Source organism: Lethenteron reissneri, chromosome 40 (assembly GCF_015708825.2).
Source record: "Lethenteron reissneri isolate LAM-NWPU_2019-01 chromosome 40, ASM1570882v1, whole genome shotgun sequence".
Taxonomy (NCBI): domain Eukaryota; kingdom Metazoa; phylum Chordata; class Hyperoartia; order Petromyzontiformes; family Petromyzontidae; genus Lethenteron; species Lethenteron reissneri.
In genome coordinates this window covers 879,727-945,370 of record NC_083818.1, presented here as the reverse complement: position 1 = coordinate 945,370, position 65,644 = coordinate 879,727, and the positions used below count along the sequence as shown (strand labels likewise).

The window sequence follows — 65,644 nt, the reverse complement described above, 5'->3', positions numbered from 1 at the left end:
GGCCGATGAAGGAAGTGTAGGCTGTGAAGAGCAGGGGACCTAGCACAGAGCCCTGGGGAACCCCGCATAATGATTTTGTTTCAGGCGATGTGGACATGCCCACCCTGACTGAAGATTGCCGGTCAGAAACGTACGAAACTATCCACTTAAGTGCTGAGCCACATATACCAAAGTCGGATTTCAGGAGGGAAGTAAGGAGCGAATGGTTGATGGTGTCGAAGGCTGACGAAATGTCCAGACTTACAAGTGCAACAGCGGAGCCGGAATCAATGATCGTTAAAATGTCATCGAGCACTCTAGTGAGTGCTGTTTCTGTGGAGTCGTTTTGATGGTAAGCTGACTGGAAGCAGCAGTAGTTTGCGAAGGAGGTGATGTGTGGTTTTAGCTGGGCAAGGGCTAGTTGTTCAAGGAGTTTAGAGAGGTTCGAGAGATTAGTAATGGGACGATAACTAGATGGGTTATCCGGGTCGAGACTGGGTTTCTTTAACTAGGGAGAAACCGGGCCAGATTTGAGGTTGGACGGAAAACACCCCATAGAGAATGAGGCATTTGCAATGTTCCTGGTCATGATGGCGAGTTCCGGGGCACATTGCTTGAACAAGGAACCTGGGAGCACGTCGAGTGGGGATAACTTCAATTGAAGTGATTCAATTAAAGAGAAAACGTATTTTGTAGACACCGGCTTTAGTGTAGTTAGAAGAGTGTCTGGGCGAGTGCTTACAATTTCAGTTAACTTGAGCGGGGTACAATGGTGCGATGTGCGAGTAGACGTTCACGAGTTTGCGACGGTGATGAGCTTGTTGGTGAAGTAAGTATTAAAAGAGGTGGCAAGTTTCAGTGAGGCAAGGGGATCGCTAAGGTGAGGGACCATGGTGCTACCAGGATGTAGAAGATCTTTGAGGGTTTTCCATAGAATGCGTGGTTTTCCGGTTGCTTTTTTGATGCGTTCCTCAATGTAGGAGGAACGTGAGACTAGAATCAGTTTGTTAGTTTTCCTGCAGGCGACTCTGTAAGCAAGTCGATCAGCAGGTGTCTACCCGCGGGATGCGATACTTTCAAGGCGCTTCTTGGTTCGCTTAGTAATGATGGCGTCTCTTGAAAGCCAGTGAGTGTCGTGGGAAGACTCCCTAGCGGTTCGTGATTTTAACAGAGCCAATTTGTCCAGCACCGCCCTCATGTCAGCTTCTAGTTGGAGAGCGCAGACGGTTGGATCAGATGATGGGGATAACATTGAAGGCAAATTTGCAAGGAGGTGGCGTAAAGCAGAAAACTCGATACCCTTGAAATTACGCGAGTTGCGGGTGAATTTGATGGTGATTGGCTTGTGTCTTGCCTCACGGCAGATGTGGAGCGTACGTTCACAGGAAGTTCCTGTTTTTTTATGCAAATTTTGGTCACGTGACCAGGAAGTCACGATGTTAGATTTTCAGTGAACCACGCGGGCATCGGCCATCTTGCTCATAATTCAAGATGGCGGCACGCATCGCATCTCAGTGAGACCACAGCCGCACTTGTCCATTGTGGGAGCTTAAGAAGCATTGTCTATAAGTTTGTTTATATTCCTATAATATTGGCAATGCTGTTGTAATATTGGAATGACCGTTATAGTGATGTAAATGCCTTTATGGTGCCGTTAAGTTGTTGTAGTAAATACGAGGCCTAGTTAGTAACAAAGCCTGCGACTTTCCTTATTGTGGATGTTACTTGTGATTTAGTAGGTCGACTCAGACTTGTGCCTATGTTGCGATCCTGAGAGTAAAGATGACGAAGTATCTCATCCACACTTTAGTGTTATGTGTAATGCTGTACATTTGGGATGCAGTGGGATGAATACACGATGTGCCTGTATGCAACGCACCGGCTTGTGCTCTTGTCTAGCTGTTCAGTGGTAATGTAGGGGCCTGGTCCGTCCAGGATCTATTGTTATCTAAGACAATGTTCTGATGCTGTGGTGTTCATTGCGTTGGTGTTTCCGGATTATAACAGATGCTGTATCTGTTTTCTCACCAGTTTTACCTTGTTACAATCAATAAATGACGATTGGAGTTGGACGTTCATCCTGGCTCCGAGGGCTTATTGAACGCAAGGGTATCTACTCGACTAGCGGTGCAACGCAGCGCACAGCGAGGCCGAGATAGCTTGGGAATTTGGAGGGAAAAAAGTATGAGGCAGTGGTCGGAGTAACCAGTTTGGAGAACTCCCTGTGCAGTGATGCGTCGATGCTGGTCAGGTTCCAGAACCAGGTCGAGCATGCTCTCAACATTTGTCGAGGAAGCTTTGGTGGGGCCTGAGTTTGTGATGACCAGGTTATGGCAGGCCAAAGTTGACTCAAAGCGACTATTGATGGAGGCTGGGGTATTGCCGGGGCAATTAAAGTACTGCAGGTAAGTAGTTTTCAGTTTTAAAGGCATAGTTTAACAAGACAACACTTGCCACCATCCTTCAAACTCATTGGTGAAAAAGAGCAAAGTTTTTGTTTAAATTATAATATAATGTTCATGCGAGAGCTGGGGGCTTATGGGACTCCGGGGTCCCGCCATAAAGTTCATATAACTTACCCCATTAAGTGCTGTTAACACCACGCACGACCGCCTTTGTCTCCAGAGTGGCGATGTTTACAAATCGCAGCAGGTACTCATTTGAGGCTGAATCGACTTAGGAGAGGCCCATGACCGTTTCAGATAATCGTCACTGGCGTTGGCCATGAGCGGGAATCGAACTCGGGTCACTGGGCACGTAGTGCAGCGTGCTATCCATGACTTACCACTCGCACACATATACACTGGCACACACCACATTCACACGCTTGGAGGAAGACCAGCACTAACTATGGTACCAATGGACATTGATGTTAGCAGTGGTTGGGGGATCAAACTCAAGTGGTTATGGTCATGGTACAGTGTGCTAACCCCTGTGCCACGACCGTATCAGCACCGGATGGAAATTCCACTGATACAGCCATAAAGAACTTCTAGAACTACGTGGTCAAAACGATGTTAAACAATGTGGGAGCCAGAGGGCATCCCTGTTGCACCCAAAGGTGAACAGGAAATGGCTCGGACGCCCAGCCAAGCAACTTTACCCGGGCCTGCCCACTGTCATGAAGGTCCTTAGTGACTCTGAGCAGAGGGTCAAATGATTCCAAAAGCACGAAGAATATTTCAAAGCCCTGGCCCCTTGATGGTATCGTAGGTCTCGACCAGGTCAATAAAGCAGAGCTGAAGGTACGATTGAAATTCCCTACACCTGTATGTTGAACGTCTTTCGCACCATACGCAGCCAACCTCTGCTGTAGCAGACATGGTATATCTGTGCAGGACTGCCCCGGTTTCAAACCATATCGGGGCTCCACAAGCCTCTCAAAGCATGCTGCCTAGCAAGGCGATGTTGCATTATCCTTGCCAGCACTTTTCCTGGCACGCCGAGATTCCAAAGAACACAGGATGAGATGTTACTATCCTTTGTGCAAGCACTTCCAAGAGTTCATGAACAGTGAGCCTGGTGAAATTTGGGGAGCGCATCGTCAGTAGTGAACCTTTGGTTCCTAGCAGGGGCGGTTTCTTCATTAGGGCGATTGGGCAACGCACCACCAATGTCATTCAACCACAGTCACGCTAGCCGTCACTGTGCCTCTGGATATAGTCCAATCAGCGTCATGCTACGTTCTGTGGAGTACCGCCTCTTTTTGGGCGATTTCCCTCCAGCTGAGAATCGCCCCGAGTGGTCCCATAGACTTACATTCAAAGATGTTTTTTTTCGAACGGGGGCGCTGCAATGCATTCTCTATGGCTTCCGGGAGGGCTCGCCCTAACGTGCTTACGTCATCATACGTGCTTACGTCATCATACGTAAGCACGTTTCATCCAACAATATTTGTCGCCACCTAGTGGAATCTTTAATAAAAGAAACTTGAGTGGTTTGTTTTAATAGTGAGTATAGAAACAAACAAGATGTATTGTAAGAGTCACTTTATTTTTCATTAATATTAAAGAAGTGAAGTTGCCTTTACATGCTTAAGCTGTTAATTTATCCATTGCATGGGTGGACCTTATCCTTATCAATCATCCAGACATTTGCCCCCCCCCCCCCCCCCGAGAGATTTTGCAGGAGCCGCCACTGGTTCCTAGGGTGTTTCGGCCTTTCATACTATACACCCTCCCCAAAGGCGGCCAGCGACAGGGTGATCAATCCTACGCTTGCGTCCCATTCCCAATTAGTCATAGGAGTTGCCTTGTTGTTGATAGCCAACATCTCATGGGACTATGCATGGCAGGGGTGTCCTCCTCCCTGAGTCAAGCATTGTTGACTGTATACCTCCTGCAGTCTGATAGTTGTTGCAATAAATGTCATCTACCATCCACCTCACCCCCATCCCCCCAAGAGCATCCTTCCAATCCTGCAGAATCCATCCCGTGGTCCAAAAAGTCGTCACCACCCTTCCTCGCTTGAGAGGTCATCTCTCTCGCTTTCAGCAGTCTCTGGGGATGTTGTTTGGTGGCCGCTTTGATGATGGCGGTGACGAAAAATGCGCTAAGTTATGCGGCACCGGATCGATGGTTTGCAGCGCGATTTCTGTTTCGGCCTGGAGGACCAACCAGTTCACCTTCCAGGACGTTCCAGCGAGCAGCTGGCTTGGATGTGATCATCAAAATTTGAAGCCCGATGCGGACGATTGCTGGTCGTCGTTGGCTTCTGGGGAATGGTTGCGAGGATTTTCCTCGTTGCGGACAGCGGGAGGCCATGGTGGTCTTTGAACACAAAGCAGGTCTGGATTGTACACTCCTGCCCTGCCCCCGTTTCCATTCAGCAGAGTGGAAACTGCCTTCCCTGTTCAGGGTAGAGCGAAATATTGGACATCATGCCAAACACACGGGTAACAACCCGAAAACACGAATCTGCTGGCGCTGCACTCAGTTGCTCTCTCTCCATCTTTCATTTACGATGAAGCGCAACCATTAGACCGGATCGTTGACCCACGTGCACGATGGAGGAGGGCAGGCGACCTCGACGAGCGTGAGAGCGGCACCCAGAGGTTGGTGACACAAGGAAGAGCCTCCTAAAAGGACAGGCATCGGCTTTACAACAACAATAACAGGGTATCGCAGGCAGAGGCCACGATAACCTCTTAACCTTGACAAGAAGCCCAGACAACCTGAGGGTCACAAGATGACAAAGGTATTGTGTAGTATTGTTTTAATCAGACTGAAAGGTGCGACGGTCACACGCCACCCCACCCCACCCCCCCTCGTATCAACAGCCACGACCTCCACCCCCGACCCCTACCCCCAAACCAAGGAATGGTACAATATGCATGTTCAAGTCCTTGCTATAATAATTCATATTCATAAGGGTTTTCACAGTTCGGTCAGGTGGCGTGTTCAATGCGTTTGACTCCCAAAGTGAAGGTCGTGGGTTAAATTCCCAACATTATTCGGGGGGCGGCAGGTGGTGAACTTCATCCAGCAGTGGATTGCCAAACGGCAGAAAATTAGAATTAGTGCAGCATTAATGAATACAAGTGTCACCATTTTGTCGGAAGGAAATAATTTGTTGTCACTGCGGATACATTTCTACTGCTCATCACCATGAGAATGTGGAATTTCTACCACTGGCTCAGGGATGCAAGTACAGGTTAGCGCTGGGTCAACGTGGGTAGAGGAAATGGGTCATTCGGTCAAACTACAGGCTGTTAAAGGTCATCAGCCTCCAAAAAATAAACAAGTAAACAATGCGATTCGGGCCATACCATTCCACTTGCATAGCGGTGGGGGTCGGGCTAATGGGTAAAGACGCTGTACCCCTTCAAACGTTTCAGGCCTCTCGCCTTAAAAGACGCAAACAAAAGTACATACTCTGCTCTTCGATGGTAACTTCACACCGAGGCCGTCCTTGGCTGCCCCACACACGAGTTTAAAGTCATTCCTTAACAACAAAAGGAGCCAAATAGAACGGTCCATATTTGTCTTTGGGTCCGGCCCACCTTTGCGGTTCGGAGCTTTTCCGCCAAACCTCCTCGTCATAGACGCTCCACGACCCGACGACGACTGTCTCGCTCTTACAGGGACATTTATCTACGGCGTGCCATTCGTGTCGATCGAAATTTTCTCCCGATTACGGCACCACATCTCCTCCACCATGGCTCAAGACCTTTCACGACCGAATTCAAACATCAACAACATCAATCAACGCGGCGCCAACAACCTCCGTTGAGCGCGGCAATCTTGTCGGGTGGTCAGAGGGGTTTACGGGAACGTTTGGCATTATTCACCGAACATCAGCACGTGGCCAAACCACAAATATTTAACAAAGACCTTAAACAGACTTTTGCGCGTCACCGAAACGCCCCATGGCAGCGACGTCACCAGAGGGTCAATTTAAAGTATTTTTCTTATTACGATTATTATTCTCCTTACCAATGAGTATTCATATCGGCATCGGGACAGACAAGTTACAGACTATATACGATTTGATGAGATAATACCTGTTAGGGATGTGTCTTCATTGCATTAGGACATGACAATGACGGTTTTTATATATATAAGTATACTTTCTTTTTTTATTCAACAATCCCAATGTGTTCTAAGCACTACGTAATCTCATTCGTTTCAAACAATGAACACTGTGCAACATTTAATATGAGTAAGCTGTTTTGTGTATGTGTGTGTGGCGGCTGCCGAGAGAAAAATCCAGAAAAAAAAATAGATATTTGAAAATGTACAATGCACATCTTACACGACGAATCTGGAAAAATACTTGCGCCCTCTTCCATTACACGAGTTCCTTTGTAAGCGCAACGCGACCGTTTCATTCAGAACCGATTCCTCGTGTTGGCACAAACTGCTTGGCTTGTATGTACCGTACGACTGCATTGCAGGTTGACTGTGGGACGTCAACAGGGGGTGGCGGTCACTGGGTGTGCAAACCAGTGACACAATAGTGGCCATTTGGTGGGGGGGGAAAGGTAGAAATGGTAGCCATTTTGTGGCAATAGGGAAAAAGGCCATTTTGTGGCAATAGACAAAGAATGGCCATTTTGTGGCAATAGAGAAACAAGAGCACCCATTTTGTGGAAAGCAGGAGACAATTGCAGCCATTAAGTGAGGGGGGGGGGGGAAGTCCGCTTTGGTTAGAGTGGGGGAAAAGTAAGATTCGGAGGTGATTTGATGGAGACGGATAGAAACGGCCGGCCATATTTTGACGGTAAAGAGCGGGGAAACGATGGTGACGTTTGCAAAAAAAAATGGGTAGAAGACAGCCGTGATTTGTATGAAAGTAATTGGGAAAATGGCAAGCGTTTGGTAAATACGAGAAATGAAGGACGGACGGCTGCCATGAAATTTGTGCCAACACGGGAGCGGCATGCCCTGCATCGGGGGGCGAGTCGAGGATAAAAGCCACCAATGGACAATGGGTACCTGCCAATGGTTAAGAACAGCAAGTAGGTCTTCATAACATGCTTTGATCGCGGGGTGGTAAGCATTGTAGTGGGTGTTCTCTCGCATGTGTGGGCTTTTCTCCGCGCACTCCCAAATAGAACAAAAACAATCCGAAATAATTCTCTAAACCTCCGAGGCAGAAGTATCGAGACAGATTTTCTGGGTAAATAAAACATCTCATAGTAATAAAACATCTCATCCTTTATTTAACCATGAAGTGAAAGCCCTCGGAAATGCACTCTGCCGATTACTATTCACCTTATCCTTTGTGACTAGCGTTTGTAATTCAACCACATAATGGACCACTGATATCCATTACTTATTACATGTTTTAAAGTAATTTCAAGAACCAGGTGAAAACTCATTCGAATTGATACTTGTTTTTATTTAACTGACATAGCCGACTTAACCAGGTGAGAGCCATCGAAATTCAGGAAGACATTCAGATGGACACACACACGTGCACATATCTATACCAAGATAAAGACAAAGCCTGGCGTACATTGAACAGCGGTGGGTGTGACCAGCACCATGCCCAGGTGTAAATATCTATGGGACCTTTATGCCAGTATCCAAAATAATGAAAAATAATTGTTTTTACCCAGATGTCTTTGTCTCCCCCATTGTAAACTTCACGCAGCACACACACTATTTTGCATTCACAAATCTGCTCTGACAGACACACACACACTTTAACACGTAGACTTTCGCGGCCAATATTATTAATAAAGGTTTTTGGGTTAGATCACGTTATTTATAAGACACACACTATATATACACACAAAACAAATGCAGGAAACACCCCCATTGTTTAGCCATATAGATCATAGCGGCCAATGCGTAGAGAGCACTTATTAAGGTCCAGGGCCACATCACACAAGGGGGTGGTGTGGCCAGGGAAGACAAAAGACAAAGGTCCCCTGTATAGCCTGTAACAGACTGTTGGTGCAAGTGCTGTTAAGCGAGCACCGACGAAGGCTGACACGGCACACGGGGGGGTGGGTGGTCAACACCGAGTGGTGATGTTTACACACCAGGTACTCATTTGAAGCTGAGTTAACCTAGGGGAGGCCCAGAACTGGTTCAGATAATCTTCACTGATGTTGGTGGCCGTCAGCGGGACCCGAACCTGGGTCTCGAGGTTCGTAGCGCAGCGCACTAACCGCTACACTACCGCTCCCCACACACACTCGTAACCTCAAAGGAACGAGTACACATACACACACGGTCTGTTGTGTCTCTTATAATCACCTGCATCTTGCTAAGTGAGAGTTGTGACCTGGACAATCTGAGGGATGACATCCCCTGCACTCAGTGCATTGGAACCTTGATGAGCCACCATCCATTACACCGGCATTGACACTTTGACTGCTTTGACACACACACGAGCGCACGCGTGCGCTCGTGTACGTGCGCACCTACAAACATAAAGATTCTGCCAAGTACCACCCACCGCACCACGTAGAGCACTAACAGATTGCTGGGGCAGCTGCCATTAGCGAGCACCTATGAAGGCCATGCACAGCAAATAACGTTTAAATGTGATTCGGTTCACGGCACTCGGCAAAATGTGTTCGAGGGTTGCCAGTGGCCCCATGGGTGCAGAGGCTGGAAACCTCGTCTAGCCAACAACCTCCAAGCAGCCTGCACCACTCTCCGAAACCTTGTGTCTCCCCAGTGCTCAGATTCTTTCACACCGCACCAGGTGCTCATTTCAAATTTGAGACTGAGTCGACCTATGAGAAGCCCCAGGACTGGTTCAGATATTTTGTAACTGATGTTGACCCGTCAGCAGAAACAGAACGAGTGCACTAACCGCTGCACCGTTCATCCACACCGTTCATCTACACCACACACACACTCACACATATACATACATAGACCCCCCCCCCCCCCCGTATAGCCTTAACAGACTGTTGGGGCAAGTGCTGTTAGTGAGCACCTACGAAGGCCGAAGCGGTGGGTGGCCAGCACCATGCCCAGCCGCCTTTGTCTCCCAAGTGGCAATGTTTTTACGCACCGCACCAGGTACTCATTTGAGGCGGAATCGACCTAGAGGAGGCCCAGGACCGATTCAGATAATCATTACTGGTGTTGACCGTGAGCGAGAATCGTACTTGGGCCGACGGATTTATAGCGTGGTGTGCTAAACATTGCACGAACGCGTCCCATAACATATACACACATACAAAGACCCCCCCGTATAGCCTTAACAGACTGTAGGGGCAAGTGCTATTAGCGAGCAGCACCTATGAAGGCCGACACGGCACACGAGGGGCTGGGTGCCCAGCACCACGCGCGGCCGCCTTTGTCTCCCCAGTAGCGATGTTTACACACCGTACCAGGTACTCATTTGAGGTTGAGCCGATACACGTACACACACACAAACTCGCACACGCATATCCACTCGGACACCTGCACACGAATTTGACGGTAGTTTCACCGTTGTTTTTGTTGTTGTTGCAATGTTATTTGGTTCACGGCGTTCCGCAAAATGTGCGCGAGGGATGTCTGTAGCCCGCGTGTTGCAGAGAAGCCGGGAACCCCTTCCCCTCTCGCCTACACCCCTCCAAGCTAGCAAAGGGACATGGCCACACACGGCCACATCATTCACACTGAGCAACCAGTCGAACCCGGCTCGGTTGCAACCCAGAGATCACTGTTCGTCTCGGCTGCCTGCTCCCCCCTCGCCCCCCCACAACCCCCCCCCCGTCCCCCCCTCCGTCCCCTCAACCCACCCGGCGCCGTGTGATTTATTCGGTAATCTCCGAGACGTATCGGTGCCTCTGCAGCCAGTTTTTCCATCTCGTTACTGCCCGAGCGTCACCATCGGTTCTCAATTCTCGATTAGTTTTTTTTTGTTTTGGTCCGAGACGACGGACAGCGAGCCTGAGACTAAGATGATGGGAAGTAGGGAAGATGGATCTTGAACAGAGAACTTCTAGAATGAAGAGGTGTGGAGGGGAGGAAGAATATAGGGAGCAATTGGGACAAAATTAGGGGAGACGGATGGATATGATGTCGCCAATACATATCCCGGAACGGCGTTCAGGATTGTTCTGACTGAAATTAACGACTGATTATCATAACACATCCTCTCCCTCCTGTCTCTGCCCGCGTGCCGCCCCGTGTCTCATCTCCCACATGGCCACCGCACGGCCGTGTAAAACTTCCATCAATAAAGCCGCCGCCGCTGCCACGGGCACCGTGAATGATTCAGCGGAGCAAGGCGAAGCGCTTCAGACAATGACTGCAGTCACCACCTCCACACGTCGCAGTGATTTTACTCGCTCGCTCGCGCCATTGCTCGCTCGTTCACTCATTCAACGGAACACAGTCTGTGTCGCACACTTTTGGACACCTATTGTCTCTTTACATTATTAGTACACTAGCCACCCTATATCTAGTCGATGTTTCTGTAGCTTATTTTGCAATTGTGCTGTGATCAGTCGAATATATTCAGTAATTTTTGCCAAAAATAACGATAGTTATATAAAAGTCAACATCAAATAAATACAGCAATGAAAAGGACAACAATGCTTCATAGCTATACGGTTATTTGAATCATTATTTTAGTGACCCGGGTCACTCTCACACACGAGTCTCATCCTGGCCTCGCGAAATCTCACCCGATTAGACAAACTTCACTTTCCTGTCGGTTTGCCTGCCCATCTGTCTGTAACATGGGGTCTAGATAACTTTGGGAAAGATGATTAAAGACAAACTAACCTCGAGTATAAAGTTACGTTACTCTCAAACGTTGTACCTGTGCCACAATGCAAGAAGGGGAGTAGAGTAACGGACGGTATCAAGAGAAAGAATGGGAAGGGGATGCCGGGATGGAAGTCCTCAGGATGGACAAAGAGGAGGGCACGGCTCAAGATATGAACCAGAGAAAAAGGAGTGCTGGGCAGGAAGGGGAGGAGGTTGAGGTAATGACCGGACCAAGATGCGAGACCGAAGTGAGCTGCACGGAGCAGTGTCTGTTGTCGTAATGGGCGGGGAAAGATTCAAAGTGGGATGGGCACACACAAATCATATGATTTGTGAGAGGCTTGAGGCGATTGAGATATATACGGTATAGATGATTGAAAACAGGACACACAAATCCTTGGTTCTTTCGGTAAAGTCATGTAGAAGGGAAATAATAATATATATATAATCATCATCAGGTGTGAAATCCACAGCAAGAAAATTTTATTGCTGTGGATTTCACACCTGCTGATGATTGCTTGTGTTGCAGTCGAAACGTCGTGAGAATTTTATTGTTTTATATTTTTATTATTTCCCTTCTACGTGACTTTACCGAAAGAACCAAGAATATGAATCCCTGCAGTCACGAAAGCTTTAAATCAAAAAAGGACACACGTTCATCAAATGCGAGCCCAAACCCCAGAGACACAACGTGCCAGGGGTTTGCGTCACCCATAGGCTGTGCTGCTCCCAGATAAAGGGTGCAGCACGCTTCCCCTTCAGTGCTGCATTCAAGGGGGGAGATTTAAGTGCCTTGTATACCGGGCCACAGATCTCCCCATGGGCTCTCACCTGGCGAAGTAAAGGTATGTCTGTTAAACTTCTCTTGCACCAAAAGTAGTCAACTGCGCTAATCGAAGGTGATGTGCTGAGGAGGCAGGTTGTACCCAGGTCTCCCCATGGGCTCTCACCTGGCGAAGTAAAGGTGGTGTGTGCTCGCTAGGCATGTTGTGACACATCGATCCACCATCCAAAATCGACTCTGACCGTTCACAACACACGATTACAACTACGACGAATCGGCACGTTCTGTTCACGTGACAACCCTTACTAGATAGCTGTGTCGGGTGATGGCGGGTTTTAACGACACATTTATACATTTACGCGATCTAACCCAGAAACCTCTATTATGGCCACACATCTTGGAAGAGCTGGGAGTTACCTACACTTCACCCCACCACACGCGACCTGCTGATCGACCGCCTGCCGTGGACTCATCTACACACTGCTGGGTGGACAGAGCGTGGAGGGATTTGATCAACTAGGCCCCCAGTTGTTTCAACTGCCGCGTTCGAACCTGCAAAGCACCGGATTATTATGCTAACCATTGCACCATCCGCCGCGGTAGATTTCCCTGTAACTGTGTAGGTATTAAACCGGGGTGGTAAACCTGGCCCAGCGGTAACACGTTTTCCGCTTGTCGCCGAGGTTTGCGGTTCGAGTGCGGCAGGCCGCCCTGGTTAACACCGTGTGGGGTATTATAGGCGTAGAAATAAAACTGCGTGCCGGCCGCTTCCCAGTGGATATCTAGAGGTCCCGCGGCGTCATTGGGAATGGGTGGGGCCACTTGTGTGCCGGCATCGCGGTCCCAAGCTTGCCGAATTTGGAAGATTACACCGCAGATTACTCCGCTGGGATCGCACGTACGCACACACATCCACATGAGCAGCTGAAGCAACATCGCACCCCCCCCTACCCTCGCGAAACTACGGCAGGCCGTGTCCACCAAACATAGCGATGGCGCCTTCCTCCGCGACAACCGCCCTGCGCTATTAAGGACAGCGCCAATGCCAAAAATGAACCAAATATATTAAATTGTCAACAAGACCAAATAAAATAAAAAACGGTAATTTCCCGAACGGAAGCACGACCTGGAGTCGTGAGCTGTGATCGGACACCGTGTCTCGATCGTCACCACATGCCCAGCCACCTCCCTCCCGCACGCGCACGGCAATTGTCTTGAGTGCATTCCGGGGGCTCCTGGGTTTTCAAATAAAATTCAATCAAACGTAATAAATAAATAAATATTTGCTTCACCCACACTGGCGATCATCAGCACCACGTGGCGCAGCTACCCTACTCCGGCACACTATTGCTGAGGTTTTTTTTAAACTCCCACAGATGCTGTGCAGCCTAAATATATATTTGTATGTATTTATATGTTATAATATTTCGGGTTTTCCCTGCCTCAGATGGCATGGCGTATGGAGAGGCGCATTCATCCGACACACGGGGGACACGGAGAAATTGGGACACGTGGACGATGTGAGACATGGGGACATGTGACAATGTGGGACACGGGGACATGTGACAATGTGACACATGGGGACATGTGACAATGTGGGACACGCGAACACGTGACCATCCTGGAACACACGACCTGAGACACGGGGGATACCGGGTCACGTGACGTGGGCACACAAGACATCTGACCACAAGGACACACACGGAGTTCGGTGGGACACGGGACGACACATGGGAAGAAACAGCAATCGGGACATTGCAGTGGGGAACAAACACACTGCAAGCACACACGGTGAAGACACGGTTCATACAGAACACTCAGTGAAGGCACTGAACACACTGGCAATGAAGACACTGAGCACACAGCACCACCTTTTCACCGGCACAACTGAGCCGAGGCCGTCGCGTGCCGAGACGAGCCACCCTGGCAACAGCTCAGGAAGCACCGGGTTTGTTTTTTTCCACTGCAGGAGCCGAGCCGTGCTGCTGAGGTCACGCGAAATGAACGCGCAACGCTCGAGCGTAACGACTGACGCAAAGTTATGACGACAAATAAAAACCTCGCTCCTTGGCCCTGCTGAGCCCCCCCCCCCCCGAGTCAGATTCAGAGGTCTTGCAAAGCCAGAGTTTCACAGTCGGGCTTTGCGGCAGGGCAAATGACCAGTGGGAAACCACCCAGTACTGAGGGCCCTGGGCTGGCTTGGATCAGATGTTCCGGTGGAAAAGGTGTATTGGTGAATACACTTTACATAGGACACTTAGTGACAAAGTCACTGTCATGTACACAGGAGACTCATTGAAGACACTTACAGTGAAGACACTCATAGTCACAAGGGGACTCCGTAAACACAACACTTACATGTACAGAACACTCCGTGAAGAAACTCCTTACACACACTTCACACACCGCACACTCACACATTTCACACCACACCAAACCACACGCGCACGCCTCCACACCCATTACCACCTCCCCCCACCTCCTCACACGTACATGTGAATGCGCTTTTGTATGACCTGCCGGCACAGCGGGCACTGCGCCAGGCCCGGTGCGCAGGCCCCGCACGCACCGTGCCCGCACAGGAAGACGATGTCGCGGATCTGGTCCATGCACACGGGGCACGTGAGCCGGCTCTCCATGTCGCGACACCGCCGCACCAGCTCCGCCACCTCCTCCGCGCCTGCGCCGCCGCTGGCGCCGGGGTCGCCCACCACCGGCAATGCCGCTGACGGGGCGGGGGTGGAAGTGCCATCCCCGCCCCCCACCATCAGCGGTAGCCCCGAAGAGGACGGCGAGAGCGACGATGACGGCGTCGGCGTCGTCTGAAGAGACGCGATGTCGAGCTCCGTGCCGTCTGCTTGGAACAGAGGACAAACGGACGGATGGACAGACGGATGGATTGGACAGTCAGACAAACGGATGGATGGGCAGATGGACGATGGGATGGATGAACCGACAAGTTACATGGACAAATGGATGGATGGGTGGATAGTCGGAAAAATTGAAACACGGACAGACAAATGGACGGATGGATAAATGGATAAACGTAAGGATGGATGACTGGACGGACAGACAGTTGCATGGACAAATGGATAGAGGGACAGTGAAACAAACGAACAGTTGTTCAAGATAGGCCGTACCCATTTGAAAAAAAGCTTTCCAGGACAAATGAATGCTGGAAAGCATTACATAAGGTTTAGGTGTTTAAAAAACAAGTTGTATATGGCGTCGTTCGTGCCACCTGCATCTCACAAGGAACTGCATTCGAGCAGGAAGGCAGCAGCCAGGCGGTGAGCCGACTATTGCAGCGGTTGCCCAAGCTCTGCAGTCCACTATGCATCAAGATGTTCTCAAGCAATTAAGGCTCATTCATACATGTGGGAGGAAACTGTAGCCATGTGAGCAAGGGGGCAACACTCTATCCCACACAGAAGGGTCACATGATGATAAGTCCGCACTTTGCCACACTGCCTTCTCCTGGTATGGATACTCCTCGACGCCCACCCACGGGAAGGGAGTTGTTGTGACATTGAGCGATCCGCCAACCATCACTGCTTCCATAATGCCGGGTTACACGTGCACACCAGCGCGTGCGCCAATGCCGCCAACGCGTACGCACGACTTTTTCCTTGCTCGTTTGAAACAAATAAACCAAACATTCTCTTTCTCGCACATTCTATTCCATTCGTGCTGCTGTCGGGCATCGTGATCAGAGAGACGCGATGGGGAAGCTCCCACTGGGATCTCGAGCAGGGAGCAGTGCACCACCCTAAGCGGTGGAGGAGTGTAGAGATGTCACCACTGACCTGATCGCAACTTCTTGACGATGGTCACTTGGCACGAAATGCATTTCTTCATCTTCACTGTGCACTCTGTAAGGGTGAGTGCGGTGGGGGGGGGGGAAGAGCGGGAGTCAGGTTAATGTGGTAAGAACAAAGATCCCCCATGTAGCCTTAACAGACTGGTGGAGCAAGTGCTGTTAGCGAGCACACACCCACACACAGGTGAACGAATGAGTGAGCGAGTGAGTAAACAAACAAGTGAACGAGCGAGCAAGTGAGTGAACAGATGAGAGAACACTTAATCGAGCGAGTGAATGACCGAGCGAATATGTGACTGATAACGAAGTGAGCAAACTAATTAATTCATGAAGGAGCAAGCAAGCGAGCAGGGAAGTGAAGCAGCAGGCAACAGGGAAACATCGTGAACAGACGAGTGAACAAATAAGCGAGCATATGAACAAACGAGCGGGCAAGCGAGTTAGGGGAGCAGCACGGCCTCAACCGCGATGTTGCTGCTGCCGCACCTTCGCACGCGACGCTGTGCTCGCACGGCAAGAAGCGCACCAGCGGCGCCACCTCGTTGCACACCAGGCACTCGGCGTGCTCCACCACCGCCATCGCCGCCATCGCCGCCGCCACCACAACCGTCGCCGGGGGCTGCTGGGGCGACGGCGCCACCATGGCCAGGTTGGTGATGGTGTTGGTCGGGTTGGGAGGGGGCGCGCGGCGCGGGCTGGGTGCGTGGGTCCCGGCGAGACACTGCAGCGGCGGCCCCGCCGACGGCCCCGCCGAAGGCCCCGCCGAGGGCCCCGCGCCGCTACCGACGAGCGTGACCTCCCGCCGAGCCTGCTGGGCCCTGTGGGAGAGACGAGCCGCGTGACTGTGCCAGTAGTGGTCTTTGTGTGTGTCTGTGTGTGTCTGTGTGTGTCTGTGTGTGTCTGTGTGTGTGTGTGTCTGTGTGTGTCTGTGTGTGCGTGTGTCTGTGTGTGTGTGTCTGTGTGTGCATCTGTGTGTGTCTGTGTGTGCATGTGTCTGTGAGTCTGTGTGTGCGTGTGTGTCTGTGTGTGCACGTGTGTGCGTGTGTGTCTGTGTGCATGTGTGTCTGTGTGTGCGTGTCTGTATGTCTGTGTGTCTGTGTGTGTCTGTGTGTCTGTGTGTGCGTGTGTCTGTGTGTGTCTGTATGTCTGTGTGTCTGTGTGTGTCTGTGTGTCTGTGTGTGTCTGTGTGTCTGTGTGTCTGTGTGTGTCTGTGTGTGCGTGTGTCTGTGGGTGCGTGTGTCTGCGGGTCTGTGTGTGCGTGTGTCTGTGTGTGCGTGTGTCTGTGTGTGCGTGTGTCTGTATGTCTGTGTGCGTGTGTGCGTGTGTCTGTGTGTGTGTCTGTGTGTGCGTGTGTCTGTGTGTGCGTGTGTCTGTGTGTGCGTGTGTCTGTGTTGTGTCTTTTGTGTGTGTGCCTTTTTCTTTGTGCTTAAGGCGGCCGGGCGTGGCGCTGGCCACCCACCCCCTTTGTGTGCCACAGTGCCGATCTTCATCGGTGCTGCTCGCTAACAGCACTTGCCCCTACAGCCTGTTGTCTTTGTGTGTGTCCGTGTGTCTTTGTGCTTAAAGCGTCTGGGAGTGGTGCTGGCCGCCTACTTGCCCCAAAAGTATGTAAAGGCTACACACGGGGATATTTGTTTTTGTGTGTGTCTGTGCATCTTTGTCTTTAAAGGCTACACGGGGGGGGCGGGGGGGGGGGACACCTTCGCCCATCGCACCAGTCAGCGAAGTCCTTGAGCAGCTGCGCCAGGCGGGGGTCGTGCACGAGGTCGAGCGGCGCCTTCCCGCGCACGTTGGGCAGCGCGATGTCGGCGCCCTCCTGCGCCAGGAAGCAGGCGATGGCAGCGCCCGTCGTCGGGTCCGTGGGGCCCAGCAGCCCCGTGCTCTTCAGCTGCACACAGGGACGGGAGATCCCCCACAACGCTGTAGCCGGGCATTGTTAGCGAACGCCTGTTAAGGCTGGCGCTGCGCACGGACGTGGCGATGCGGTTGAACGCCACGCTCGGCCACCTTTGTCTTCCCACTGCTGGAGGTTACACACGGCACCGAGCACTCATTTGTTGAACTGCTTTCCCTCCGTACGTAGCCAAGCAGGCAAATCGGAGGTGCGGGCTAGGGGAGAGGGTGGCCCCAGGACCGGTTCAGACATTCGTCACCGACGTTGGCTGAGAGCAAGACTCGAACTCGGGTCGCGCCGGGTTCGCAGCGTGGTGCGCTATCCCTTCCCATGCCCCGCACCTCCAACGAACACGGCTGGGCTACGTACGGTGCGATAGAAGTTCAACGTACAACAACAAAAACAAAGATTCCCCGTATCGCCTCAACAGACTGTTGGGGCAAGTGCTGTTAGCGAGCACCTATGAAGGCCGGCATGGCACACGAGGGAGGAAGTGGCCAGTACCACCACCAACCGCCTTTGCTTCCCCGGTGGCGATGTTTACATACCGAACTAGGTACTTATTTGAGGCTGAGTCTACCTAGGGGAAGCTCAGGACCGGTTTAGTTATTCGTCACTGATGTTGGCCATGAGCGGGAATTTAACTTGGGTCGCCAGGTTTGTAGCGCAGCACGCTAACCGCTACGCTACCGCTCCCGACAACAACAAACACGTGCGCACACACGCACATGTACATTGCACAAGCACTAGCGTATGCGCGAGGAAACTCCACGGATCCCCGCAAGTCACCGTCTCCCCAGCGGCTCACCCGGTTGACGAGCGAGTCGTTGGCGGCGCGAGCCGAAGACTGGGCGCACTGCCCAGCGCCGGCCGCACCGGCGGCACCGCCACTGCCCGACCCTCCAGCGACTCCGACGACCCCTGCGGGCACCACGGCCACATGCGTGCGGCCCAGCGCGAGGTGCAGCGCCGTGTCACCGTCCTCATCACGCGCGTTCACGTCGCAGCGCTCCGCCACCAGCAGCTGCACCAGCTCGACGTGGCCCTGCAGCACGGCGAGCAGCAGCGGCGTCTGCGCCCGGTTCGTCCGCACGTCCACGTCGCACTGGCCCTGGGCGCGCCGCGGCGGGGGAGGGAACGGGGTGGGGTTCGAGACGGTGTGAGCGCGGGCGGAGCCGTTGGTGCCACCGCCGCCACCGCCGTGGAACCTCGTCGCAACATAACGCGTTCTACGCACCCCCCCCCACCCCCGCCAGATCCCCCAGCTCCTGTGCAGGAGACAAGCGGCGACCTCCAAGATCTGCCCTGACCGTATCCATCCTGACCTTAGATAGACTCAGAGACCCACAAACTCGCACAGAGACCCACAGACTCACACAAAGACCCATAGACTCACGTGAAGACCCACATAGAGACCCACAGACTCACACAAAGACCCATAGACACACACAAAGAGACCCACAGACTCACATAGAGACCCACAAACGTACATTGAGCACCACAGATTTATATATAGATCACAGACTCACATAGAGAACCACAAACTCACATATAGAGCCACAGACTCACAGACACCCACAGACTTACAGAGACCCACATACTCACACAGAGGACCACAGACTCACATAGAGACTCACCGACTCATATAGAGACCCACAGGCTCACAGAAACCTACAAACTCACATATAGACACACAAACTTACACAGAGACCCACAGATTCACACAGAAACCCACAGACTTACAAAGAGGCCCACAGACTCACATAGAGACCCACTGACTCACAGAGACCCGATAGGTCTGTCCTAACAGCATCCCCACAATCTGGTCGTCAGTATTTTCTTTCCCTCGGTCGCCAGACTCGTGGAGACCGCTTGAATGTCCAATCTCGGTAAATCGGCTCTCACCCATCCTGCACGCACGTCTCACGCAGCGCTGCCGCGATTGTGCACACGCACGTATGGATGTTGAACTTCTTTCACACCGTACGTAGCCAACCGTGCTAAATGCAAGTGAGGTTGCCAAGCCTTATCTCCAACACTTACCACCCCTGCCCCATTCTCTGCTGCACGTCTGCACTGCTCATCCTATCTTGCCAAGATATTCCTCACATCTGTCTCAGACACCTGCGGTCAAAGGCTTGCTCTTCTTTTTTCTACAGTAATAATAATTTAAAGTTATAAAGCGCCCTTAAACAATCGTTCTCAGAGCGCTAATCCAGAGTCGTACAGATGGAGGAAGTGGAAGGTTCACAGTGGCCGTGTCAGAGACACCAAGCCGGCACAAACTGCCACTAGAGTCCTGCATCACGGCCAGGAATCGAACCCGCATGACACTTTGGCAATAGGCCACGCCAAGGGATCGTGGGGGTTGTCCACCCACCCCATGATGCCTGGGGCTGGGTGTCTCTCTTTCTCGCCGAATGATTCACAATGGCCGTGTCGGCTGACACTCGGCCGGCACCAAGCTCACACCCGCCGAGGTCGTGTGACGGCCAGAATATCGAAGCTGCGTCATTGAGGAGGCACGCGGAGGGGCAACCCACCTCTGCAACGAGGAGGCGGGCGACCTCTTGATGGTTGTTGAGGGCGGCGAGGTGTATGGGGGCGAAGCCGTCATCCTTCTTGACATCCACCAGCTGCCGCGCGCGACCCAGGATCTTGTGCGTGGCTCTGTGGTGCGCGGAGGGTCGGAGGGTCTCAAGTTGAGAACTCAAGAGACCAGGTTGTACGAGTGGCATGGCTCGAACGTCAGGGTCAGCAGTCAGGGTCACAAGACGTGCGTGCCACCTATGTGCAGACGCTCACCCAATCACACCCGCTAACACACAAAGACCAAGATCCCCCGTATAACCTGTTGGGGCAAGCGGTGTTAGGGTGCACCTATGAAGGCCGGAAAGGCACATGAGGGGGTGGGTGGCCAGCACCGCATCCAGCCACCTTTGTCTCCCCAGTGCTGGTGTTGACACACCGCACCAAGTGCTCATTTAAGGCTTAGTCGACCTAGGAGAGACCCAGAACTGGTTCAAATATTCGTCAATTGTGTTGACCGTGAGCGGGGATCGAATCGGGTTACCGGGTTCGTAGCACAGCACGCTAACCGCTGCACTACCGCTCCCTACAAAGACAAAGAACCCTGTAAAGCCTTAACATACTGTTGGAGCAGATGCTGTTAGCGAGCAGCTATGAAGGCCGGAACGGCACACGAGGGGGTGGGTGGCCAGCACCACGCCCGGCCGCCTTTGTTTCCCTAGTGGCGATGTTTACTATACACCGCACCAGGTCCTCATTTGAGGTTGAGTCGACCGAGGGAAAGCCCAGGACCGGTTAAAATTATCTTCACTGGTGTTGGCCGCGAGCGGGAATTGAACTCGGTTCGCTGGGTTCACAGCGCAGCGCGCTTATCGCTACACTACTGCTCCCCACACACACACTCACACACGCACGCACACAACAACCGCCATTCGCCACTAAGTGCCAGTGACGTCACATCACTTGTGCCAGAATATGTGCACGTTAAGGCCCGCTGGCAGGAGGTCACGGGACAGACCCAGATGCCATGGGTTGACTGACTGAAATGACTGGCCGATGTACCACCTGTGCCCCCGACTGTGTCAATTTGCTGCGTTGTAGCCGCCTGGCACTCGTTGTGAGCACCGTTCCTATGCTCTCTGTTGTTGCTGGAGGGCGACTGCCCCAAACTGCCCAGTAGCGTCATTCATGGGAATGCGGGCTACATGACCCAGCCAACACAGCCCTGCCTGCCAGAGAAACTCACTTCGTGTGGAGTGACAGACCACGTAGCGTCCACACAGCAGCGTTACATAGGCAATGAAAAGGTAATGCTGCTTGACTGATTCGGAATGAGACCTTTGCTGCCCAGGTATGGACAGTGTGCTCATAACATTCGCACGCACAAATACACGCACGCACACAAACGCACTCATGTTCACACACGCACTCCCTCACTCGTCAACTCACATGGCACTGCCCTTAAGTGCCGCCTGGTGGAGCAAGTTGAAGCCGCGGCGGTTGCGCAGAGAGAAGTCAGCGATGGGCACGGCGCTCAGCTGCTCCACCACGTCACGGTGGTCGCGCGAGATCGCCTCGTGCAGCGGTGTGTCGCCGTCCACGTCCTGGCCGCACCACCGCCGGCGGGTGACAGAGGGGGGGGGGGGGGGGCATGGGATCACGAAAGGAGTGAGGGGAAGAGGCGTGGGTGGCACAGTGTAGGGACGTAAGGGGCATGGGTGAGAATTTGGACAAGGGGCCAAACCCATAGCTCCATTCACGTTTGCGTCCGTTTGTCTTTCTATTCGCTCGTGTTTCCTGTTCGTCTCTCCACCTGTCTGTCTCCATTCATCCACCTGTGTATCTGTCCGTCTCTATTCATTCGTCTGTTCACTAACCAGTCCGTCCGTGTGCGTCTGTCAGGTCTGTCCACGTAGCTGCGCGCATCTGTCTTGGGGGTCCTTGCCACTCACCTGCGCGTTGACGTCGGCTCGGTGAGCCAGCAGGGCCATCACCACGTCCGTGTGCCCGATGCTCGCCGCCACGTGCAGTGCGGTGGTGCTCGCTTTGTTGGCCGCGTCCACGTTCGCACCGGCGCCCAGCAGCGCCGTCGCCGCCGCCGCGCGGTTGCTGCGTGGGGGTGAAGGGGAAGGTCATTAACAAGCGCCCACTGAGGCCGGCACCACACGACACGCCACGACACGAGTGTTGTCCTGGCAAGGCCAAACCCAAGCCACGTCGCCACTGCGTGGCGGTCGGCATAGTATCGGACTCAACTCGGACACGCAGTGAACCGTCAGCTCCTTCCCTGATCTGTCCTGCCCACTTTGACATAGCCCTGCCCACTCGGTCACCAGCACCGCCCACTTTGACGTAGCCCTGCCCACTCGGTCACCAGCACCGCCCACTTTGACGTAGCCCTGCCCACTCGGCCACCAGCACCGCCCACTTTGACGTAGCCCTGCCCACTCGGTCGCCAGCATCGCCCACTTTGACGTAGCCCTGCCCACTCGGTCACCAGCACCGCCCACTTTGACGTAGCCCTGCCCACTCGGTCGCCAGCATCGCCCACTTTGACGTAGCCCTGCCCACTCGGTCGCCAGTACCACCCACTGCTCAGGTAGCCCTGCCCACCGCTCAGTCAGCTCCGCCCTTTTCCCAAGTCGTCGCGAGTGGAGCATGAGGCCAGAACATTTTAAACCGCCAATGAAGGCAGATTTTCACAGGAGCTTCAGGACACCGGGAGAGGTTTACTGAATCCACTGGGACTGTCTCAGCCAAAACGGGCCATTTGGTAATTTTCAATTAACCAGGCCCCATCAATCCTAACTTTCCTAATCAGACAGAGTCAGTGGCCCATGTATTACTAGTTATCTTAACCTGGTCTAGTTGAAACCCAAGACAGTCCAAATTTAGAGTATTTGGCTGCTATAAATGACCACGTGAGGATAAGCCACTTTGATGAGTTATCATTTCTGATAAACAAGGTCGCTTCTGAAAAAGAGCTACATTGCTCAGTGGTCCTTATCTGGATAAAAAAATAGTTTTAGTTTAGTTTATTCTCAGTAAAGTCAGGTTTCTTTTTCAAATCAGCCCCTGTCAGTCTCCAGGTGTTCCTAAGCAACTGCGAAGCAGTTCTAGTCTCGGCCTCTTACACTCTGGCTCAGCTATGGTTCAGCCTCTATCACTCAGGCTCAGCTCTGGCTCAGAACACTCAAGCTCAGCTCCGGCTCGGCCTCTAACACTCAGGCTCAGCTTTGACTCGCCCTCTAATACTCAGGGCTCAACTGTGGCTCAGCTTCGGCTCAGATTCTAATACTCAGGGCTCAACTGTGGCTCAGATTCTCACACTCAGGTTCAGCTATGGTTCAGCCTCTAATACTCAGCTCTGGCGCGAACTGCTCGGTGGTTTCCAAAGACTGCGTGAGTGAGCGCCTCAGCTGTGGCTCGGGGCTCATGCTTGTAAGAATCCTGAGCACGGCTGGGACCGTGCTCAGAGCTAGCTCAAGTGAAGCGTGGTGGCTCTGAGCCGACTCACTGCAGCCAGAGCCAATCCTGAGCCGAGCCGCGACTAATAATATCGGGGCCGTCCTTCGTCTTCCCGGCGGTGCCCCCATTGCCATCTCCCCCGCCTGCCGGCCCGCCCACACAGTGGGGATCAGAGCCGGCGGAGCGGCACTCACCCGAAGGCGGCGTAGTGCAGCGCAGCATCACCCTCGTCGTCGCGCACGTCTGTGCGGGCCCCCGCGCGGAGCAGGGCGTCCAACAGGGCCCCGTGGCCCGCGAAGGACGCCACCTGCAGTGCAGTCTTGCCCTGGCTCCGTCCGTCCACCTGCAGGAAGACAAAGACCCCCCGAGTAGCCTTAACAGACTGCTGAGGCAAGTGCTGTTAGCGAATAGCATCCGTGAAGGCCGGCGCTATGGCAGACGAGGGGGTAGGTGGCGATGTTTAGGCCCAGGACCAGTTTAAATAATGTTGTATTTGGTTTACTCTCTAACACACGACCGGTGTGCTGAACTAGTAACGGCATTGGCACACTTTGTTTACGTGACAAACTCCTAACTAAATAGCTGTGGCGGGTGGTAGTGGGTTTAACGACAATAATATTTACACAATCTTCAAACACCTATTGGAATAGTGAGTGGGAGAAGGAGGAAAGAGAGGAGAGGGAGGATGTAGGAGGAGGAATCGAATTCGGGTCGCCGGGTTCGTAGCGCAGCGCGCTAACCCGCTGCACTCCCGTTCCCAACATACTCACATAAAAGACAAAGATCCCCTGTATAGCCTTAACAGACTGTAGGGGCAAGTGCTGTTAGTGATCACCGTTGAAGGCCGGAACGGTACACGAGGGGGTGGGTGGCCAGCACACATATACAAAGAAAACAAAGATCCCCCGTTTAGCCTTAACAGACTGTAGGGGCAAGTGCTGTTAGCGAGCACTGCCTCTGCTTATATTCACATATACACACACGCACACACATACGTACACACAAACACAGACACACGTGTACTACTAAAACAACAACAGCCACCGTTCGTTACCGAGTGGCGGCAATGTCGCCACGGTGCTTGTGCCAGGCTAGGTACACTCTGAGGCCGTTGCGTGATGTGCAGAAGCCTCGTTGGCAGGATGTCACGGGGATGTGACCGAGTGAGATGGCTGGCAAATGCATCACCTCTGCCCTCCACTGTACAAGCTTGCTGTGTTATGGCCGCATGGCGCTCCGCTAAACTGGCGCGGCATGGGCTAGAGAATAGATGGAGTGATGTGGTACAGGAAGATGTGGAGCTGAGTGAACTTGCCGATTACTGGTACCAGTGGTGTCAAGATCGGCCTCTGTTGAAGAGGCTTGTGAAGGACACTACTGGGCAGTTGGAGGCAGTCGCCCTCCAACAGCAACGGAGGGCGGAGAAGCAACGCTCACAACAATGAGCGGAGCACCGGATGGCTAAAGCACAGCAAGTTGGCGCAGTAGGGGGCACAGGTGGTGCATCAGCCAGTCATCTCAGTTAGTCGAGCCGTGGCACCTGGGTCTGCCCCGTGACCTCCTGCCAGCGGGCATTCGACACTTCACGTGGCCTCAACGTGCACATAGCCTGGCACAGGCGTCATGGTGACGTCACTGCCACTTAGTGGTGAATGGCGGTTGTTGTGTTTACTTGTGTATTTATTTGTGTGTGTGTATATGTGAGCGTGTGTGTGCGTGTGTATGTTTGTGTGGCTCACCTTGTCTGGAAATCGCTGCAGAATCTCCACGACCCTGCCCAAGTTGCCGAGCGACGCCTCGCTCACCAGCTCCGACACGCCGCTGCTGTCCTCTGTGGCCACTCCGTGCACCGCCATGCCGTCCTTCTGGCACACCATGGCTGCCCCTGCGCCACCACCACCACGGCGCACATGCACGCCGCTCCTGGTTCGACTCCTTGCCGTGGCTCAAAGCTAGACGGTCAAACGATTGACCGATTCCTCTCCACTGAATGTCAGTGCGGGTGTAGGCATGCGTGCAGGCATACGTGTGTGTCTGTTTATATGTATGTGTAATAAACGACTTCCACGACGATCTTTGTCAGAGTGCTTCTTTATTAACTGTGGTACTGTATAGCTCCGCTCCCCCGGTTTCGCCGTTGGCTGACGGCGTGCCGGAGAGAAGAGACGAGCTTCGCTGGGGAACCCGCCACGTGGTCGGTGGCGCAGAGAGGAGTTGACGAGCAGCGACGCAGCTCAGCCGGGGTGAATATAAGCCTCTGCTTATATTCACCCCGGCTGAGCTAGGTTCCGCCTCTAGCCACGCCCCCTCGAGGAACCTTCCCGATGGTTCCCAAAGCATCCTTCCCGACTCCGCCCGTCACTTTTGGCCCAGATGTTATTCCCTCTTAGGATTGGATGCCGATTACATAATAGTGCCTGTACCCAGTTACCCTCTGGCACCCCACCCTCTCATTACATCACCACCCCCCCCTTAATAAAAAGACTAGCCATCCCGGCTAGAGATAAAACCCATATAAGTGTAGTGGCTAATAAAACTGGAGGAAGCTTACTCTGAGGCAACACATTTATTACTACACCAACAGACTACAATACAAAGGGGTAATGGCCCCTTCCACCTGAACTCTATGTAGGGAGTCCCCCGGACTAGCTCGCCTCTTACTGGCAATCACTGCGCCTACACTGCTGTGGCTTGAGTCTTCTCTTGAGTCTTCACTGGTTATAAGCTGGAGCTCTCACTGGTACGAGCTCGAGCCGACCCTAGCCAGGGGTTCGGCTCTGCCCATTGGGCTCTTCTCTTCAGGGCTCCAGGTGAGGCTCTTCGGTCTTCAGCCGGACGATGACGGAGCTGGACACTCGGGGACCTGGCTTTTATACAGGATCCCGGGTCACTCCACCCCTGGCCACGCCTCCCTTCCAGAACCTTCTCCAAGGGCCTGGAAAATGACCTCATCCCCCAGCCCCCTGCCTGGGGTCTGGGGTCCCGACCGTTGGTCACGATGCTCCCCCCTAGGGATTGCCTAGGGCCAATAGCCCATCATCACTATTTAGCCGGTCCGGCCTCTCTGCTGCTCCCTACTGGCACGAGCTAGTACTGCCCGCATCAGTCGGAAAAACAGATTCCTTCGGGCGTTCATTCCGTAACCGCATCTCCCCCGGTCCGTTGGACACATTAGACCCAGGCAGTCCAATTTTTCAAGGTGAAGGCGCAATTCGCGGAGGGATAAACGGTTTCAACCAAGAGGGGTGGACGAACCAATGCCGGCGGCCTGCCCGGATACGCACACACTGCGGACGTTTGATCTCGACCACCTCCACTGGGCCATGCCAGGGCTTATGTAACTTAGGGGAGGTGCCAACATGCACCTGAGATCAATGTAGCCAAGCCTTGTCACCAATGGACCATGACATGTCACGGTCAGACCTGCGCGCATAACGTTCATTGCGCGCCTGCGTCTTGGCGGTGTTCATCCTAGCCGCCTCCCGGGCCTCGGAAACACGACGCAAGGAATCGCGAACATGTTCTGGCAGTTTAGATTTAACGTTATCAATCAGTGCTCCCAATTGGGTATCGAGAGGGGGAACTTTTTCCCACCCATACATAAGGAAAAATGGCGAGAATCCCATAGAAGCGTGCAGGGCCACCTATACGCAGCAAGCACGCTCGACACATGTAAATCCCAATCAGCTTGCTTGGCATCCACCGTCTGACAAAGCATGGCGGACAAAGTCCTGTTCAGACGTTTGACCTTCCCATCTGTCTGAGGGTGGTACGGCAACGTCCTGATTTTCTTAGTGCCCAATGCGTCGCAGACCTTGCGCAACAACTTAGAGGAGAAGTTCCGACCTTGGTCCGTAAGCAGCTGTTCGGGAGCACCTTTGTCCATTACATACCCGTACAAAAACGCGTCGGCTATGGAAGCCGCTGACTGATCCGGCAGCGGCCAAACCATCGGCCATCGAGAAAAATATTCCACACCCACCAAAAGGAATGTGTTACCCCTGGAAGTGACCAGAAAGGGCCCAAGGACACCGAGTGCCACCAGTTCGTTAATACGCGAAACCGAAATAGATTGCAGCGGCGGATGACATTCTGCTGCGGCGGTTTCCTCTGAGCACATTCCGTACAAAATTGAATCAATTTGGAAACATCGGCTGTCATCCCCGGCCAATAATAATCACGCTGAAACGTAAACAAGGATTTATGGACCCCAAGGTGCTACAACTTCTCCTCGTGCAGAGCGCGTACAAAGCCGTTATGGAGGGCAACGGGAACAAATCGCCAGCGATCCAGCATTTCCTCCCTCCACATCAAAAGGCCGACGTGAAGAATCAACCAGCCCCCTTCACTCGAAGCGGGTCCGGCCTAACGCCGCAAACTCCCTAAGTAGTCATCCAGGAGCTGCTCGAGCACCCACACGGAGCGCGGAAGCTGCAACATGCTGTCAACCGACGCATCTGCGTCCAGAGGTGTCGAATCGGCTACGGCAGACATGACAGTACGCGGTCGTGACACAACGGGTCCACGACGGCTCGTCCCCGACAAACAAGGGCAATGAGGCGACTGCGGCAATCGCGACAAGGCATCCGCGTTGCAATGTCGAGAACCCTTACGATACACCACGCTGAAAGAGAACTCCTGTAAAATCTCGAGCCAACGAGAGAGTTGGCCAGCTGGCTGCTCGACTTTCAAGGAATATTGGAGGGCCGCATGATCAGTGCAGACCACAAATTCCCTGCCATAGAGGAAAGGCCTGTATTGCCGGACAAAATAAACAACGGCCAAGAGTTCTCTCCGGGTGACACAATAACGACTTTTCGCCGGGGAAAGGACACGGCTGCCGTACGCGACCACCTTCTCAACACCGTTTTAACTTGAGATAGAACGGCGCCGATGCCCGTGTCGCTAGCGTCGGTGTCTAGGATAAATGGCAGTGAAAAATCTGGATACTCGAGCGTGGACGCGTCCGACAATCGTTCGCGGAGGGCTAAAAACACCCCATTTAAATCTCTGATTTTTAGCAGTTAACGCATGCAAGAGTTTAGCGACCGTAGCAAATGCGGCACAAACCTACGGTAATAACGCAAATCCGACGAAACTGCGCACATCACCCACACACGTGGGGGTCGGCCAAGCGCGAACACAGGCCGTTTTTTCCAGGTTCGTGGCGATGCCCTCAGAGCTGACAATGTGACCCAAATAACACACAGAATTTTGCAGCAAGTGACATTTAGCCGGTTAAAATTTCAAGTTAGCAGAGCGCATTCTATCGAAAACGGAGCGCAACCGGCGAAGATGTTCGTCAAAAGTGCGGCTAAAAACAATAACATCGTCTAAGTAAATGAGATCAGTGTCCCACTGTAGGCCGGTCAAGACGAGCTCCATCAGCCGCTGAAAGGTAGCCAGAGCCAAATTCAAGCTCATCGGAAGGCAATTGAATTGAAAGAGTCCCCAAGGCATGCGGAACGCAGTTTTCGGCTTCGACGAGTCGTCCAGGGGCAGTTGCCAAAACCCCGAAGACAAATCGAGAGTGGAGAAATATCGCGCCCTGGACAAAGAGTCCAGACAGTCGTCCATGCACGGGAGCGGATATGCGTCGGCTACCGAAACTTTGTTCAACTTGCGGAAATCAACGCTGAGGTTACCAACCTTCTTCATGACAACAACAATGGGCGCACCCCAAGGGCTGTTAGACGGGAAAATAATATCGGTGGTCAGCATGTCGTTGACCGCTCGTTGCACGCATTCCTTCTCCACCGGGCTCAACCGGTGACGAATAGGACTGGCCTCACCCATATCAATGTGGTGAGACGACAGGGATGTACGACCTAGATCGAATTCATTCTTACTAAATATGTATGAAAACTCGCATAGAAGTGAACGCAATCTGTTCCGTTGCTCGGAAGACAAGGAGGAGTTTTCCCCGCACAACGTAGCAGCCCATCGATCATCCGCAATGTGACAAGGGTGAGCCGCTCCCACCAATTGCCGCGGGTCAACCTCGTCGTGGTCCGAAAACGCGGTGGTGGCGTAAGCCAACACTGTACCAGCGGGAACTACAACAGCGTCCGGGCCCCCGTTAAGAACCTGCAAGAGCGGGGCTTGCCCGGAGCGAAGGATGGTCTGTGCACCGACTAGAGCCAGACCCCGGGTCGCAGTATTAGATGGGGTCAGAAGGACCCCAGCCGTCGAATCAACACATCGGATTCCCTTACGATAACGCAACAGCACAAGCATTTGGTATCGGCAAAATCTCGACCCTGGCATTAACAAGGGCTTGTACAGCAGCGCTCGGTGAAGAACTCAACAACGGCAATGGCAAAAAAACCAACTTGCGACCCGAGGGCATTTCCAAGCAACCCTGATCTACCAGGATCTTAACGGGCATCCTTCTAAGTAAATCAGTACCAAGCAAGCAGGGCACAGCCAACGACCTAGAAATCAGAACCGGTCCCGATACGGCCACATCACCGATGACAACGCGGGCTTCCACCTGCCCAATGATGAATTAGGCCAACCCCAAGTAACCGAACCCGATTGCATGGTGTCAGCAAACGAATCATGCTGTGAACGAACGAACCCCGTGTCATGAGATGCATTAGGTTGCGAAATGGGCCGGGTGTCCAACGTGTACCGACTTGCCTGTGGAGGTTGAGCCGTCGGAGGAGCAGCAGGAGCCGAAGCAGCAGCCAAAGTCGAAGATCGAGGGCGACTCCGGCATTCCCTCGCGAAGTGTCCCAGCCGGCCGCATCGGTAGCAGGCTACGGACGGCCTTTGAGCCCCCCAGACCTCACGCTGACGTGGTCCGTCGAACCATTGACGACGTGCAGTGTCGCCCCATCTTCGATTCCACGGAGGAACCGCAGCAGCGAAATCACCTTTAGAGGACGTGTCAGGAGGCGGAATCTCGACGACTTTGGTCAGCGACCACCCTTCAGTTCCCGTCCCGATTAGGGTCGCCCGTCCGTGCCGCCATCTGAGACCAGCGCTGCCAGCTCTCGTGAGCGTGAAGACATCTGGCGGCCCAACGGGATGATTGTACATCGTGGACACACGCAGGCAAAACCACCCCCCATGACCCTCGCCAGAGCCAGCAAACGGTCCATAACAAGCGGCATACGCCCCTTGTAAAGTTGCCTTCTTCTCCGGAGAGATCGACCTGAACACCGCCAGGGCGTCGTCATCTAACACAGTCTGTAAAGCGACGAGCGCCTCCTCCTCCGACCAGCGCACCGAACGAAATGCCGCCTCAAACCTCCAAGTGAAGGCGCTCCAGTCGCCGCCGGCCGTGACGAATTCTTTAACACGAGGGAGTCGTCGGGTGCGATCGGCACCGCCTCGTCCCACCTCGCACCTCGCACACCACGCGGCCCGTCCAAAATGGCAGGCTCCGACCGCGCCTTCGCGGCTCCGTCCAAAATGGCGGCGTCTTACACGTGGCGTCCTCGGCGCGTGTAATTGCGGACGTCTCTTCAGCGCCTGTAATGGCGGACGTCGCCTCTGCAGGAGAACCCGCCGAGACTCCAGCCTCGGACCTCCGATCGCCATCCCCCGGCGATGCTTCAGGTGGACGCCCCGCCACCGTAGACATCGCAACGAGCGACACCAACTGAAGGAGAACCGTCCGCAGCGACTCTAGCTGCTCCTCCACCCTCCTCCAGCCGTCTTCGGCTCGCTGGGGCGGAGATGCTGCGGCCGCGCCGACCGCCTCCGGTGCAGCGACCTCACAAGCCGTGGTTCCTGTGACCGGGACCACGGATCCCCGCCTCATTGTCATCGGAAGACGCTACAGGTGGGTTCTTCTTCTTCTATTGAAGGACCACTTCTGACTCCAATGTAATAAACGACTCCCACGACGATCTTTGTCAGAGTGCTTCTTTATTAACTGTGGTACTGTATAGCTCCGCTCCCCCGGTTTCGCCGTTGGCTGGCGGCGTGCCGGAGAGAAGAGACGAGCTTCGCTGGGGAACCCGCCACGTGGTCGGTGGCGCAGAGAGGAGTTGACGAGCAGCGACGCAGTCCGGACCCAAGGCTCCCCACACCGACCACGAGTCCTCCCCTGCCTCTGCTTATATTCACCCCGGCTGAGCTAGGTTCCGCCTCTAGCCACGCCCCCTCGAGGAACCTTCCCGATGGTTCCCGAAGCATCCTTCCCGACTCCGCCCGTCACTTTTGGCCCAGATGTTATTCCCTCTTAGGATGGGATGCCGATTACATAATAGTGCCTGTACCCAGTTATCCTCTGGCACCCACTGGATGGCGCACTCATTACATATGAATGTGGAGTGGTAGTGTAGCGGTTAGCACCGAGTTCGATTCACGCTCATGGCCAACACCTCCCCTAGGTCGACTCAGCCTCAGATGAGCACCTGGTGCGCTGTGTAAACATCGCCACTAGGCAGACAAAGGTGGCCAGGCATGGTGCTGGCTAGCCACCCACCGCCTTGTGTGCCGTTCTGGCGTTTATAAGTGCTCGGTAACAGCACTTGCCCCAACAGTCTGTTCAGGCCATATGGGGAATCTTTGTGTTTGTTGTTGTGCGTGCACATGCGTGCGTGTACGTGTGTGCGTGTGCGTATGTGGGCGTGTGTGTGCGCACGTGCGATGGTGCCCGTGCCACCCACCCTCCCTATGCTCCGTGGACATGAGGTTGTTGGCATCGACGTCTCCGAGTCTCACAGCGCTCGCGCACAGCGCATTGAACGTCCACACCTTGTCCCGCACACACACACGCAGGTCCCCGTCCGTGTACACCTTCACCACCTGTCCCACCTGCCCCACCGCCTGTCGACACACACACACCAACAAAATAACGAACCCCAAATAGCTTTCAATAGCTGTGACGGGTGGTGGTGGTGGGTTTAACGACAAATATATTTACACAATCTTCAAACACCTATTGGAATAGTTAGTGGGAGAAAAGGGAGGAAAGAGAGGAGAGGGAAGTAGTAGGAGGGTTCGTAGCGCAGTGCGCTAAACGCTGCACTCCCGTTCCCAACATACACACATAAAAGACAAAGATCCCCCGTATAACCTTAACTGTTGAGGCGAGTGCTGTTAGCGAGCACCTATGAAGGGTGGAACGGCACACGAGGGGGTGGGTGCCGAGCACCACGGTCGGCCGCCTTCGTCTCCACCGTGGCGATGTTCACACATCGCACCATGTACTCATTTGAGGCACACACTAGTCACACACACACGTACAGATCCCCCCTGTCGCCTTTAGTAGACTACAGAGTTACTGTGTTGTTACGGTGATACTACTACAGTGATAGGATGTATCGTAGTATCACTTTGTTACGGTGATATTACGATACATTGTACAACATGAAAATCCACAATGGTACTGTCCATTTAGCAAAGCAATCATGCTTACACAATTCTGACAAAATACAAACAGGCGATAACTCCTGGAGCGATGAACGGGGTTTGCGATGGTGATTACAACGTCCTAACCTCACAACCGCCCGCCGAGTGTGGGGCGGCACTCATTTCCAAAGCCCGTTGGTGGAAATTCCACGTTGCCATGACAGGGGCTGTTGGGAGGAACTGACCGTTCGCATGGCCTCGTTCCACTCGCCGTGGCCGACCTGGAGCTGCTTCACGCGATCCTCGTCGTCCAGCACGCGCACAAGGTCACCAACGCTGAACGTGTCCACCTGACGGCACGCACGGTGAGGAGACATTGTGCACACACGTATGTGTGTGTGTCTGTGCAAGTGTGTGCACGTGTGTGTGCACGTGTGTGTGCATGTGTGTGTGCAAGTGTGTGTACGTGTGTGTGTACGTGTTGACACAGTAGGGGGCACAGGTGGTGCACCAGCCAGTCATCTCAATCGACCCGTGGCACCTGGGTCTGCCCCGTAACCTCCTGCCAGCGGGCGTTCGACACTTCACGTGGCCTCAAGGTGCACATAGCCTGGCACAAGCGTCGTGGTGACGGCACCGCCCCTTAGTGGCAAATGGCGGTTGTTGTTGTTGTGAACTTGTGGATTCGCAAGTGTGTTTGCACGTGTGGGGAGCGGTAGTGTAAGCGGATAGCGCCCTGTGCTACGAACCCGATGACCTAGGTTCGATTCCCGCTCACGACCAACACCAGTGACGATTATCCGAACCGGTCTTGGGTCTTCCCTCGGTCGACTCAGCCTCAAATGAGTACCTGGTGCAATCACCACTCGGGAGACCAACGTGGTTGGGCATGGTGCTGGCCACTCACCCTCTTGTGTGCCATGCCGGTCTTCATCACGTGAACTCTGGTCATCAATGCAGCGGTTTTTGGCTAGCCATTGAACAAAGACGGTCACTGCATCGTGCGATTTCAGATGCGCTTCTGCAACCATCTCGAACGCCAATTTAGCTATGCGCTTTTAAATTTTGATTGAAAACTCCGATTAGCATGTTTGGTTACGTACGGTGAGAAAGAAGTTCAACATACATACATATGTAGTGACATAGAATGGGTTACTAGGGTGCGTAGCGCTGGTTACTGATAGAGAGCGGGATTATGGGTGTATTAGCCCGGTCCACCAGCAGGGCAGGTGAAATGTGCCACTGGAGCGCGTAGCGCCGGTTGCTGGCAGAGATGGGGGATCTGAGGACACAGCAGCCGGTCTGCCAGCAGGGCACGTGATAAGCCGGGGTTAGGGATGTAGGGTAAAGGTGACAGAGGGGACACGTGGGGCGAAGCCCAGAGCCTTCTGGTAGGTTTCAGAAGGGGGCGTGGCCGTGGGCGGAGCCAGGCCACGCTCGGGAGGATAAAAGGGAGGTCCCGACGCTGGGTCAGAGCTGTCGTTTGGAATGGAACCCGTCGCCTACGCAAGTCTTCGTCCCCGACTTCACCTCCTCGGCGTTGTGGGTCAGGCAGTGTGCCGGCTGTCCTGACCCGTGTGTAGTTATCCCCTGTTGTCTTGCCTCACGGCAGATGGGGAGCGTACGTTAACAGGAAGTTCCTGTTTTTTGATGCTAATGTTGGTCACGTGACCAGGAAGTGACGATGTTAGATTTCCACTGTACCACGCGGGCTTCAGCCATTACTCAGATAAGTCAAGATGGCGGCACGCATCGCATCTCAGTGAGACCACAGCCGCACTTATCCATTGTGGGAGCTTAAGAAGCATTATCTGTAAGTTGTTTATATTCCTCTAATATTGGAAATGCTGTTGTAATGTTGGAATGACCGTTATAGCAATGTAAATGCCTTTATGGTGCCGTTAAGTTGTTGTAGTAAATACGAGGCATAGTTAGTAACGAAGCCTGTGACTTTCCTTATTGTGGATGTTACTTGTGATTTAGTAGGTCGAGTCAGACTTGTGCCTATGTTGCAATCCTGAGAGTGATGACGAAGTATCTCATCCACAGTTTAGTGTTAAGTGTAATGCTGTACATTTGGGGTGCAGTGGGATGAATACACTGTGCCTGTATGCAACGCATCAGCTTGTGCCTTTGTCTAGTTGTTCAGGGGTAATGTTGGGGCCTGGTCCATCCAGGATCTATTGTTATCTGAGACAATGTTCTGATGCTGTGGTGTTCATTGTGTGGGTGTTTCCGAATTATAACAGATGCTGTATCTGTGTTTTCTCACCAGTTTTACCTGTTACAATCAATAAATGACGATCGGAGTTGGACGGTCATCCTGGCTTCGAGGGTTTATTGAACACATGGTTGTCTACTCGACTAGCGGTGCAACGCAGCGCACAGCGAGGCCGAGATAGTAAAAAGATAGTCTTCTTGAAGCTCCCAATCAGTGCTGCAGCCAGCTCTCTGCAGCCAAGTAAAAATATATTCTTCTTAAAGCTCCCAAGAAGCTCTGAAGTCAACTCTGCAGCCAGCTCTGCAGCCAGCTCTCAAGCAGTCAGCCTGCAGCAAGCAACCAGCTCTCAAGCAGTCAGCCTGCAGCAAGCAACCAGCTCTCAAGCAGTCAGCCTGCAGCAAGCAACCAGCTCTCAAGCAGTCAGCCTGCAGCAAGCAAGGAGCTCTGCAACGAGTCTACATTAAAATCGTGCTGCAAGCATCACAGCATGGAAAGACACAGTTCAGCAGGGAGAGATGCTGAAGAAGGTGAACCAAGCGATCCAGGATCTCCCATCCTGCCTCAAGAGGACCAAGGGAGTTCAAGGCCCCAGAGGGAGGTCAGGTTGACGCAACGGGCCTTGGAAAGCTATGAGGCTGAGAAACAGGACCTGGATGCCAGGATACAACGGGCATGGAACCGGGTTGAAGCAGATTTATCTGAAGCTTCAAATGCCTCAGACACAGTGGCCTCAATTCAGCGGGCCATCCAGCGAGTGAATGTGAGCAGCTCAAGCTACAAGCTCCTGGCAAATAGATACATCTCCCTCCTGATGAAGGTGAAAACAAATGAGGGCACTGAGGGAGTGCGCAGACAAGAGCACTTCCTTGAACTGCTCGATGAAAATGTGCAGGCAGTGATACAAGATGCAATGGACCGTGTGGATGGCTTAAGAGAGACAGGATCTCAGCACTCCGTCTCATCCAGGTCCACCACAAGATCTAAAGCCTCAGCACACTCAAAGACATCATCTACTAGTATGGCAGCAGCTCAGGCACGCGCAGCAGCAGAAGCAGCAAACGCCCGTATTGCCTACATGGCTGAAGAGGAAGCCATGCTAATTGAAAAGGCTCGCATACAAGAAGAAGAGAGTACATTAGTGGCTACTGCCAGACGGAAGAAAATTGAGCTGGATGCTAAGTTAAGCACCCTACAACTCAAAAGGGAAGCAGCTGCTGCAAGGGCCCAGGCAGAGGTGCTCGAAGCAGCAGCCAACCTGGATAAGGAAGAGAATTGGAGTGAGTTTGGCATGCAGATACCTGTCAAGGACCGTGATCAACTCACCAGAAAAAAATATTTTGGACTGGTCTGAACAATGCATCAATGCTCCTCCACCAAACCATACTGAACAAATGGTGGACGTTCAGGCTTCGCCATCTCCACACCGAATGAACATGAATGCTGACTACGGGAATGGTGGAAATGCATATCCCGCTCTGGCAGTTAGTCGCCAACTCAGCGTCGCGCACGTGGGGTCAGACGTGGATGCACCAAGTCAGACCCATATTCCAGACAGTCACATAAGGGGATCCAACCAACGTGATCGAAACCCTTTGGGCCCACAGTCCAACGCCATTGCAAATGACGGCATGCTAGGCAATACAGCCAATAATGCCGCCTCACAAGCGCCAGTATGGATACACCCTGGATCAGCAGGACTAGGAGACTTTGCTAGGTACCTGGCTCACCGCGAACTAATCAACACAGGACTCGTTAAGTTTGATGACCACTCTGAGAACTATCGAGCCTGGAGATCTACCTTCAGGAATGCAATACGAAATGCAGACATCTCTGCAAGTGAAGAACTCGACCTGTTGGTGAAATGGTTAGGAAATGAATCTGCAGAGTACGCAAAGAGGATCCGGTCAGCAAACATTGACGACCCCGCCTCAAGCCTGCATGCGGTGTGGGAGAGGCTCGAGGAGTGCTATGGTAGCCCAGAAACCATTGAGAAGGCTCTCTTCAAGAAGTTGCAGAACTTTCCAAAAATCTCTGGTCGAGACAATAAAAGGTTACGGGAGCTTGGAGATCTTTTGATGGAGCTTGAATCAGCCCAGGCTGATCCCTACTTACCAGGTCTCATTTTCTTGAATACCTACCATGGCGTGAACCCCATCGTAGAGAAATTGCCATTTGACGTGCAGGAAAAATGGAGAACAGCGGGTTCAAGATACAAGTCAGAGCATCAGGTTGCATTCCCCCCATTCTCTTTTTTCTCAAAGTTTATCTGCAACCTGGCTAAGATTAGAAATGACCCGAGTTTCATGTTTGGCACCACGGGGATTTCCAGTCCAGATCTCCCAAAAATGGAAAGAGCAATGGCGAAACGAGGAACAGCGAGAGTGCCAATTTCCGTACACAAGACTGAGGTCTCTCCTACGACATTCGCAAACTCTGTCCAGGCAACCACCACAAAGAAAAAGATAGAGGATCCAGAGAAGCAATGCCCATTGCATGATAAACCTCACTCCCTCCAGAAATGCCGTGAGTTCAGGAGGAAGCCATTGGAAGAGCGGAAGAACATGCTGAAAGAATTTGGAGTGTGCTTCAAATGCTGTGCTTCTACAAACCACCTTGCAAGGAATTGCAAGACAGATATCAAGTGCGAGGAATGTGGCAGCGACAAACACGCAACTGCTCTGCACACATTTTACTCGAAACCCAGTAGCACTAAGGCTTCCGATCCCGAAGCAGAGCACGGCAGGGAGCAAGGCGAGACCGCCGCACTCACTTCGTCAATCACAACAAAATGCACAGAAGTCTGTGGAGAAGGCTTCAAAGGAAGATCTTGCTCAAAGATATGCCTCGTCCGAGTCTATCCCAAAGGACATCCTGAAAGGGCAGTAAGGATGTACGCCATAATGGACGACCAGAGCAACAGGTCTTTGGCAAGGTCAGAGTTCTTTGATCAGCTAAGTGTAGGTGGGAATTCCTTTCCATACACGCTCAGAACATGCTCAGGACTGATGGAGACAGCGGGAAGAAGAGCGAGCGGCCTCATGGTGGAAACCATAGATAGCACCATGAAGCTAGCCCTTCCTACGGTGACAGAGTGCAACGAGATACCGGACGACAGGAGTGAGATTCCCACGCCCGAAGTTGCACGTCACCACCCACACCTGAAACCCATAGCAGAGTTCATCCCGCCATTGGATCACACGGCACAGATTTTACTTCTGCTCGGCAGGGACATGCTGAGAGTCCACAAGGTTCGCGACCAACGTAATAGACCTCACGACGCTCCCTACGCCCAGAGACTCGACCTAGGATGGGTCATCATAGGTGACGTTTGTCTCGATGGAAGACACAAACCAGACCACATTAGCACATTCAGAACGAGTGTGCTCACGAATGGACGCACGTCGCTCTTCAAACCGTGCCCTAACCACTTCACGCTGAAAGAGAAACTCGGCAAGAGAAGTCAAGGCTGTACCGTGCAGACGTACGAAGAAACCACCACAACTTCGCACGTACATCCACCATCTTCGATGGATTTTGTTCCTCCACGTTTCTCCAAGCCAGTCCTCACTGACAAGAGGAAGCCAAAGACGAAGCCGCTGCTCGTCGCTCTGCTGGTGGTCGTGGCGGTGGTTGCTGCGGCCGTGGCCTCTCCGTTCCTAGACCCGGAGCTGTCGTCCAAGTGGGAATCCTGGAAGAAGTTCCACGGCAAGGCCCCACAACCAGAACATACCATCCCAAGGCTCGAGCTGTGTGGAGCTGTTCTTGCTACAGAGGTGGCGGAACTGATCTTAGACGAATTGGACGTCAAACTGGACGCGGTCAAGTTCTACACGGACAGTAAGGTCGTACTAGGCTACATAAACAACCAAACCAGAAGATTCTACACCTACATCAGCAACCGGGTGGAGCGCATCAGGAGATCGACGCAGCCGGAGCAATGGAATTACGTTCCAACTGACCAGAATCCAGCAGATCTCGCAACTAGGTCCGTCCCTGCATCTCTGCTGAATCAAACCATCTGGCTGACGGGTCCAGCGTTCCTGTTATGACATGACGGTGGCCCATGTACTACCAAGGAGACCTTTGGACTCATAGAGCCCGAGTCCGACAAGGAGATTCGTCCTCTAGTGACAACTTTCGTAACAAATGTGCGACCAAGAAGTCCACTGAGTCCACACCATTTTGAACATTTCTCGAAATGGACGACGCTCGTGCGAGCGATAGCACATTTAACGCATATCGCAGACTGCTTCCATCGCCCGATGAGAGGCACCACTGGTAGCTGCAATGGATGGCATTACTGCACAGTGCCACGCACTGAAGACGAGCTTTCCAGAGCAAGGAAATCAATCTTCCGCTGTGTGCAACAGGCAGCTTATGCAAGTGAGATCAAGGCCATCAACAAAGGAGAAGACCTTCCTAGGGTCAGCACCCTCAGGAAGCTAAACCCCGGGATGGACAAAGACGACTTGCTCAGGATCGGTGGTCGGCTAGGGAATGCAAAATAAGATGAGAATGAACGAAACCCCCTCATAATCCCAAGCCAGAGCCACATCGCAATCTTACTCGTGCGCCACTACTACGAGAAGGTCAAGCACCAAGGTCGGCACTTCACAGAAGGAGCAATCCGATCTGCAGGGCTGTGGATCGTTGGAGCAAAGAGGTGCATCGCCAGCACAATCCACAAGTGTATCCGGTGTCGCAAGCTACGTGGAAAACAGGAAGAACAGAAAATGGCAGACCTCCCAGCCGATCGACTCAGTGTGGAACCTCCCTTCACCTCTGATGGGATTGACGTGTTCGGACCGTGGACAGTCATCTCCCGCCGCACCAGAGGAGGGCTCGCGAACAGCAAACGTTGGGCAGTGCTGTTCACCTGTATGAGTACACGAGCAGTGCACATTGAAGTCATCGAGTCCATGGACTCTTCGAGCTTTATAAATGCACTCCGGAGGTTCTTCGCCATCAGAGGGCCAACCAAGCAACTCCGTTCTGATTGTGGAACCAATTTCATAGGAGCATGTAAAGAGCTTAAGATCAATACGGAGAATGTCGAAGATTATTCTGTCAGGAAATACCTTAGTGACCAAGGCTGCACATGGATCTTCGCACATCGGTGGAGCCTGGGAACGCATGATCGGGATTGCTCGACGCATTCTCGACTCCATGCTATGTGATGTCGGGTCCACACGGCTCTCTCACGAGGTCTTGACCACTCTCATGGCCGAGGTTTCAGCCATAATTAACTCAAGACCCCTGATTCCCGTCTCAACCGACCCGGAGTCACCATTCATCTTGACTCCTGCTACACTTCTTACCCAGAAGACAGATGTGCTCACAGCACCTACCGAGGAGGCCAGCACTGCAGACCTCTACAGACGTCAATAGGAGACAAGTGCAGAGCTTCGCGAACACGTTCTGGCGTCGCTGGAAAAACGAGTACCTTACGACACTCCAAGTGCGCAACAAGTGGCAGTCTAATAGACCAGACATCCAAGAAGGCGACCTCGTCCTACTGAAGGACAACCAAGCCAAACGGAATGAGTGGCCAATGGGCCGCATCCTCAAGTCGATTCCAAGTGCCGATGGAAAAGTTCGAAAGGTCGAGGTTATGATTGCGAAGCAAGGTGTCGCAAGAACTTTCATCAGGCCCATAGTCGAGATAGTACTACTTCTCTCTCGCAAAGATATGGACAAATAAGTCGACCCGTTGAAGTTGTTATACACTTGTTTATGAGATAGGAAATAAATGCTGGTATCTCCTAGATACCAGACGGGGAGTGTCTTGCCTCACGGCAGATGGGGAGCGTACGTTAACAGGAAGTTCCTGTTTTTTGATGCTAATGTTGGTCACGTGACCAGGAAGTGACGATGTTAGATTTCCACTGTACCACGCGGGCTTCAGCCATTACTCAGATAAGTCAAGATGGCGGCACGCATCGCATCTCAGTGAGACCACAGCCGCACTTATTCATTGTGGGAGCTTAAGAAGCATTATCTGTAAGTTGTTTATATTCCTCTAATATTGGAAATGCTGTTGTAATGTTGGAATGACCGTTATAGCAATGTAAATGCCTTTATGGTGCCGTTAAGTTGTTGTAGTAAATACGAGGCCTAGTTAGTAACGAAGCCTGTGACTTTCCTTATTGTGGATGTTACTTGTGATTTAGTAGGTCGAGTCAGACTTGTGCCTATGTTGCGATCCTGAGAGTGATGACGAAGTATCTCATCCACAGTTTAGTGTTAAGTGTAATGCTGTACATTTGGGGTGCAGTGGGATGAATACACTGTGCCTGTATGCAACGCATCAGCTTGTGCCTTTGTCTAGTTGTTCAGGGGTAATGTGGGGGCCTGGTCCTTCCAGGATCTATTGTTATCTGAGACAATGTTCTGATGCTGTGGTGTTCATTGTATGGGTGTTTCCGAATTATAACAGATGCTGTATCTGTGTTTTCTCACCAGTTTTACCTGTTACAATCAATAAATGACGATCGGAGTTGGACGGTCATCCTGGCTTCGAGGGTTTATTGAACACATGGTTGTCTACTCAACTAGCGGTGCAACGCAGCGCACAGCGAGGCCGAGATACCTGTACTGTGGAAGTGTAGAATGAACGTGTGTGCCTCCTACTATTAGTGTCTCTGAAGTGACTACTACACATACATAGGTGGTCGCTAACAGCAATCGCCCCAACAGTCTGTTAAAGCTAAACGGGGGATCTTTGTCTTTGTGTCGAGCGGTAGTGTAGCGGGTTAGCGTGCTGAGCTAACGGACCCGTCGACCCGAGTTCAACAGCAGTTACTAATATCAGAACCGTTCCCGGTACGATGTGTAAATATATAAATATCGCCATTCATGGTGTTGGCCAACCCACCATCAGTGTGGGGAGTGGTAGTGAAGCGGTTAGCGTGCTGTGCTCCCAACCCGGTGACCAGAGTTTGATTCTCGCTCACGGTCAACATGAGTGACAAATATCTGAACTAGTCCTGGGCCTCCCCTAGGTCTACTCAGCCTCAAATGAGTACCTAGGGCGGTGTGTACACATCGCCACTGGGGAGACAAAGGTGACCGAGTGTGGTGCTGACCACCCACCCCCTAGTGTGCAGTGGAGGCCAGAATAGGTGCTCGCTAACAGTCTGTTAAAGGCGACACGGGGGATCTTTGTCGTTTGTGTGCACCCGCTGGCTCTCACCTTGGTGAGCGCCCCCGAGTGGTAGGTCCACCTCATCTTGGTTCCCCCGTACTCTACGCGCACGTCTCCTCGCTCTGTGATGCGGTGCACCGTGCCGACCTTCCCGATGAACTAGCGCGGAGATGCAGGGACACGCGGGGACACGGGGTAACGGGGCAGGGGGCGACAGTCAACGGGACATATGCGGACAACTTGGAAACACCCAGGGGGGCAGCAGGAGACACACGGGGGCAGGGGGACAAGTCGTACAGCACGGGGATATACGCAGGGACAGTTGGAGACACACACGAACAAAGACAAAGATCCCCGTATAGCCTTAACAGATTGTTGGGGCAGGTGCTGTCAGCGAGACACACACACACAGGACGGCAGTCACACCATGAGAAACGCAGAGGCGTCCAAAATCACATCGCACGCAGTGGAGACAGAATATTTATTATTAAGTCCGTGCAGTGGACCAGACCATCAGAGACACACATACAAACAAACCATCAGTGACACACGGAGAGATACGAAGATCCACGAAGACATCCAGACCATCAGGGACACACAGAGACACACGAAAATACGCAGAGACACAGAAAAGAGATGCGGGAGCCAACCACTGGCCTCACGGCTTTGTCCACATGAATCCCCCACCTCAGCCATCTTGGGGTTCCAGCCACCGTGTCCGTCCTGCATCTGTCTCAGAATGTCCTCCTCCAGGAGACACTTCACCTTGTCGCCCACCTGGAAGGCCCGCTCCTCCTGCATCTCCTGGCCCCTCACCTCGGCCGGCTCCCCTGGGCACCGCCACACGCGACAATATGCGTGACAATACACGCGCGACAATATGCGTGACGCGCGCGGCACTTGTGTCAGTCATGCTGTCCCCCCATGCGTCTCCATGCTGCTGTCCCCACTTCACGCACCATACGCAGCAAGTGTCACCTAAGAAGGCGCCGTACTGTAAGCTGCAGGAGATTTGCGGTGGGAGGGGTGGTGATGGTGAGGCGATGCTGCTGCTGTGCATAATCAGAGCGATTTGTGGTGTCGTTTTTCAAAGTTGCCAAGTGTGGACCATGATGCCGGCACACGATGACCCGCCGCTGCTGCTCGTTTCGAACGACGCTAACGCAGGCGGCGTGTCGTAGTGCCGTCATCACGGTTAACACGCAGCCGTAGTGTTAACCAGGGCGGCCCGCCGGATTCGAACCGCGAACCTCTGCAACAAGTGCCGACCACGCCACCGCCTGGCCATGTAAACCGCCCCTGTTTAATACTGATATTGTTCATGTAACAATTATTATTAATCGATTTATATATCCAGGAGAGCCCCACAGAGTGGGTTGGACTCTATGTAACTCGCTGACCCGCCCCTGCTGGACATATGTGACCCCCTACTGGACATCTCTGAAAAAGAGCTTCACAGCACATCGGCACTCCAGGCTAAATAAAAATTCTGATCTTGATTTCAGGAGTTTCCTGCTGCTACATCGGGGATTTTCAGCCAATGAACGATGTTGATTATTACTGTAGTATTATTACTGTACCTGCGAGGAGGAACCAGAATAAAACCCTTACGTAGTAAAACAATACGAATATATAGAATTTGTATTATTATTTTGAACCCAACGTGTGGAAGGCACGACCACTGGGCCGCATCACTGGGGCCAGAGCCCCCCATCTCCGCCTCATCGGTGGCGAGATGTCAACTACCTCACCTGGTACACAGGAAGTCGTGGGTTCGATCCTGACCCTGACGCCTGCTGCTGTATATTTGGAGTTTGCGGCGTCTCTCTCCCAATGGTCGCGTGGATTTTTCTCCGGGCCCTCCGGTTTTTCCCCTCTACATTTAGAATCAATGTCACACGTGCAGAGCGTCTGGCTGCTGCTATCCATTTCCACGTGATGATGACGAACCAACTTCGTTGACCTATACACTTGTGACAGGCAGGTCTCTTCTGAAAAAGAGCTACGTGGCTCAGTGGCGCGCCTTACCCTGGGGTCAAATAAATAGCAGCAAATAAATGGTGAGGTGTCGCCATACCCAGCAGGGGCAGGTGCTCGGCGAAGTAGTATCCCCCGTGGGAGTCGGCGATGCACTTGAGGTCGACCTTGCCCTTGTGCCCGACGCGGTACACGTTGGTGGAGCCGTTGGCCCAGGTGACGCAGGCAACGCTGCGCCACGACTCGGCGTCCCAGCCCCGGATTTCGTTCACCTTGCCGTGCTTCCCATCGCCGCCTACAGACAAACACAAAGGTCCCATGCCACCATCACCCCACCCCCCAAATGGCATAGAGCATGAATAGACAGCTGGGGCAATTGTTGTCAAACGAGTAGCAGCACCTACGAAGGCCGACATGGCACACGAAGGGGTGGGTGGCCAGCACCATGCCCGATTGCCTTTGTTTCCCCAAGTGCTGATGTTTACACACCGTACAAAGTACTAATTTGACGGCTGAATCGCCCCAGGGAAGGCCCAAGACAGGTTCAGATAACCGTCACTGGTGTTGGCCATGAGCGGGAATCGAACTCGGGTGGCCGGGATTATAGTGCAGTCCGCATACCTACACTAAACCTCCCGATGATGACAACAGCCGCCATTCACCACGAAGTGGCAGTGACATCACCGCTTGAGACAAACATAAGTGCCCTTTGAGGCGAAGTGAAGCGTCGAAGACTCGCTGACAGGAGGTTACGGGACAGGCTGAGGTGCCTTGGGTTGACAGACCGGGATGACTGGCAGATGCACCACCTGTCCTCCCTACCATGCCACCTCACTGCGTTTCAGCCGCCTGGAGCTTCGCTCGTTGTTGTGAGCATCATTCCTCTGCCCTCTGTTGTTGCTAGAGGGCAACTGCCTCCAACTGCCCAGTAGCGTCCTTCATGAGCCTCCTCCATGACAGACAAAGTTAAAAGACTTGGGGTAAGTGCTGTTAGAGAACAGCACCTATGAAGGCCAACATGGCACACGAGGCGGTGGGTCACCAGCACCACACACGGCAGCCTTTGTCTCCCCAGTGGTAATGTTTACACACCACGTACTCAGTTTGAGGCTAAGTCTACCTAGGGAAGGGCCCATCAACATACTCTTTGGTTCTTTCGGTAAAGTCACGTAGGTATATTATTTATTTTCTACCTACGTGACTTTACCGAAAGAACCAAAGAGTATAATTCCTGCAGTCACGAAAGCTTCAAATCTAGATTGGCCCATCACCAGTTCAGATAATCGTCACTGGTGTTGGCCGTGGAATCGAACCCGGGTCGCCAGGTTCATAGCGCAGCGCGCTAACCGGTACACTACCGCTCCCAACACGCGTGTGTACACGTGTCCGCAACACGCATAGCTTGCATCGTGTAACTTGTCGAGGTGGTAAAGGTGCAGATCCCCCTTGGGGGAGCGGGTGAGGGGGGGTGCGGAAGCAGTGACTTCAAAGTCCTCTTTCTCATCAAGCATGCTTTAGACTGGCGTCAGACAGCCCGGGGACGCACGAGCCTGGGCGTGTACACGCACGCACACACGGACACACACGCACACACGGACACACACGCACGCACACACGGACACACACGCACGTCTGTTCCTCTAACATGCCTCTTTCTTTCACATTAATTTACGGGGCAGCAGGGAGGGAGCGGGAGGAGATGGTTGCCAACATAAATTAGCTCTCAATCTCATTGCGCAGTGACGCACGGTGGGGGGGGGGGGGCGGCAGGCAGCCAAGCGTCGTTATCGTTGCCCGCTCGGCTGCAATTTACTAAATTGGCGAGCAGAGTGGGCAAGAGGGGGAGTGGGGGACAGGTAGGGGAGGGGAGGGGTTGTGAGGGGGAGTACGTGTGACTTTCCTTGCGCCTGTGTCACTAATTAATTGGCACGGGGAAACGGGAGCCAGCGGAGGGGTGATGTTCAATGGCAGGCTGACCAAGTGGGTGGTGGGTGAGCGCGCCAGTGAGTGAGTGGGTGAGTAAATGGGTGGGTGAGTGAGTGAGGAGAGTGCGTCAGTGAATGAGCGGGAGAATAAATGGTTAAGTGAGTGAGTGGGTGAACATATGGATTGGTGAGAGATTAGCCAAGTGATTGAGTGGTCGAGCGGACGAGGGAGTGAGTGAGAATGTGGGTGAATGCGTGGGTGAATAAGTGGTTGAGTGATAGACAGTGGGGGCGAGAGTAGGATAGTGCACGAGAGAGGAGTGAGTGTAAGAGTGTGGAGCGAGCGAGTGGGCAAGTGAACAAGTGTAAGAGTAAGGGAGGTGGATGCTTTGGGTGAGCGAGCGGGTGGGGCGAGTGAGCAGGGGAGTGGGAAAGGGTTGCGGTGCGTAGAGCAGAGAAAGTTTGGGGAATCAAGAGGGCAGGAAAGGCATCAAAGTAGTGCAGGGGCAAATGGCAATGAGCAGTGGGCAGCGCAACAGTGGGCAGCGCAGCAGTGGGCAGGCCGGGCCGTCCGTACCGTCCTGGTTGCCCCAGTCCCAGTCGGGTCCCCGCACGACCTTCGCCCCCTGGAAGAGGCCCCGCAGCTGCACCCGCTCCAGCCCGGCACGGGAGCTCATGGGGACCCTGCATTACACCGCACCGCGTCATACCACGGTGTACTCTACAGCACCACGTTTATCCACAGTGTTCTCTACAGCACGAAGTGATACCACAGTGTACTCTACAGCACCGCACCACATTATACCATACCACAATCCACTGTAACACACCGCACTACACTACACCTGTTGTAACAGTGGCCCACACTACACCACACCCCTTGTAACACACCGCACCACACGACACCTGCTGTCACACACCGCACCACACTACACCACACACCAAGTAACACAGTGCCCCACGAACGCGGGGCGCCCCGGGTCCCCAAATCATCGCTGAGCATGGCCAATGACGGAGCCGCCGACGCCACACAAACTCTGCATTCACAGTGCTCACACCGACGGCGCACTCCCCCGACTTCCTGCCAAGGGCAAATCGAACATTCATCTTCATCCGCTTCCCTCCCCAATTACATTTCTATTGTTCCGCTCGCGTTCATTGTTGTCATCTAAAGGAGGACATTTTCATTCAGAACCTGTGCGGTGACATCGCCCCCCCCCCCTGACCCCGCCGTCCTCCACCCCCTGAAGAAGACGATCTCCGGAAGTGGATATCACAGAACTCATTCCGGAAGTCCCTGTCATTGGCCTCTTCATCCACACGGAGGGAGAAGGGGGTGGAACACGTTGCAAGGCGCTGCTCGCCGTATGACAACTGCAGTGGAAGCTGACCGGGATTTAAAAGCCAGCCGGCTTTGGCTATATTGACGATGTTGCAACATGGACGTGACTGTCCTATCGCTAAACCCGAGAAGTCGGTTTTAATTACAGTTCTTATTCGGTTGGTTGGGCGGCTGAATCCCAGATTGCAACCCAGGATAGGAGCCACGGTGGCGAGATGTTAACTACCTTGCCTGGTCTGCAGGAGCTCATGGGTTCGGTACCGACCCTGACACCAGTATTGTTGGCGTTTACGTGTATCTCTCTCCCCGTGGATTTTTCTCCGGGTCCTCCGGTTTTTCCCTCCACATTTCGAAACATGCATTTAGAGTATTGGGCTGCTATAAATGTCTGCGTGATGATAAGCCACTTTGTTGAGCTATCATTGGTAGCCAGGTCGCTTCTGAAAAAGAGCGACACAGCTCAGTGTGGGCGTGACCTGGTAAAGTAAATTAAAAAAATCTTCACGGCACCGGCTCGGCAACGTCTCCACATAAATGAAGCGTACCAGCCAAGTTGGCATGTGCCCTCATGCTAGCAATGAAACGGGGGGTGGGCAGGGGTGGGTGGCAGGCGGGGGGGCTACCTACTCTGTCTCCACTCGGTGTCCCTCCCAGCCCCCCCCCCAATAACCGGGCCACGGCCCCCCTCCGGACGGTATTCCCCCCCCACCCCACGTCTCCCACCTCCGCCCTCTCGCCCGTCATTCCGCTGACGAGGCGCGAGCGATGGAGACGGGGGGGGGGGGGGAATGTGCGCATCTCCTTCTCCGTAAAGCGAATTGAAACGTGATTGATGGGCACACGGGCACGGCCCATGTCCACCCCCTCGCTGCCTTCTTATCCGCCCCCTCCTCCTCCTCCTCTTCCGCCCTCTCCTCCTCCTCCTCCTCCTGCTCGTCGTCTGTCTCTGGCACTGACGGTGATGCCCGTGTGCGCCCCCTCCCCCTCGCGGGGGGTGTGTGATGGAGTGAGTCTGAACTTGCAGGCGTGTGCGCCGAGCGTCTGAATTTATCGGGATGATGGAGCAGTTGCCAGGCCCCCCCCCAACCCCTCTCCCCCACAGATGGGGACAACAGGGATGAGTGGCGGCAGGAAAGACAAAGGGGGATGAACGGACGGGCGTGACGATGTGGACGTGGAAGCACGCTCACTCGGGATAAACGGACGCAGAATTACTCATGCACACAAATACTCTCACAAATTTAGCTGCAGACACACACTCAAACACATGCTTGGATACCCAGAAATGCTCACACAAACTCAGATGGGCTAACACATCGCACCAGGTCCTTATTTCAGGCTGAGTCGACCTAGGAGAGGCCTAGAATTGGTTCAGATAATGGTCACTGATGTTAGCCGTGAGCAGGAATCAAACTCAGGTGGCCGGGCTCGTAGCGCAGTGCGCTAACCGTGATGCTACAACTCCCCACACAGGCTAACATACGTACAAAGATCCCCATGTTGGTCGTGAACGGGAATCGACCCCAGGTCACCGGGTACTCACTCACATATGTACCCACTCAAACAGTCCTATTCCAATACACACAACTCACACTCACAGACTCACACATGCAAAGCCATCTACTAAAGAAAAGGCTTTCCCCATCTAGCAAATGCACACACACAATGTTCTAACAAAAAAGGTCTCTGTCACACCACACACACCGATCTCTGTGCAATCCACCAACCCCCCCCCCACCCCACGGCATCCCAAGTTCCACACCGCAGGGGCGCAATTCATGAACACCGGGGCGTCACCAAGACCGGCAGGGTGAGCGTCACCGGGGTCTCACCGCGTCCGAATGCTCCGCAGACACCACGTCGGCAGTGACGGCCGTTTCGTCAAATCAATTACGGGCGGGGAAATCGCGCCGCACCAAGGCGTGACGTGATTTAAAATTGTCGGCATTTGAAAACCGCTTTCGCGTACGGGGGAGGCGAGTGACACGGGCGCTGGAGCAGAGGCACAAACGACATTCCACTGCTGGATGATGTCCTCCCTCCGCAAGCCGTGTTGGGTCATTGGGGTCGCTGTAACGACTCACTTCACCACCCCGGGCCACACGGGTTGGTCCAGGATCAGTTAATCACCGATGGGGCGCCATGGTGGCGAGATGTTAACTACCTCGCCTGGTACATAGGAGGTCGTTGGGTTCGATCCCGACGTTGACGCCTGCTGTATATTTGGAGTTTGCGGTGTTTCTCTCCCCGTGGTAGCGTGGATTTTTCTCCGGGTCAACGTCACGCGTTTTTAGAGTATTAGGCTGCTATAAATGTCCATGTGATGATGTCAGCCACTTCGTTGGGCTACCTGTGGCCAAGTCGCTGAAAGAAAAGGTAATAGCTCAGTGGGGCTTTACCTGGCAAAAAATTATTTTTCTTCGTAATTTACTTTCCTTACTTAAACTTTGCACTCCTATCGTATATAGCTCAGTGGGACTGAGTTGGTAAAATGAACATAGTTAAAAAATAGGAGTTAGATGCGTGCCGTGGCCACGAACCAACCTGCATAGACCACGGGGGCCATTTGACCATACTTCACCGTACCGGCTCAGTGCGGGTTGGTGAAGCGGAGGGAGCGGGGGATGGGGGGGAAGCCCCGACGATCGAGTCGCATATCGATATTGCTCGCGACCGGTGCGGTGGCGGCCGTGGCTGGGAATGGAACTCGGGTCACCGGTTTCGGAGCGCGACGCACTGACCACCGCGCCACGAGACGTCCCTGACCGCGACACCTGGGTAAGAGTGATACCAAATAGAAATGGATTCTAACACGTCGAGGGATGGCCTCACTGTGCTTTCACCTGAGTGCCAGCGTCTGACCGGGTCAGATTTGATCCCCCCTCCTCTCTTCCCCCCCCCCCTTCAACCCTAACTGAACAAACAAAGAAAAATTACCGAGTCTGGCCCAACGAGAAAAACAAAAGAAGGCGAGTGGCCGCTTTGGCCACGATTTGCCATCGATCCTAGTCCTGCCAAGCCAGTGGGTGATGTTTGAGTGAGTGAATGACCGCCGTGGTGTGCGTGAGTGTGTGCGTGAGTGTGTGCGGATGAGTGCGTGCGGGTGAGTGCCTGCGGGTGAGTGCGTGCGGGTGAGTGCGTGCGGGTGAGTGCGTGCGGGTGAGTGCGTGCGGGTGAGTAGGTGCCGGTGAACGCGTGCGGGTGAGTAGGTGTGCGTGAGTGTGTGCGGATGAGTGCGTGCAGGTGAGTGCGTGCGGGTGAGTGCGTGCGGGTGAGTAGGTGCGGGTGAGTAGGTGCCGGTGAACGCGTGCGGGTGAGTAGGTGTGCGTGAGTGTGTGCGGATGAGTGCGTGCGGGTGAACGCGTGCGGATGAGTGAGTGCGGGTGAGTGCGGGCAGGTGAATGCATACGGGTGAGTAGGTGGGGGTGAGTAGGTGCGGGTGAGTAGGTGCGGGCGAGTGCGTGGAGGTGAGTGCGTGCGGGCGAGTACGTGCGGGCAAGGGAGTGCTGGTGAGTATATGTTGTGCAGCGGTAACGTAGCGGTTATCCGCGCTGCGCTGCGAACCCGGCCACCCGAGTTCGATTCCCGCCTATGGCTACCAACACCATTAACGATTATCTGAACTGGTGCTGGGCTTCCTCTAGGTCGACTCAGAGCTCAACTGAGTACCTGGAGTGGTGTGTTAACATTGCCACTGGGGAGACAAAGGTGGCCGGCCATGGTGCTGGCCACCCACCCCTCATGTCGGCCTTCATAGATGCTCGCTAACAACACTTGCCCCAAGTCTGTTCAAGGATACACATTGGGAACTTTGTTGTTGGTGTGTGAGTAAGCGAGTGAGCACGAGAGCGAGTGTGTCAATGAGTGAGAGAGGCCAATGAGGGAGCGAGCGAGGATGCGACGGGAGCGGGTGCCACCCACCGCTGGGGTGACTCACAAAGGACCCCCTGGCCCACTCAGCCACCCACTCACTCAGCCGCCTACTCACTCAGCCACCCACCCACTCAGCCGCCCACTCAGCCACTCACTCACTCAGCCACCCAGTCTGCTTCATCCCTCGCACCGCTCAACTTCGGAAATTCCCTCCCGTCATCTCTTTTCTCTCCCAAGATCTTACAATAACAACATCACTCAACTCAAGAAACATCGCACGCTCTCACCGTCATCTACCTACGGATGTTGAACTTCCTTCGCGCCGTACGTACACAGCCAACCGTGCTAATCGGAGGTGCGGTACAATGGTGCTGGTCGTTGCTGGCCATTCATCACTAACTTTGCGATGCACGCATCGAGCATGCACCACAAACATATATTATCAGAGCATGTTTGTTTGCATGTTCACCACAAGGACGTGTGGTTAATGCAGACTTGATGCCTTGCAAAATGTACCTATTTGGTATTTGAACATCTTAACACCTGTTTTATTATTGACTGTTTTATTGCCAGAAAGCGTAAAATAGAATTGAAAATATTGTGGTTTTAATCTTCAACACACCGGTTTGCTGAAGTAGTAACTAATTGGCACGTTTACAAACAGGCTACGTTGGGTGGTGGCAGATTGAAGACACATTTATATTTACGTGACCTAACCCAAATAAATCTCTACTGTCGAAATTGGTCGCTGCATAATAATGTAGACCAACAACATCTGCCCCTTCTGTATAGGGAATGTAAACACTCATTCATTGGCTGAAAACATTAATATTTTAGAGGACCGCAGAGCTTTGGCAACTGTTGACAGCACCGGCTCACCACCACTCGTCTGTGGTTCCTCCCAGCTCCCCGTGAGTCGTTCTCTCTCTACGGGAGCGAGCGAGCGAGCACAGTTTGGCTGTGCTTTGCAAGACGACGTTGTTATCATTATTACATTTGGGCCTAACCCAAAAATATATTTAAAAATCATAATCACTGGCTTGCGAAAAACCCTACGTGTTAAGTAATCCCTTCCTCTTCCTCCGACAATCCTCGTCCTCCTCCGACAATCTTTGAAGTTTCAAGGACAGGAGCTGCCATGGGAGAGCACGCTGGCTAAGGGGGGGGGGGGGTCACCGAAGCACCCCGCCGGAGCCGTTACGTCCATCCCAAATGCATCACCACGAACAACAACTATGATCCATCACAAACCCCATTACGGCACGCGCACCCCTCTCTCGCCACAATCCCCCGGCCACACAAATTAATGTTCCCGGCGTGTGCCGGCCGAGATTTGCCGGGATGATCGATGGTGAATGAAGAGAAATAAGCTTTGATCCGTCAGACTTCCGTTGCTGCCACTGCTGATGCTGCCGGTGATGGTGATACCCTCCGAGTTTTTTTGTTTTTTTAAAGATGCCCTCCGAATTGGGTGCACCGGTGGCGAGACGTTAACTACCTCACCTGGTGTGCAGGAGGTCGGGGGTTTGATCCCGATTCCGACGCCTGATATGGAGTTTGCGGTTTCTCTATCCCTCCCCGTGGTCACGTGGATTTTTCTCCGGGTCCTCCGGCTTTTCCCTCCACATTTAGAATCGTTTAGAGTATTTGTCTGCTATACATTTCCACGTGATAAGCCACTTTGTTGTACTATCATGTGGCAAGGTCGCTTCTGAAAAAGAGCTACACAGCTCAGTGGGCCTTACTGGGTAAAATAGAAATAGTTGTTTTTTTTAATCACGGTTTTCCAAGTCATTAATTTAAAGGCCCAAAACGTCCTGTGGCCAGAAAACAAAAAGCACTATTGGAGGAGTGATACATTGCGTGCATTCAGATGCGCTTTCTGCGGCCATCTGGAATGCTCTTCCTTCCGATATTAGGAATCTGCTGGGAGCTATACACTTTTAAATCATCTAGATTGACGCACTTATTTATTTAGAACTGCTTTTGTGTTTAGTGTGTTGTCCTTCCCCCTCCGTACCTCCGATTAGCACGGTTGGCTACGTACGGTGCGAAAGACGTTCAACATACTTACAGATACGTACACAACAGAAAAGAGGTGATACGGTTTGTAATACGTGGGTTTCAATGCTCCTCCCCTCCCCTGGGGGACTGCGACCCACCGCTCTATGCCGAAGTGTCTCTAGGACGTCAGCTCGTACGCTGTGCCATGCACTCTGTGCTGTGAATGCCGTGGCAGGGGAAGTTTTTGTTTAATCTGCACGAGGCAGCGCGAGCGTCACGTTGCGGCGACGCACAACGTGAACACAAAACACGCTCATACACAATACCAACACAAATGCCTTCCGAACACAAAACTTGCTCATATACAGCACGAACACAAATGCCTTACTAAAAGTGTGTTGACTAGAGACGTGGACTCTCTGTGGACTGTGGCCTCAAAAATCACCTGCTTGATGGGCGTGGGGACCCAGTTGCCTTGATTGGGGGGGTTGCCGGGGTACAAAGAGGCTTTGAATGGTCATGTTGCTTTCTCTCAGGAGAGAGTCATTCCGTCCTGAGGGATGGTGGCCGCAGCAGTGTACGGACGGATTAGCAGCCGCACTCGACCTGCAACGCTGAGCGCCACCAGTTCGACCCCATGCACCTGGTGTGGTGCAGCAGTCGAAACAATGGGAGAAGAGTTTCTCTAATCACACCCCACCCACCCCCCCTGCCACTGCCCTCGCCAACCGCCTGTGTCCACCCAGCAGTATGAATGGGTACAACCGCAGTGAGTCGATTGGCAGGTCGCGTGCGGTGGGGAAAGGTGTGGGTACTTTCGCCGCTTCAAAAGACATCTGGCCAATGCAAAAGAGTAGGCCAAAGTCTTGACGGGACTCTCTTTCGAGCGCCCTCTTTCGCGGAGGGTGCTTCCGCCAGCAGGACTGTGAGCAAGCAAATCCTGCGCTGCGCCTTTAGCTATAATGTTACAGGGTTAGGCTGAGCTATAAATGGATCGCTTCGTATATATAATTTTTTGTGTGCGTGTCTGCGAGACGGGAAAAAAGCGAAATGCAATTACGCGGGATGAATTGCCCCTGCGTGTGCGCGAGCGTGCACGTGGGTGTGTGCGTGTGTGTGACCCCTGCGCACTCACAAAGACACAGAGACGGTCTCAGGTCGCCAAATCCCAAGGGGTGGGGTACAGCGGGGAGCTATCCACGGGGAGGAGCGGTGGGGGGGGGAGGCCACCGAGAGAGTGGGGCAGTGAACGTGGAGACAAAGGTAGAGGGGGAAGCCAGAAATCCTACCGACCCCACATGACCTACCGCACAGGAAACCACATGGCAACGCACAGCCACCGAGGAGCAGAATCTAGGTTAGGATCTGGGGTCAGGGTAAGAGTCAGGGTAAGGGAAATGATTTAGACTCAGCGTTAGAATTAGGACTATGGGTTAGAATCAGGATTAGGGTCAGGGCTATGGTTCTGACAAGGGTTACAGTCAGTTGGCTTCAGTATGAGGAATATGGACACCGTGCCTCCTGTATAGGGTGTGGCGATACAGACAGCTACGTAGCCTCATGCAAGTGTCGTGATAAGCAATGGTCGCAGGGGCCTGGGTTCAATTTCGGACTCGGGCGCATCCCTGCGTGAAGTACGCACGTTCTCCTAGCCCAGTGCTGTACCGGCGTCCTCCGGTTTCTCCGGTTTCCTCCCATAGCAAAATAATAATAATTAATTAATCATTCTACGTAACTGGTGTCGGCCAAAACAATCCCAATGCTGAAAAGAAAAAAAAATCACCTGCAAATCACTCAATTTGGACTTCACACATTAGCAGCGTCATTGATGCCCAGTGGAAGCAGTGCAGGGGCAGTTACAGAAATTACGGTTGGGCAACCAGGGGGGCAGAGGGGTGGGCGGAGGGGCGGGGGGGTTACTCACGGGCGGGAGAGCGCCGTCTCGTGCCTCTCGAAGGCGTGGCCCAGATCGTGCTTGTTGCCCATGTAGCACTGCGTGCACAGGTCGAAGTCGTAGCACACGCTGCAGCGCCAGCGCATGCCCACGATGCCGTGCTTCTTGCACGAGTCGCAGATGATGTTGGGGTGACGCACGCCTGCACGCGCGGGCAGCGGGAGGGGGCGCGTGCAAGGAGTCGAGCACGGAGACGCGTTGAGCTCCACGCGTGGCGGGGTACGAGGATGAGCGCGTTTGCGAGTCACCCCCTGCGGTGGGAGTATTCAGCTCAGTTGCCACGTGCGAGCAAAGATGCGAGCGAGCACGTAAGCAGTGGCACACAGGCATTCGTGGAAACATGCAAATGGACATGCGGAGACTCACGGAGACACACGGAGACACAGGTGAACGGTGATGATAAGGCAGACACACACCCCGCACTTTGATGATGATAATAAAAATGCAAACACCCCGCCCCCATCATTGTCCATGACCTATGCACTGCTGGCTGAAGGCCCTCCATCTCCGTGGCGGGTGTACCATCTTGAGTGCATTCCCTCCTTTAGCTGCTACTCCGGCATTCATCTCTACCACAGGTCATCATCCCTCCTGGTGACGTGTCTTGCCCAAGCCCCATGTAAATACAGGAGAACCCCTCTTGACGACCACCCCTGTTAACGACGAATCGCCTAACGAGGGACCTCCAGGGAGCCAAATGTGTAGTGCATAGTGTAGTGTATAATAGTCTATAGTAGTGTAGTGGATAGTAGTGTAGTGTGTCGCATGCAATACCTTGGAGTCTACAAACTGAGTTGTACCTGCGGTAGCAGTTACTTTGGGGAAACGAAACGACATGTCTCGGACCGTGTTCGCGAACACAAGGCAAATCTGAAACACGGCAGTACCAATACCTCTGCCGTAGCTGACCATTGTTATAACGCTATGGGCTCGCATGATATTGTTTTTTTCTGAGACCAAGGTACTCTGCAAACCTTTGGGCAACTTTCAAAAGTTTGTTCATGAAGCCATCCAGATATATAAACATAACTTCAACCGAGAAAATTGAGCAATCATTGGAAGGATGTTATTAACCAGGTAAAGCCCTTAACTGGTTGTGGTTGTTTCCACCCTACATGCCGTTTACTAGTACATTTTTCCTATTTACTCCCCCCCCCCCCGTGTCCCACACTCAGCTTCCCACTTCTAGCCCCGCCCACTTCCCCCCCCCCCCCCCAGCCTCACTTCCTCTCCCCCGAACGCTCACCCCCCCTTCCCCACCCCCCCCCTCTCTCCCCCCTTACCGCCCCCCTCTCTTACCTATATAACCTCTTGCCACGGCAGCTCTCTCGCCTACTTCAGAATTGTCTTGCTGTGGTTGTTCCACCTGGTGAAGATTGCTTGTGTTGCAATCCAAACGTCGTGATTTGTTTTATTTCTACCTACGTGACTTTACCGAAAGAACCAGAGTGTGTAGTGTATAGTAGTGTAGTGCCTCCATAGAGCCCAATGTGTTCCCTTACCTCCATTCCCCTGTTAATGACGAGCTGTTGTAGGTACAGTAAATATGAATTAATGCATTGATTATCCACGTTACTTTTAATATTGTGTTTATAATGGTGTTAGTATCTTTACGTATTATATCCATTGTTTAAATACTAAAAAGTACAATTTTTGGGTGAAAAATAGTAACTTTCGAAGCTATCGGAATGAATTATGTCTTTAACATGTATTTTTGATACTCGTTTAATGACCAAATCACTTAACGACCGGTTTTGCAGAACCAATTACCTTCGTTCTAAAAATATATATATATTTCCACGTGATAAGCCACTTCGTTAAGCTATCATGTGGCCAGGTTACTTCTTTAAAATGACTCTATAGCTCAGTGGGCCTTACCTGGTAAAATAAAAAATAGTTTTTAAGTGATTTGTTTACCTTTCCTATACTTTGCACTCCTATCATGTGTTTGCATTCTTTGTTTCTAAATGTCTGACCAGCCCCTACTGGACATCTGTGACAAAGAGCTTTGTAGCTCATAACATTCCTCCTGCAGTCTAAATAAATATTTACATATTTTTATTCAATGATTATGATGATAGTAACGACGACGCTTATGATGCGCTGAGTAAACCCTCAACCCGAATGATGGGAGGTCGACAACTTCGACCACAGCGCCACTCTGTGGTCACGAGAGGCAAAGATAACACGACTGAGGAATGACAAAAACATACAAGACAACAATTTGTCATGCGCTCAGCAGTTTTCGTTCACTCTCAAAGAGTGATTCAGAGGCACGGGAACTAGAACTGCCGCCACCAACAATTTCCCCAAGCTCCGCAGCCCAATCATTGAGACGTTTGTCAAACTCCACTGATGAGCGTTTAGACATAATACACAATGTGACGTAGGCCACCGCGTGGACGAAACGACGGAGAGAATATTCAACTGCTACCTAACAAAGACAAAGACCACGCCCCCCCAAAAAGCCTTAACAGACTATAGGGACAAGTGCTGTTAGCAAGCACCTATGAAGGACGGCACGGCACACGAGGGGGTTGGTGGCCAGGACCACGCCCGGCCGCCTTCGTCTCCCCAGTGGCGGTTTACTCCACACGGCACCAGGTACTCATTTGAGGCTGAGTCGACATAGGGGAGGCCCAGGACCGCTTCAGATCATCATAACATTCTACTGCAGCCAAATGGACAAACGCAACAACACATTACTACTGTGCACGTACGGCTACGCACGCGTGCGTGTGTAGTGACGTGGGGAGCGGTAGTGTAGCGGTTAGCGCGCTGCGCTAAGAACCCAGCGATTCGAGTTCGATTCCCGCTCACGGCCAACACCAGTGACAATAATCTGAACTGGTCCTGGGCCACTTCCCCTAGGTCGACTCAGCCTCAAATTATTACCCGGTGTGGTGTATAAAAATCGCCACTGGGGAAATAAAGGCAGACCGGGCGTGGTGCTGGCCACCCACCTCCTCATGAACCGTGCCGGCCTTCATAGGTGCTCGCTAACAGCACTTGCCCCAACAGTCTGGTAAGGCTATACGGGGGATCGTTGTTTAAAGTGACGTCACCGCAGCGTTGCCACCCTGGTTTATACTCCGTGACCCTCGACACTCCAAGTCACTTATTTTGTCATTCGCCGAGCTCGGGGATTCACGCAGGACAGCACAGGGCATACGGAACACCGCGTGACGAGGCTACGAGAGACAAGGCTGTGCGCTGGGGATCTTTCGGCACACGATGTCTGATGTTTCGCTCCAGGAGCTTACTCAAGAAACTGAACTCCGGAACAACATTCAGCAAGCGAGCTGCTGCATTCTAATGCAGCAGCATAGGATGACTGAGAGAACGAGGCTGTCTGAGGCAGAGCGTGCTGCAGTCGTCCAGTCTGGATGAATTTATGGATTGATGAATCTCGCAAGGTCCTTGCGGACTGGCCTTGGCTCAGGAAATGATTAAGTTTCCTGCGCGAGCTCCCAGGGAGCGGAACGACGCGGGTCGTGCCGCATGTCCTTCGGCACGATGTCAGACGTTTCGCAAAACGCGGTGGGAGATTCCTCTTCAGAAACTGATCCGAGATTTGACGAGATCAGAAACAGTTCCAGAAGAAGCTCCCAGGGCGTGTAGGTATGTATAATGTTGAACTTCTTTCGCAGCATACGTAGCTGACTGTGGTCATCGGAGGTGCGGGGGAAGGACGTGGAGTGAAACGTCGGACACTGTGCCGAAGCACACGTGGTACAACATGAGAAAGCTACGCAGTAGTACAACACATTATTCTACTGCCACCTAACAGTCAACGCAATCAAACGACATGCAGAGCGCAGGAATGGACATCGGAGACACACGCCAAACACGCGGTGCTGGTGCTGGCATTGTATATCATGGCCGCAAATTGAACCCCGACAGCTGGGATTGTGGCACGGAAATTCACACGCACACATCCACATATTGTTCATGCCCATCCGTACACTCGGCGTGTAGAGGTTCGCTCCCTGCACAACGTCAATGCGTTTGAAACCGGTGCTCATGAAACTGGAACCGAAAGTCGGGGAGTTAATTTCTACACGTACAACCCGATTGTCAATCCACTGCTACATGGAGAGGGGGGGGTCTCCCCATGTGTGGATAATGGGGGTTATTTGATCATACTTCACCACACTCGTCACTGCAGGGTGGTGAAGGGGGGCAGCATAGGAGAGGGAGTAAAGAAGTACAAAACAGCGGATGTTGCTGCACTGCCCTCTGCTGCCCACGACATGGCCCGGCAAGCCACGTAGTTTGCTTTGCGTGGTGGGCACCCACGTACAGCAACTATCCACACTCGACGCGGCTCATCTCCCGAGATCCGACGAGGTCGAGCGCCTTGCCAGTGAATTGGGTCACCAAGGAAGTGCTTAATTTTTAAGGACTAAAATGACTCGGGAACTCCCCGAGCAAAGGTCGCCTGGTACCCCGTTGTTCCCGTGTGGGAATGTAGGACCCTCTGAATCGGCATTAGTAATGAGACACAGTCTCAAAAGAACTGGGGGTTCCAGAGTTGAAAGTCTTGGAAGAGTCAAGACTCCGTAACTCACTACTGGATGAGACGTCTCTTAATGATTTAGGATTGTTAGCATGCACAGCTTTCATTCACTCTGAGACAGAGGATGATTCAGCAGTGTGGGGAAACAACAGACAAGCAGCCATAACTGGTGCCAGACATTTAATTGAGGTCTGTGGTCCTATACTGGAATGTTTTGGCCAATTACATTCAGAAGTGTTTATTACATGTGGGAGAAAACCGGAGTACCCAGGGAAAAGCTGTGCGTGCAAGGAGAGTAACACTCTATCCCCATATAGATGGAATGCAGATAGAAATGAATCCTCTTACTGGACTGCCATCATACCCTGGCATGACAGAAGATGTCGACTCCACGAATGTGTACGATCTACCAACCCAGGCCACATGAAGCATCGTCATCAGCGCCTGTCTTGCTTCAATGCGAAGCATCACGTGCTTGGCGGTTAACCACATTTCTGGTTAAGGTCGTGTGCTTTGGGAATCAAAGGGGTGTTGCGAGTATTAAACAACTTGTGTAAAATGGTGTCTGGCCCATGAGGGTGAAGGTTGAATGTAAAAACAATAGTAATAAAAATACACACATCAAATACACACACACTACACACGTATACAAACACAAAGACCCCTCTTGTAGTCTGAACAGACTATTGGGGCAAGTGCTGTTAGCGAGTAGCACCGATGAAGGCCGGCACGGCACACGAGGGGGTGAATGGCCAGCACAACGCCAGGTGTCCTTTGTCTCTCCCAGTGGCGATGTTTACACACCGCTACACTACCGCTCCCCATACACACTCACCTACACATCCACACAGACATGTTACACAAGCGCACAATCGTGAGTCATATAAAAACTAAAGTTTCTCACGGTAGGTTCCCCTAACCCCTAAACCTAAACACACGCACGCCAACACACACTTGTATGTGTCTCTCTCTGCATGTTTGTCTGCCTATGCTGTTCCCATGTCTGTGTTTTATCATTCATTCTTACCTGATGATGGTGCTTGTGTTGCAACCGAAACGTCATACTCTATTATTATTTGATTTTATTTTCTACGTGACTTTACCGAAAGAACCAAAGAGTAATTCCTGCAGTCACGAAAGCTTCGAATCTAGTTTGAAGGTCCTTAATGATTGTGAGCAGAGAGTCAGGGACTCCGAAAGCATGAAGATCAACCTAGAGCCTAGGCCCACTGATGGTATCACAGGCCTTCACCAGGTCTTGTTGGAATTTCCTACACCTCTGCTGCAGCAGCCGGACAGAAAATATGGCATCTGTGCAGGACCGCCCGTTCCTGAAACCATATTGGGGCTCCGCAAGCCTTTCCTCAGCGTGCCTGGCAAGGTGATGTTGAATACGTTGCCAGGACCTTTCCCGGCACACTGAGAAGGGAGATGCCCCTATAATTGTCACAGTCTGTACGGTCCCCCTTCTTAAATAGGCAGACCACTTGGGCACCACTTGGGCACCACACGCACACAACAACAACAACCACCATTCGCCACTAAGTGGCGGACCCAGGTGCCATGGGTCAACTGAGATGAGTGGCTGATGCACCACCTGTGCCCCCTACTGTGCGAACTTGCTGTGCTTTAGCCACTCGGCGCTCCACTCGTTGTTGTGAGCATCGCTCCTCCGCCCTCCGTTGTTGTTGGAGGGCGACTGCTTCAAACTGCCCAGTAGCGTCCTTCACGAGCCTTCTCCACAGAGGCCGATCTTGACACCGCTGGTACCAGTCATCGGCAAGTCCACTCAGCTCCACATCCTCCTGTACCACATCACTCAATCTCTTTTTAAGCCCGTGCGGCGCCCGTTTAGCCCCCTAAATCCGGCCGAACAAAAGCTATTTAGGCATGCGGTGACTTAGCATGCGGGCTACATGGCCCAGCCAACGCAGCCTTGCCTGCCGGAGAAGCTCACCGATGAGACTTTGTCCAGATCTTTCAAGGATTTGTGAGCTCCTCACACAATCCAGCCTGGTTAAACCCAGGATGGATCGTAGACAGGCCAGCCTAAATGTTTCTAACCGGCGAAGATGTTCCATTAGGGGGGTCCACATTTCGCAAGCGTAGAGAAGGGAGGGGATGACCATAGCCGAGAAGACCTGAAGCTTCATATGGAGCGACAAACCAGGTAGCTTCCACACAGCGTTACGCAACCGATGAAAAGATAATGCCGCTCGACTGATTCGGAGCGAGACTTCTGCTGTTAAACCAGAGCCGGTCATAAGCACACTGCCCAGATATGGGAAACTCTCCACTCTCTCCACAACTGCCCCATCACCAATTGGGAGTTGTGGAGGAGTGTCCGATGGTACAAAATACCCTGGCAGGTGCATAGTTTTGATGGGGCTGATGGTAAGGCCCCACCTCTAAGCTCCAGGTTAGCAGCAGCGCCTCCAACTCTTCCTCTGAGCAGCGATTACCAGATCACCGGCATACGTAACATGGTTGAGCAATAGGGAGCCATCCCTTGACCGCACCCGGGCATCGATCAGCCTCCCATTATATCTGTACCAGATGTAAATTCCTCCGGTACAGCTATTGAAGGCCTCACGAACTACGTGGTCAAAATAGATGTTAAATGTGGGAGCCAGAGGACATCCCTGTCGCACCCCAAGGTGTACAGCGAATGGCTCCGACTCCCGGCCACGTAGTTTTACCCGGGCCCGCTCACCATCATGAAGGTCCTTAATGATCGTGAGCAGAGGGTCAGGGACTCCGAAAGCACGAAGAACAACCCAGAGCTCAGGCCTACTGATGGTATCACAGGCCTTCACCAGGTCAATAAAGCAGAGATGTAGGTCTTGTTGGAATTCCTTATACCTCTGCTGTAGCAGACAGACAGAAAATATGGCATCCGTGCAGGACCGCCCTTTTCCTGAAACCACATTAAGGCTCCGCAAGCCTCTCCTCAGCGTGCCTAGCAAGGCGATGTTCAATAATCCTTGCCAGGACCTTTCCCGACACACTGAGGAGTGAGATGCCCCTGTAGTTGTTACAGTCTGTGCGGTCCCCCGTCTTAAAAAGGGGGACCACACGCACACACACGTATGCACACACACGTATTCACACATACGTACGCACAAGCACGCACACACGTACGCACACGTACACACACGCACCGATCTGTGCGTTGTCATAGAGCCGCAGGTCGTACGCGCCCTGGTAGCCGGCGCGGTAGTTGGTGCGCACGCCGCCGTCCCACTGCACGACGGCGGTCCGGTCGGGCGTGCAGGCGCTGCCCTGGCGGCCGACCTCCACCACGGTGCCCGCGTGGCCCTCACCCTCGTCCTGCGCGGCCCACTTCCAGTCGGGCCCGCGCACCACGCGCATGCCCACCTCCATGGCCGCCGCCACCGCCACCGCTTCGACCGGCGAGGGGGGGTGCCGAGACGGTGCACGTCGTGCGTGGAGGGCACAGGCGGGCAGGGGGATGCTCGCGTCCTAAGGCACAGGTAAAGACACAGCACGAAGGGGAGGGGGGAGGCGTGGGGGTGGTAGGTGATCGGTTGTTGGAATGGTCACACGTTATGAAGGTTAGGTAGGTCAACTGTTAGAGTGTGCAGTTTGGGTCATTTTATGCAATGGCTTCTCTCTTCAACAGGGCGTATGGGAAAGTTCGTAATTCTATGGGTCTCTGTACCAGTGTCTGGGTCAGTCTATATGGGTCTTCATAGGAAGTCTGTGTGCGGGTCCATGGGCCTCCATGTGAGTCTCTACGGGTCTCTGTGTGAGTGTATGCGTCTAACTTGGATTCACGTAGAGTCTTAATGTGCCAGCATCTCAAGATGCTGTACAGAAAGTGAGTACACAGGATTTCTTTTATTGAGGCAGTTAGTCAGGCAGAAGAGAAGGGGAAAGGAAGACCTTGATCGTGGACTTGAACCGTAGCAGGGAGTCGACTGCACGGATTGCTGGGGGAAGGAAGTTTCAGACAATGGGGGCAGCAGAGGAGCATGAGCAGCCTCCCACTGAGAAAACATTACCTTGAAGCTAATGGAACAAATTAGAAATTAACTCGAAAGATGTAACGATATTATACAATAACACGATTTGTATAATGAAAAATACCACTAAAAGCTGTTTAATTAGAATTGTCCAGAAAAGTGTCAGTTAACTACCACGACCCCTATGAGTGTAAAAAAGAAGTTGTCTGTGAATTATAATTAAATTTTGTTAACAAGAGTGGGTGGTGTTTGGGCAGGACGCATCATGGCTATAGACAGGATGATGGCATGTGGTCTTAATAGAATGGCAAGTAATGAATGGAATGCGTTTTGCGATTGCGAGAGATGGGGAGGGGGGGCTTGGGTATTCCATCATCCAGCAGTGGAGTGATCATGGCTGATGAGGATTACAATTCATTTTCTTCACCTATTATGGATATCAAAAACAACATCATTGAACAGAGTGCTTGAAATGCTTGGGTTTACTGACGGATTCAACCTCCAGTGACCCGGGTGCTGCTGCGGGGTTTACTTTCTGCCCCCCCCCTTCCCTCTCCCCCCCTACTGCCGAGGCCTACTATATAACCTCGTGCCACGGCAGATCTCTCGCCTACTTCAGCAGTTTTTTCTTGCTGTGGTTGTCCCACCTGATGACGATTGCTTGTGTTGCGATCGAAACGTCGTGATCTATTCTTTTTCTACCCACGTGACTTTACCGAAATAACCAAAGAGTAAGAATGCATGTATTAAACTTGATTTGGAGCTTTCGTAACTGCAGGAATTACTCTTTGGTTCTTTCACGTAGAAAGAAAATAAATTAAATAATAGCATATCGACGTTTCATTTGCAACACAAGCAATCATCATCAGGTACAAATGAAAGAGAAAACAAACCGAGTAAACTTAGAAATATAATGCAACACAACACAGAGAGTCGGCTAACATAACAGTCAACACCCCACCTGGTAGATTACGTTTTTCCAAAGATTGCTAAATTTTAGAGAGACAAACACACACGGAGACACATACGAAGAAAGAGATAACATAGGCACACAGAGACACACACACACATAGGCACACAGAAAAACATTTCTTAACTTCTAATTTAGAAATCTTTGGAAGAACGTAATCAACCAGGCTATGCGTTGTGTGTTGACCGACTTTCTGTGTTGCATTGCATTACATTTCCAAATTTTGCTAAGTTTGTTTGATTAAGTGTGTTTTCTCTCTGTGTCCTCGTGTTGTAGTATTTCCTGCAGTCATGAAAGCTCCAAATCTCTCATTGACATGCTGATTTCTCTACCCCCCTCTCTCTCTGCCCCCCTCTCTATTTCAGGCCTCGACACCTGAGCATTGTTTCTATGTGTGCCTATGTGTGTGTCCCTCTCTGTGTCTCTGTGTGAGTCTCTCACTGCTTGTGTGTCTGTCTATGTGCCTCCGTGTCTGTGTTTTGTCTCTCTCTCAAATTTAGCAATCTTTGGAAGAACGTAATCAACCAGGTAGGGTGTTGACTGTTATGTTAGCCGACTCTCTGTGTTGCATTGCATTATATCTCTAAGTTTACTAGGTTTGTTTCCTTTCATTTGTACCTGATGATGATTGCTTGTGTTGCAATTGAAACGTCGTATGCTATTATTTAATTTATTTTCTTTCTACGTGACTTTACCGAAAGAACCGAAGAGTAATGCATATATTACCAGAGTATGTTTTTTGTTTGCATTCTGACCACAGGTATTGTGGTTAATG

At 52.6% G+C, this 65,644-nt stretch overlaps 1 protein-coding gene across 2 annotated transcripts; it reads right to left on the bottom strand.

Moving 5' to 3' along the window:
* Window positions 1-5,246: 5,246 nt before the first annotated feature.
* MIB2 (MIB E3 ubiquitin protein ligase 2) lies at window positions 5,247-63,396 on the bottom strand. 2 transcript variants are annotated; one of them, XM_061568159.1, is made up of 18 exons: window positions 63,075-63,396; window positions 55,365-55,536; window positions 46,799-46,905; window positions 44,397-44,591; window positions 43,007-43,149; window positions 42,368-42,478; window positions 33,200-33,304; window positions 32,270-32,429; window positions 25,385-25,530; window positions 23,840-23,988; window positions 22,130-22,286; window positions 21,627-21,781; window positions 20,192-20,318; window positions 18,457-18,759; window positions 17,455-17,642; window positions 16,241-16,572; window positions 15,741-15,806; window positions 5,247-14,791 (listed from the first exon to the last, which is right to left on the bottom strand). In XM_061568159.1, exons 1-18 carry the CDS (start codon window positions 63,295-63,297, stop codon window positions 14,418-14,420), a joined length of 3,213 nt encoding a protein of 1,070 aa, XP_061424143.1. In that variant the 5' UTR covers window positions 63,298-63,396; the 3' UTR covers window positions 5,247-14,417. The 2 variants fall into 2 exon arrangements, with proteins under 2 accessions (XP_061424143.1, XP_061424144.1); XM_061568160.1 differs by having other exon boundaries at window positions 5,247-14,788; window positions 17,470-17,642.
* Between the last annotated feature and the right edge of the window lie 2,248 nt (window positions 63,397-65,644).

Coding starts and splice junctions, on each gene's coding strand:
- MIB2 (XM_061568159.1), bottom strand. CDS start 63,297: ATGGAGGTGGGCATGCGCGTGGTGCGCGGGCCCGACTGGAAGTGGGCC. Junction 32,430..33,199: donor GGAACGAGGCCATGCGAACG/GTCAGTTCCTCC, acceptor GTGTGTCGACAG/GCGGTGGGGCAGGTGGGACA. Junction 16,573..17,454: donor GACTGGTGCGATGGGCGAAG/GTGTCCCCCCCC, acceptor TCTCTCCCACAG/GGCCCAGCAGGCTCGGCGGG.